Source organism: Astatotilapia calliptera, chromosome 3 (assembly GCF_900246225.1).
Source record: "Astatotilapia calliptera chromosome 3, fAstCal1.2, whole genome shotgun sequence".
Taxonomy (NCBI): domain Eukaryota; kingdom Metazoa; phylum Chordata; class Actinopteri; order Cichliformes; family Cichlidae; genus Astatotilapia; species Astatotilapia calliptera.
The window spans coordinates 51,604,374-51,657,876 of record NC_039304.1 but is presented as its reverse complement, the minus strand read 5'-3'; the positions used below and the strand labels follow the sequence as shown (position 1 = coordinate 51,657,876).

The 53,503-nt window shown below is 43.9% G+C and overlaps 2 protein-coding genes and 1 long non-coding RNA gene across 7 annotated transcripts; all 3 read left to right on the top strand.

The window, feature by feature from the left end:
* Positions 1-12,858: 12,858 nt before the first annotated feature.
* LOC113019733 (nuclear factor 7, ovary-like) lies at positions 12,859-14,282 on the top strand. Its single transcript, XM_026163553.1, has one exon. It carries the CDS (start codon positions 12,874-12,876, stop codon positions 14,260-14,262), a length of 1,389 nt encoding a protein of 462 aa, XP_026019338.1. The 5' UTR covers positions 12,859-12,873; the 3' UTR covers positions 14,263-14,282.
* Positions 14,283-29,698: 15,416 nt separating this feature from the next.
* On the top strand, positions 29,699-29,975 carry LOC113019773 (uncharacterized). Its single transcript, XR_003272088.1, has 3 exons — positions 29,699-29,726; positions 29,811-29,870; positions 29,953-29,975. It is a non-coding gene; the product is annotated as an uncharacterized LOC113019773 (long non-coding RNA).
* A 2,238-nt stretch (positions 29,976-32,213) lies between these two features.
* Positions 32,214-53,253, top strand: LOC113019659 (uncharacterized). Of its 5 annotated transcripts, none has more exons than XM_026163438.1 (9): positions 32,214-32,365; positions 37,532-37,876; positions 43,720-44,052; positions 44,130-44,228; positions 44,573-44,899; positions 47,827-48,156; positions 50,512-50,841; positions 51,867-52,184; positions 52,951-53,253. In XM_026163438.1, the coding sequence occupies exons 1-9, from the start codon at positions 32,335-32,337 to the stop codon at positions 53,040-53,042; spliced, it is 2,205 nt and encodes a 734-aa protein (XP_026019223.1). In that variant the 5' UTR covers positions 32,214-32,334; the 3' UTR covers positions 53,043-53,253. The 5 variants fall into 5 exon arrangements, with proteins under 5 accessions (XP_026019223.1, XP_026019226.1, XP_026019224.1 ...); XM_026163439.1 differs by lacking the exon at positions 32,214-32,365 and adding an exon at positions 34,871-35,091 and having other exon boundaries at positions 44,573-44,583; positions 47,835-48,156; XM_026163437.1 differs by lacking the exon at positions 32,214-32,365 and adding an exon at positions 34,871-35,091.
* The last annotated feature ends 250 nt before the right edge of the window (positions 53,254-53,503 follow it).

Sequence of the window (53,503 nt, the reverse complement as noted above, 5' to 3'; positions counted from 1 at the left end):
AACAGCACTAACCAGCATACCAACAATGTAGGAAATACAGGAAAGCTATGATTTCCTGTATTTGAGGCAGAATTCTTTTGTTCTTGCCCTTGACAGGTTAATCCAAAATAAATAGCAATAGCATGCATGTGGTGTGTGTGTCGTTGTCTGCCTCTTATAACTCCAGTGATTTTCCTGCAGTTTGAAATCTTATGCGGTGTTGTAAATTCCGTGAGTTCAGCAACTAACCACTCTTATTAGATTGTATCGTGTCATCTCAATGAGAACAAATCGAGTTGTTGAATTTCGTACAGATCTTTAAAGCCTGAGGCAATTGTGTTAAATACACGCGAGATGCTTACGTAAATCCAAGGGCTGGCCCCCTTCTTTTTTTTTTTCAGTGTGTTCCTCCTTCAATTAAATCTCACTCACAACAATGTGGCGCTCCGAAATAAGGCTCACATCGTTAATTCATCATTTTCACTCTGTACCACTGCTCCTTATCAGGCTGTGTGAAGCACAGTAAACAATCCAGTCGAGGCCTTAAGCCATAAACAGACATCACGCACAGACATTGTATTCATAACCAAACTGCCTTAGACTCTGTCCCCTAAATCTACACAAATGCCCTCTGTGTGGCATGAAATGCATTTAACCGATAAACAATCAATGGCTTCTTGTTGTTGTAACAGATTCTGTATTTGGATGTTTGTGTGCAGCATTTGTTAGTAAAGCATTCTTCATTGCATCAGCGTGTGCATATGTGTGTGTGGATCACTTCTCAGTGAATTGAATCAGCATTTCGATTTGTGGGCGTGTGTGTGTCATTTCTCACTCAATCAACGAGTGAATTCTGAGTCAGTGTATGTAGATGTGTGTGATAATGTGTGTTTGTGTTCATCACTTTCCTGTTCTGGTGTTCTGGGTAAACCACGGCCTGAAGCATGCCCTGGGGTCCTGCCCTCCTCCTTTTCAGTCCGTCCATTGATGCTGCTGCTCAAAGTTCTGTCCATACTGGTTCTGGCCCCAATTGAGGCAGTCCTTTTCTCCAGTGTCCTGCATCTTCTCCTTGTTCCGCTCCTCCTTAACTTGACCCTTTTGCTTCTGTAGCTCCTTCAGGGTTTGCTCCTGCTGTTGGAGCTTTTTCGTCAGGTTTGGCGACCTCCTGCTCCAGCAAGCTCCGGCCTGATTTCAAGTCCTGTGTCTGGGACTCCAAGCCTGACTGATGGGTTCGATTATCAGCCAGCTCCTCCTGAGCCATGCTCAGTTCCTTGCTTTGCTCCACGGCCTTCTGCAGCTCTGCTGTCCGGCTCTTCTCAGAGGTCAGCTCCTGGCCGAGCCCCGACACCTGTGCCTTCAGCTTATTTTCTTCTGGTGCTTTTGTTCATTCTGAGGTGCCTCCTGACCTCAGTTACTCCTCCTGTCTCTGGCACGCCCTTTTTGCTTCCCGATCATCTGTGTTGGTCCGTCACTGTCCTGCACAGTTTTAATGCAGAGTTGTTAAGGTCAGCATTCTTTTGCTCGGCCTCACTTTTCATCTGGGCTTAATGGGCGTCTCGTCACAGCTCTGTCAGCTGAAGCTGTCTGAGAATTTTCCCCCGTGTAGTGAAACGGGCCTTGGATTTAACGCTCTCCGTCTCCGCTGCATGAGATCGTTTTCCTGCAGCGCTGTTGACATTTTCAGGTTGTTGTTGTGGATCCAGCTGCTGTAGCATTTGGTCAGGGTCACATCAAAGATGTTAGAGGGGAGAGCAGGAGTCCAGGTCAGCCTCAGCCTGTAATCAACCATAAAGAGAAAAAACAAAACAAAAACAGACGAACAGCAAAATGATGTTGTGTTGGCTGTTATTCAGAGAGGGGGAAACAACGGGGCCAGGCCCTGTGTCAGCCTTCTCTCCCCCTTTTTTTGTTTTTTCTCACCATATAATCAACTCATAACCCACCAAGTTGACAGGACAACACAGGTACATGTTAAAATTCTTAAGATCATGTTTAAAAGCCCAAAAAAGGAATTTTCTTTCATTCAGTAATCACTTGTATTAATCAGCAGAAAACATGTCACAATTTGAATCTTTTAACCACTAAATTTGTTGTGTCATCACTGGTTGGTCAGACCAGTGTCCCTGTTTTTTGAAGTTAAGTTGTTGTCCTGCAACCCAGAGAGTTTATTTGTTAGTAGTGGATAAACTTTAACATTCAACAACAGGTGTATGTTAAGTTTCGCTGCTTTAACCATGCTGGAAAATCTTCACGTGTTCATGAATGTAAGCTGTTTCTTCATTGCGTGTGTGTGCATTTGTAGGTGGTTAATTTAACTTTTTTCTCAAACGAGGCATTTCTCTAACACGTGCCTTCCTCATACATTTCTCTGGTTGTGTGTGTGTTTTTATTTTGTTTCCCAAAATTTGATTTCCCACCTTAAATAACAGCATTCCTTGTGTTCAGCCAGGAGTCAGAGCCTGCTTGTGAGATTCAGGGACACATGGTGTCAATAACAATTCAGCCAAAAACTTGCCTGAAAATTTCCAGTGATGGTAACCGATAACTGGAGGAGAAGATGTCCTTTAAGCTTCTTTTCAGGGTGGGGACAAAGTGAGGTCAAGCTGTAATTTTGAGCCAAAGCTGTCACGGCCTGGGGGTTCAGCTGGTCGCTGATCGGCTGTCTCTCCCTCTTTCTCTCTAGTCCTCTCTCTCTCTCTCTCTCTCTCTCTCTCGCCAGGGCTGAACTCATTATGGGTTCACGCCCTTGGCCCACGCCCTCAGAGGAAGAAACACCTGTGCCTCATCAGTGTGGTATTTAAGACGGGAAGCAACGGCTGTTCTTCGCTGGATCGTTGTGAGAATTGCGTCAGTGAAAGTCAAGCGCCCCAGCAAGTATTTTCCCATGCAGTGTGTGTTTAGCATTTAACAAGCGTCTCTTTGTGTACAGATTCCCTGGACTGTTTTCCTGGTGTGCGAGTGGATTCGTGTCTGGATTGTGTGGAGAGAGACGAGCGTGTTCCCCTGGATTTTCCCCGGAGCCCTGCCCCCCTCACCTTTTGTACATAGCACTGCCCCGCACCCTTGTAAATAGCACTGCCCCCTATCTGTGTATATACACTCATTGGACATTGTTCTGTAATAAATTCTCTTGTGTGCATCATCCCCGGAGTCCAGCGTGTGAGTCCACCTTGTACGTCGTGACAATAATGATCCAGCCACACCATGGACTCAGCGGACTCAGCCCCCACCCAGCAGCCGGTCATCTCCACGGAAGCTATCTTGGACCGCCACGAACAAATGTTACTGCACATTAATCAGCAGCTGACAGCACTAACTCAAGTCATCGCTCAACGGATACTGCTGGTAAGCTCATGAGCCCTCTGCACCCGGGACCTCCGCTCCTCCACCGCCGGCCCATGCGGAGCCTCCGGAGCGGTCGCTGCCCATACCGGAGCCATTCTCTGGTGAGTTCCGCAAGACCGCGGGTTTTTTAACACAAGTGACATTGCAGTTCAAACAGCTACGGAGGACTTATGAGACCGATGCAGCTAAGATCGCTTTTTTCGTTCAGTTGCTACGTGGTCAAGCATTAAATTGGGCACAGGCTGTGTTAAGAACGGATCCTGAAATAACCTATGCTGATTTTCTCGCTAAGTTTAAGAATGTCTTTGAGAGAGGCACCGGGGCCGAAGCGGCGGCTCACCGACTGCTTAATTTGAAGCAGGGAAGACGGAGCATGGCCGACTACTCGATTGAGTTTTGGACTCTGGCAGAGGAGACCAGGTGGGGGCAGTCGGCACTAATAAGTACTCTGTTGAATAACCTGTGTGACGAGCTAAAAAGGGAGCTAGTTATGAAGGAATTACCTGTTACTCTTTCTGATGTTATGACCCTGTGTGTGAAGGTGGATGAAAACATGCGAGCGCGGCGCGGCACTAGAGACCAACTCCCAGAAGCCTCTAGGACGAGAGGAGATGGCCTCCGGCGGAGGTACGGCAAGTGGAATGGGAGGATGGGACAGGAACTATGAAGACGAGGGTGAGCAACCCATGCAGATAGGGCGCTCCAAACTAACGCCGGAAGAGCGACAACAGCGTTGGAGAGCTGGTGAGTGCTTCTACTGCGGCCGTAAGGGTCATATGGCTGTTTCCTGTCCTTACCAGCCAAAAGACCGCGCCCGCCAGTAGAGGGGAGAGTACGGGTGGGCGAGGTTTCCTGTTCACAATCTCCCCCTCGCTTGATGCTTGCGGCTAAGCTAATGGTTCGTTCGGTTTCTCATCCACTCCACGCACTAATCGATTCAGGCGCAGAGCAGAATTTCATTGACGAGTCCCTTGCTCAAGACTTAAAACTAAACACTGAACCGCTGCCTCACTCACTCCAAGTTACCGCCCTCAGTGGGCAGCGTCTCCCGGATATCACCCATATTACGGAGCCAATATCATTAACCCTCTCTGGTAATCATTCTGAGACGTTGCAGTTGTTTGTGTTTAAGGCTCCTCTTACACCACTGGTCTTGGGGTTCCCCTGGTTACTTCTACACAACCCAGTCCTGGATTGGAGGAAGGAAAGCATTCTGGGGTGGGGAGAGGAATGTCATATGTCTTGTCTAAAAGCTGCAACTCCACCCGCAAACCCTGTGAGTAACCCCCCACCATCTGAGCCGCCCGATCTCTCGTCTGTACCCTCAGTCTATCACGATCTTAAGCAGGTTTTTTGTAAAGATAGAGCACCTTCTCTTCCCCCTCACCGGCCGTACGACTGCGGAATTGATCTCCTCCCAGGTGCCCCTCTTCCTACCAGCCGCTTATACAGCCTGAACGGGACAGCATGGAGAAGTACATTAACGAGTCACTCGCCGCAGGTCTGATCCGCCCGTCATCATCCCCTGTTGCGGCGGGGTTCTTTTTTGTTGCTAAGAAGGACAAGAGCCTACGGCTGTGTATTGATTATCGAGGTGTCAATAATATCACCATCAAGAATAAATACCCACTACCACTACTAACATCAGCCTATGACCTGCTCCAAGGGGCTACAGTTTTTACTAAGCTGAATCTGCGTAACGCGTACCATCTGTTTAGGATACGAGAGGGGGACGAATGGAAGACGGCTTTTAACACACACTTAGGCCATTTCGAATACCTCGTCATGTCGTTTGGTCTAACCAATGCCCCAGCCGTGTTCCAGGCCTTTGTCAACGACGTGCTTCGAGACTTCCTTAACCACTTTGTGTTCGTCTACCTTGACGACATCCTCATCTTTTCACGCTCCGTCTCTGAACATGAACGCCACGAAAAGCTTGGCCTGTTTGTCGTCCCAATTCTGTTTATGCTTTTGCCGCTGTACCCGGGTTTCCAGGTTGAGAGAAATCCACCTGTATTAACACAATAAAACATTCACTTAGTATTTCTTTTCTGAAAACATCCATTCGCTTCATCTGCCAAGATTTTACTCTCTCTCTCTCTGAGTGCATACTTCACACAGTCAGGAAGTTGTCTTTTATGGGCATGCAAAGTTCCTGTAACACACACACACAGCTACTCACTCCAGCAGCTGCAAAGCCGTCTTCAAGTCCTCTCTCCACACTCTCAGCCGCAATCCTCCATTAATATGAATGTTCAAAACCAGTAATAATTATCCCTAGAAACACACCCTCAAGAAAATTCGTTGTATTTAGTCATCTATTCATACGCACTGTGACCAATGCAATTCATGTAAAGAAGATCCCCTATAGGTGAAATTTTAATTCGGCACGACTCCAAAATAAGCATGCCTTTTATCTAAATAAAATGAAATTACTACACCACATCTAGTGCTGAAATTCGTGCTTGATCACACCCTATATTATGATAAAACCAAATCTAAATCTAAACTGCTTATATTATTGAACTGAACAAAGAACCACTTAAAAATCTTATAAATCCTGCTTCACACCACAAAAATGAAACAAATCACCCTGTATTTATCACTCAAACTCCTCTACTCAATCTTACCCTGAAATGCCGGTCTAAATTGCCGGTCATGGATTGCCGGTCTAAATCATGCACGATTTGTCTCTTCTATATCAAAACCCAGCCAAACATCAAACATTCACCTAGTCATTCAAAACTTTATTTGTAATATTATAATCAGCAAAATCAGCGTATTAATTACAGACATGTATCATTGTTTGCAAATCATAATTATAAAACCCAAAAACACGCTAAACAGGAAGCAAAAGTCCTCTGTGCGCTTCACAGCAGCCACCTCATTTGCATGTTCACGCACCGTCTAAAAGTAGCTCGCAGCGCTGCAGTGTGCTGTCGTCACACACAGCCTCGTTTCACACTCAACTCTATTATTTTATATTACAAAGACGTCTTATATTTACAATCACTCTCAGGCCTGACAGCTTTAGCGCCTACACAATTTTGAAAAATTTAAGTTAACGGGTCCAACCGAAGAAAGTCCAGCTTTTTTGTAATCAATTAACCAGTATCTGTCCAACAGTTTCTGGCCTCATCTCTTGTCAATGGAAAATTGTACTTAGTAGTCAGTATAATCTTTTAATGATATAAGTTTGCATATGGTAGAATACTGCATGTAATCATTTGTGTTTAGAAGTATATAGTTGGTGGCATATTGAAAGAATGTCTCATCCTAGGAGGTCTGTAACATTCCAAGGTGTTCTGGCGTTCACGTGGGGGATTAACGTGTCAGTTTTAGTCTAAGTGCCTTTTGTTTAGATGAACTGCTGAACTTCTTCACTGTGTTATCTAGGGTGAACCATCTAGGGCAGGGGTGTCAAACTCAAATACACAGTGGGCCAAAACTCAAAACTGGAACAAAGTCGCGGGCTAACGTTAATATTTATTGAAATATATTTAATCCTCCAGATATAAGAATGAATCTTTTCTTATGGACTCAAACACGTTTTGCTGAAAAACTGAATATGGAACAAGCAAAGCTTAATACTAAACAATATATATATTAGCTGTATAATACCAGTAGGCCAGCTAGTAATTTGGTTTGGCTTCGCGGGCCAAATGTAATTAGGCTGCGGGCCAAATTTGGCCCGCGGGCCAGAGTTTGACACCTATGATCTAGGGTGAGGGGAAGACTACCCTCTTTATGACCAAGGATGTTCCTCTTGTGCTTTTATGTTATATGACCCTTTGATCAGCAGGACACACACACACACACACACACACGCACACACACACACGTACACACACACACACACACGCACACACACACGCACACGCACACACACACACCACACACGCACACGCACACACACGCACGCACACACACACACACACACGTACACCTCCACATTCCAATGTAAGGAACAAACGCTCACTGAAGCATATAAATAAAGACCAGGGCAGTCCTCAGGACGAGTCTCAGTCTGGAGGCTGCCCTTGCTAGCAAGAAGTTCTGTGTGTCTCTTCTCTGAGTCTCTACTGAAGAAGTGTTTTAGAGTATACCTATTAACAAGTCCCTAACTCAATATAAAAGTGTTCAACACCCAAGGTCCAACCTCAAAAAAACCCAAAAAAGCACAGATACCCTTCCAAACGGTAAAGTGATCCAACCACTAGTTATCCTGGAGTGCCCCAAACTCCACAGTGACCAACTGACTATCCCTCAAAGAGGACAAGGCCTAGGCATCCCCGGCCTTGTCAAGTGTTACCTCTGAGCACTGCGCTTCTTAGCGGGTCCACCGCCGTTCTATAATAATTTATAACACTTTGAAACAGCAGTCAACACCCCAAAACAAGAGTATGACTGAGGCAGGTGCAACCCTATGATCAACGGAGCCTCTAACTCACAAAATGACCAATTCCCTATCAAACTACTTCGGCCTCTAACCCAATTTCACTGTTTTCCTTTACCTTGGGCCTCTAACCCAGTACTGTAACTTACAAACTTCAACTTTCAAATCTCATGAGATTTTTTCATCAAAATCAAAACAGGCCATCCACCAGTAATTTCAGTGAGTAGACTTTAATTTTTTTCATGTCCAATTTGGCACACTTTGGAAATAGATTCAACAGCTAGTGCGTTACCTTTGTATAAGCCGGCTTATGCCCACTCACGTCAGACCACTGTCTCGTGCCTGTCTGTTCGACAACCTCAGACCGTCCAAACCTCCATCTTCCACCCCAATGCCACAGGACGAGCCCCCAAACTGTCATGGATTCAAAATATTGGGGATGGATACAAGAAGAAAAACCAAAGATAACAACACTGGTCCGGCCGGGTTGTGTCAAACGATGATTTTAATGATCACACGCGTGGGAGATGGACGCCGTACGCAGACAGCATCAGATCTCAAAATGGTGGAGCATTGATCAAACTCTTATAGCCTCTGGTGCCTCCACCTTATCATAAAAGCCTAAACATTCACATTCTTTCTCTCACACGGTGCCTAAGCTATGACCTTGGCTCCCTGTTTATCTGCTCCTACTGAGATGGGGCAGAAAACCTCTCCAGTATGTTCTGTTCTCTTCTAATCAGACAAATAAGGCGATGACTTTCTGCGAACAGTATTTCTTATAACTCAGCAGTATAATGCATCAAATTCAAATTCAAATTCAAATTCAAATTTTATTTATCATAAAACAATATCATTCATTCACAATAAATCAGCAGTCTAATGTAATGCAAATCAGTTTAACAAATGCAATAGTTATCACCTTCTTCTAATTCAGGAGAATAATGCAAACTAAAACTACATAATAATTCACAATCTTTAATTAGTGGTCTAACATGGCATAAGATAATATTATAATCCCACAATGGCTTTACTTATTTCATAGGACTCTGTTAATAGAAACAAGTTCACCTCTAACATTGCCTCCCTAACCTGCAGGGTTCAAGAGGGTTTAGTTTGGGTCCATTTTTATTTTCTTTTTACATGCTTCCTGTTCAATGCTAACATAGCTGTGTCGCTAGCGATCACGTAGCACATCATTATATACCAGCTAGCCCAACTTCAGTAACCTTACAAACGTCACTGCTGTTTAGTTGTCTGTCTTCGTTTATGTTGGAGGTGATAGCAGAGCTGTACGTTTGAATTCTTTCAGAAATCTCTCAGTCAGAACATGCTATATCATGCTTAGGTAACTAGGGAGCCAACTTCTAACTCCATTAAATGTAATGAATTCTATTTTCACAGATGCCTGGATGTTAAACATCATAGTTACACTTGGTAAAGCAGCAACGCTGATCGTTTTATTAAAGATGGGAGAATTTAGACAGTTTTTTAACTCTCAGTGATGCTGCAGTGTTTGTTTGACTTTGGGACCTGGAGGGGACCTCAAGTGGATGGAGTTTTCGACCCAGATTACTCCCAGATTTACGAGCACCTTAGTCTGACAAATACGGCAATAACGACAGCCCGCTTGCATGTTCTACAAAAAAAATGTGCTTTGTTGTGTATCTGGCGGACAAACACCAAACCAGTTAAGTTACACCATTTTTCTGGTTTATCCATTTCACTCAACAATCTGCTTTTCCCATTCTCCTTCTTCGTTACCGCCGTGCTTTTTCGGCACTGCGCATGCGCGTTTTACCCATATTCTATTGCGATATTTTATTTTCTTATCGTAGCCTAGCATTGTACCGGTATTACCATGAAAGGTATAATATGGCCCAGCCCTACTGTGACATATGGTCTCCTCTGCTGAACTGGAAAAAACTGTTCATACATTTGTGTCATTGTGTTTAGATTATTGTAATGTCCTGTTTACCAGCCTGGACAAATCACGTCGTTCTCGCCTCCAAGCTGCCAGACTACTAACATGTTCTAGCAATCTCATTCTGGACCCAAACACTGCTGATCCAGAACTCATCCTGTCTGAAGATTTGACGAGTGTGAGATATAGAGGAGAGAGACAGCAGCTTCCTGATAATCCAGAGAGATTTGATAATTACATCTCTGTCCTGGGCTCTGAGGGCTTTAACTCAGGGACTCACAGCTGGGATGTTGATGTTGGAGACAGTACATGGTGGGAACTGGGTGTGTCAGCAGAGTCATGGCAGAGGAAGGGAATCATACTGTCTGGATTATGGACAATAGGCTTCTTCGAAGATAAAAAATGCTACCCAGCAGCTAAAAACTTCTTTTTCAGTAGAGAAGAAGCTCCAGAGGATCAGAGTGAATCTGGACTGGAACAGAGGAAAGCTGTCGTTCTCTGATCCTGATACTAACACACACATACACACCTTCACACACACTTTCACTCACAGGATGTTTCCATACATTGAAACAGTTGATAAACTGAAGGTGTGTCCGTTGAAGGTGTCAGTGTCAGTGCAGCAGATGAGTTGAGGATGATGATGTTTCTAATGTTGTTTCCTGTCAGTGAGTTGAAGCTGTTAAACTGCAGCTGTCCTCCTGCTGCCTCGTTGTTCCAAAGCTCTTTGTTTCTCTTTTAGTTCTCACTGTTTCTTTCTGTTTCTGCTGTCCACCTTTTCACATGGAAAATCATTTCACTGTTTCTCAGTGAATGACTCCCCAAACTAGATTTGAAATTCTATCAAGTTTCTAATCATTACAAGTGATTCATGTTTCTATTTGATGTGTAAATGGAGATGATTTAGTTTGCTGGGATGTGGACTGACATGTGTTGAATGGGAGGAGCAGTTTGTTGTTGTCTTCTTGTCTGTTTATGACAACAATAAATATGTTGTTGAAACAATGATTCATGTTTAACTCCATATATGAAATGTTTCTGATCTTTGAATTCTGTTCTTTTGTTTACTTTATTTAATTCCAATAAAAAATGATAATTCCAGTGTGGAAGTAAAGAGTCAGGTACTTGTGAAAGAAAAATGTAATCATATTCAGGTATAACAATTATTTAATAAACCCATTGTGTAACAAGAAAACAGCTTTCTTTTAATTTTCAGGTCTCTGCTAAGAATGACGTGAACAACAGTGTTATTTACAGTCATGTTGTGATAGCAATATTTACAGGTGCAAAAGCTAAGAATGAGCCTAGGATGAATGAACATGAACTATGAAGTCTTAGACAGAGTCAATTGAGAACCAGTAGGTTAGCAGACATTCTGGCGAAGGCTGGTCTTAAATAAAACCGGCTTCATTAGTCTTAGGAGTGATGAAGACTCTGCCTAGATGACAAGAGCAGGGACTGTAGAAAATTACTGTGACTCACCCAGAACATGACACTATTTTTATCCGCTGGATAAACCAGTTTAAGATCAGAACACGGTGAACAAAAACAGCATAAATGAAGATGTACAAAAAGTCTCCATAAAAGGTTGATGATGTTTAAGAAAGCCTTCATACACTTGATGATTTGACAGTAGGACTGCTCTTATGAAGTTATCATGAATGCTTTAAAACATGTTTGAATCAGTGAGCTCAAATGACTAAGCTTTACACACTTATCTGTAGATTACCATCATTTCATGAACACGTACAAAGATTTAAAAAAAAAAAAAAAACAAGAAAAAAAAACAACTTTACTGCATTTTGTGTGAATGGATTTAGCAGTACTGAGAACATTGGGGGCCCTGGTGGGAAGTGCTTAGGTAACAGAGGTCATGCATAGGCTGATTCAACACAGTCTTCCAAGATGTACAAGTGCAGTAAAATGTACCATCAATACATTTACTGCTGCACTTGCTGTAAAATGTGCTCGTGTGTTAGAGGAAAACAAAATAAAATATTAGAGATGTAGACTGAGTAGTGAAAATATTGTGATGCTTCGATTTTGTATCTAGCTCACCTGAGACAAACCGTCTTTTGTACATGATCCATCATCTGTCACAGACTAGAGGCTCCACATAGGTTTGGACCCCAAAGCAAACTCAAAAAAATGTTTATTTACAGGAAAAAAGCAAGACTGGACTGGAAACACCAAGAGAAAAGAAATAAATCTTGAAATCATGAAGCGTACCTTAACACAAGCAGATGTTTAATCAAAGAGTTCATTGTATTTACCAGTTTCCAAAGGACATTCGTGGTCCTCATTTAAGTTAAAGCAGATATTTGTGTTAGAAAAGTCCCTAACAGACACAAGTCTCAAGCATAGTTTTTTGGCAGTTTTTACTGGTGTCACATCTTTTTTAGGTTAAATTTAGCTATGACATCAGCAACCAAACTGTTGATGATAATCACTTTCTGGTAAGTTTTATGTTCCGAAATCCTCCATTATGTCTAAGATTTGGAAATACAGCAAAATCAAAAATCAGGGCTAAAATGAAGAAATCCATCCTAAAATCATACAGAATGTCTCATCACTCACAGAACTTTATTACTGTACTTATTTGTGACCTGAGGTAAAGGGTGTTTTGACTGGCCCTTACTGAGGTTAGCAGTGTGTTTTACCCAAAATTGGTGAGTCAGGTGCACTGATGATTACTGATGAATAAATTAAATCTTTTAGTTATGTGAGAAATCTGATAGTTTTGCTTCAAAGTCTAAATAGATTCTACAAAAGTAATTAAAATTAAGAGTAATGTTGTGACATATGCAGCTGGAATGGAGGAAAACCTGTTTTATAGCTTTTGAGCTGCTGGCAGGATGAAAGTCTAACTCTGGAATGAAGCACACCTAGGCTACAGGTAAAGCAACATTGTTCTCCTCCCCTCACATCACTTACATGCAACAAAACCAGGAAACAGGAAGTTCTTCATCCTCAGAAAAGAGAGACGCACAGACGATCAGACTGAGCTCAGACCAAACTAGCAGCTTCCTCTGAGTGAGTCCAGCTACAGGAGAGAAAAGTGGAAAACTCCAACACTGCTGCTTCAAGCTGCTGACGCTCCACACACTGAATGTGAGTTTGAGCAAAAACATGACTCAAAGGAAGTTTCAGTGAAGGTGGTAGAGGAGGGAGGGGAGCCAGGACTGACTGTACTTCCTGTCTGCTGTTTTCAGCTTCACTCACAGACTCAATGGCTTCCAGATCAGAGGAGGATCTCTGCTGTCCGGTCTGTCAGGAGGTCTTCAGAGATCCTGTTCTTCTGTCATGTAGCCACAGCTTCTGTAAAGACTGTCTGAAGAGATGGTGGAGAGAGAGACCAACACACGAGTGTCCAGTTTGTAAGAAAAGATCAGTTTATGATCCACCTTTAAACCGAGCTTTAAGGAACCTGTGTGAGTCGTTCTTACAGGAGAGAGATCAGAGAGCTTCAGAGGCTCTCTGCAGTCTGCACTCTGAGAAACTCAAACTCTTCTGTCTGGACCATCAGCAGCCAGTGTGTCTCGTCTGCAGAGACTCAGAAAAACACACCAATCACAGATTCAGACCCATTGATGAAGCTGCACAACAACACAAGAAGGAACTTCAGGAAACTCTGGAGCCCTTAAAGAAGAAGTTAAAGGTTTGTGAAGAAGTTCAAGTGAAGTTTGATCAAACAGCAGAACACATTAAGGTCCAGGCCCGACACACAGAGAGGCAGATTAAGGAGCAGTTTAAGAAGCTTCAGCAGTTTCTAGCAGAGGAAGAGGAGGCCAGGCTGGCTGCACTGAGGGAGGAAGAGGAGCAGAAGAGTGGGATGATGAAGGAGAAGATGGAGGCTCTGAGCAGAGAGATAGCAGCTCTTTCAGACACAGTCAGAGCCACAGAGGAGGAGCTGAGAGCTGAAGACGTCTCATTCCTGCACAACTACAAGGCTGCAGTGGAAAGAGTCCAGCGCTGCCCCCTGCTGGATGATCCACAGCTGCCCTCAGGAGCTCTGACAGACCAGGCCAAACACCTGGGCAACCTGACCTTCAACATCTGGAACAACATGAAGGACATGGTCTCCTACACTCCTCTCATTCTGGACCCAAACACTGCAAACCCAGACCTCATCCTGTCTGAAGATCTGACCAGTGTGAGACGAGGAGGAGAGAGGCAGCAGCTTCCTGATAATCCAGAGAGGATTCATTATTCCTACTCTGTCCTGGGCTCTGAGGGCTTTAACTCAGGGACTCACAGCTGGGATGTTGATGTTGGAGACAGTACATGGTGGGTTCTGGGTGTGTTAGCAGAGTCATGGCAGAGGAAGGAACGCACACTGTCTGGATTATGGAGAATACGGTTCTATCAAGATAAATACTCAGCACACTCTCCATTAGCTCCATCAACTGCTCTCTCAGTTCAGAAGAAGCTCCAGAGGATCAGAGTGAATCTGGACTGGAACAGAGGAAAGCTGTCGTTCTCTGATCCTGATACTAACACACACATACACACCTTCACACACACTTTCACTCACAGGTTGTTTCCATACATTCGCACTGTTGGTAAAGTGAAGGTGTGTCCGTTGAAGGTGTCAGTGTCAGTGCAGCAGATGAGTTGAGGATGATGATGTTTCTAATGTTGTTTCCTGTCAGTGAGTTGAAGCTGTTAAACTGCAGCTGTCCTCCTGCTGCCTCGTTGTTCCAAAGCTCTTTGTTTCTCTTTTAGTTTCACTGTTTCTTTCTGTTTCTGCTGTCCACCTTTTCACATGGAAAATCATTTCACTGTTTCTCACTGAATGACTCCCCAAACTAGATTTGAAATTCTATCAAGTTTCTAATCATTACAAGTGATTCAATTTCATTGTACTACTGTACTATGTATGACTGTGCAATGACAATAAAGAGTTATCTTATCTTTATGTTTCTATTTGATGTGTAAATGGAGATGATTTAGTTTGCTGGGATATGGACTGACATGTGTTGAATGGGAGGAGCAGTTTGTTGTTGTCTTCTTGTCTGTTTTATGACAACAATAAATATATTGTTGAAACAATGATTCATGTTTAACTCCATATGTTCTGAAGGCAGGACTGTGATGCAGTTTTCTGCCTCGCCACTAGAGGGCGCGGCCGTTTTGTGAGTAATGTTTTGACTAGGATGGAAAATGGTGTTCATGAAGGCAGTGTGAATCACAAGTTATGCTCGGGAGCAGTTTATGTGGGTTCAATGAGAGTGTGCGTCCATAAGACTGAACCACACACACATACCCACACCCACGCTAAATCTGCCATTAAAGAGCTGAACGATCATCCCCTGTCCTCGTTATTTTCTGGAGGGTCATACTGGCACTTGACCTGTGCACACCCTGTGTTCACCACCGTAGAACTGAACCTCATATCAGAAATCATCATAACAAATCATTCTGCCCAGCAACCAGGGGGCTACATTTCAGCTGATAACACTTGGATCTCCACACCTCTAACTACACAGCCGTTTCCCCTGAGACCAGAGCAGCACAATATATCCTACACACAGGATGCAGCTGAAGAATGGCCAGTACCACCACCTCCAGTTTTTCTCCCGAGAGATCATCCTGATCTACCAGAGGTACAGTCTGTTCCACCTCCACCGCTACCAGCCGTTGCACAAAAGCTTAGCCAACGCTTACAAGAGCTACAGTTACAGCATCCCTCAGCCACTGAAGCTCCTGAGTTTCAGCCTCGTGCACCACAGTCCACTCCCTTATCTCAATCACTAGCTGGACCTAGTTTCGACGCGAACATGCTCCCCCCAGAACAAGTGTTGGCTCCCACTACAGCCATAGGTGTAAAGGAGAAGACCTACAGAGGACCATCGCCCTCCATCCCAGAGTTCACGCAGGGTGATCCCAGGCAGTTTGCTAGATTAAGGCTTGCCCTAGACAATATTCTCCCCTTTGATGCAACGGAGAGGTTCAAATATCAGGTCTTATGTGACCACCTTAAATTTGAGAAAGCTCTTTTAATTGCTGACTCCTACAGTAACTCACCTCACCCCTACTCTGACACGATGGCCTCGCTCATTAAACATTACGGTCAGCCGCACCAGCTGTCACTGCAGAGGATAGCAGAGCTTATGGATGAGCCCAGCATCCGCCCAGGTGACACAACTGGATTCAGAAGGTTTGCACTGAGAGTCCGTGCTCTGGTCGGCATGTTAGAGCAACTTGGGGAAGATGGACACATAGAGCTGCAATGCGGGTCTCATGTTGCTAGACTGACACGAAAGCTACCCCAAGACCTACGTGCTGCTTTCCGCCGTTACCTTTACCCACAGAAAGATGGAATACCATCATTGAGAGACTTTGCAGAGTGGCTGGAGTATGAGCTGGTCATTCAAGAGGGCGGAGGTCACACAGAGAAGGTAGAGGAGAGCTCGAGAGACAGGAGCAGCATGAAAAGAGATAAACGAGCCACCAAAGGGACTACCACCGTGCTGCATGGTGCAACACACAACACTGCCCCCCAAAGGTCCTCAGCCACAACCCCTTCCTGTTAGGATGCCTGGGTCGTTGACCCAGGGTATTTGAGTTTATTATATTATTTATACTTTTTAGTCTTTGGTTTCTTTGAGTTCTGTCTTATGGTTTATGTCTCTGTCTTCTTTAGTTGCTCTGTCTCCCCTATCACCTGTATCCCCTTGTCTAGTTCGCGTCTCTGTGTATCCTTAGTTCCTATATCCCCGTGTTCAGTCAGTGTTTGTGTCTGCCCTGGTCCCACGTCTCTGTTCCCTCTGTAGTGCCTGCATGTGAGTCTGTGTTATGCGTTTCCTGTTTTACTTAGAAGGTCTCTGTCTTATCTCAGTGTGTTCAGTTTACGCTTCCTTGTGTCTCGTCAGTTCCGATTTGCCCCAGCTGTGTTTCCCTCCTGTTATTCATTCCCTGATTGCTCCTTCTGTGTATTTAAGCCCTGTGTTTCTCTGTGTCTGTGTCGCGATCTACCGTTTATTTTGCTGTGTGTTTTGCCCATCCACCGGTGTTAGTTTATTTTGAGTTTTGTTCCAGTTATGTTATGTTTGCGTTCAGCATTAAAGCTGTTTTGGTTTAAGTTCTGTCTCCTGAGTCTGCACCTTGGGTCCTATCCCTTTCCGCACACAGCCACACCTAACAGAAGATCGCGACCAGAACATGGACCCCGCAGACTCTTTTTCCTCGGAGTACAACACTGAGATGGAGCGGATGGTGAGCCTGCTTGACCGCATCACCCAGTCCCCTGATTTGAGGACCATGGCAGTGGGGCTGAGTGCGGTGGAGGCCATCATTCGCTTTAACCCCCGGCTTAGCCAGTTTGCTAAGGACACTAAGTTGGACAACACCATTACTGCCTGGAGAGAGCAAGTCAGGGCTAGTGAGCTTGCTCTCTCCCTCACTACATCTTCCCCACCGCTGCCGCAGGACAAAGTACACTCTGCTTCATCGCCACTGCAGCCTTCCTCCCCTTCCTCACGCCAGCTGGGGCCTTGTTCGCCTGTCCGTTCACCTGCCTTTTTTCTGGCGTCTGTGTGGTCGGAGGATGAGGAGGAGGTCTCCGTTTCTCCACCGGTTCCTGTTCCCTCGTCTAAAAGGAAGCGACGCCACCGTCGCTCCTCTCCTCGGTCATCCGTTCAGCTTCCTGTCTCCGCTGGAGGGTCCGAGGAACCGCTTCAGCCACCTGTCTCCGCTGGAGGGTCCGAGGAATCGCTTCAGCCACCTGTCTCCGCTGGAGGGTCCGAGGAATCGCTTCAGCCACCTGTCTCCGCTGGAGGGTCCGAGGAACCGCTTCAGCCACCTGTCTCCGCTGGAGGGTCCGAGGAATCGCTTCAGCCACCTGTCTCCGCTGGAGGGTCCGAGGAATCGCTTCAGCCACCTGTCTCCGCTGGAGGGCCGAGGAGCCCATTCAGCCTCACGCCTCGTCAGCTGAAGGGCCCGAGGAGCCCATTCAGCCTCACGCCTCGTCAGCTGAAGGGCCCGAGGAGCCCGTTCAGCCTCACGCCACGTCAGCTGGAGGGCCCGAGGAGCCCGTTCAGCCTTCTGCCACGTCAGCTGGAGGGCCCGAGGAGCCCGTTCAGCCTTCTGCCACGTCAGCTGGAGGGCCCGAGGAGCCTGTTCAGCCTTCTGCCACGTCAGCTGGAGGGCCCGAGGAGCCTGTTCAGCCGCCATTAGCCTCTGCCTCTGCTACGCCTGGTCCAGCCTCTGCCTCTGCTACGCCTGGTCCAGCCTCTGCCTCTGCTACGCCTGGTCCAGCCTCTGCCTCGGCTTCTGCTTCGCCTTGTCCGGCTTCAGCTTCGGCTTCTGCTTCTGCTTCGTCTCCGCCTGGTCCAGCTTCAGCCTCAGCCTGTGCTTCGCCTGGTCCGGCTTCAGCCTCGGCCTCTGTTCCTGCTTCGCCTCCGCCTGGTCCAGCTTCGGCCTCCGAGTCTGCAGCTCCGCCTGGTCCGGCCTCAGCCTCTGCAGCTCCGCCTGGTCCGGCCTCAGCCTCTGCAGCTCCCCCTGGTCTGGATTCAGCCTCTGCAGCTCCGCCTGGTCCAGTCTCCGAGTGTTCAGCTTCCCCTGGTCCAGTCTCCGAGTGTTCAGCTTCGTCTGCTCCTGAGGTCTCCATGCTGTCTGTTCCTGCTCGTCCTGTCCGGCCTGCTCGTCCTGTCCGGCCTGCTCGTCCTGCACATCCTGTCCGGCCTGCACGTCCTGTCCGGCCTGCATGTCCTGCCCGGCCTGCTCGTCCTGTCCGGCCTGCCTGTCCTGCCCGGCCTGCTCGTCCTGTCCGGCCTGCTCGTCCTGCACATCCTGTCCGGCCTGCCTGTCCTGTCCGGCCGATGACTGGACGTCGTTGCCGTCATGGACAGCCCTCTGAACTACGCCGCCATCATGGACGGCCCCCTGAACTACGCCGCCGTCATGGACGGCCCCCTGAACTACGCCGGTGCCTCCCGCCCGGTCGGCCTCCTGACCTACTCCGTCGCCGCCGGTGTCTCCTGCCTGCCCGGCCCCCTGAACTGTTTTCTGGGCTCTTGGGCCGTCAGCCTCCGGGCCGCCCCCCTGAACTGCCCGGGTTTGGACTGTTGTGCTGTCAGCCTCCGGGTCGGCCCCCTGAACTTTTTGTGAACTGTTTTTCCTGGCCGCCTGCGCCTGTCGTGAGCCTGTTTTTTTGTTCTGTTGCTTTCCGGGCTCCATTGTTTGTTCTTTTTTTTTGTTTGTTTCTGGCTCCTTGTTTGGTTTTGTTTCGAGCCCTCCATCCTGTTTCCCCCGCCGCCCGCCCTGGTTGGGTTGTTTTTGGGGTTTTTTTTGTTTTGGTGTTTTGGTTTGGGCTGTCTGGAAGCCAGCCCTTAAGGGGGGGGGGGGGGGGGGGTACTGTTAGGATGCCTGGGTCGTTGACCCAGGGTATTTGAGTTTATTATATTATTTATACTTTTTAGTCTTTGGTTTCTTTGAGTTCTGTCTTATGGTTTATGTCTCTGTCTTCTTTAGTTGCTCTGTCTCCCCTATCACCTGTATCCCCTTGTCTAGTTCGCGTCTCTGTGTATCCTTAGTTCCTATATCCCCGTGTTCAGTCAGTGTTTGTGTCTGCCCTGGTCCCACGTCTCTGTTCCCTCTGTAGTGCCTGCATGTGAGTCTGTGTTATGTGTTTCCTGTTTTACTTTGAAGGTCTCTGTCTTATCTCAGTGTGTTCAGTTTACGCTTCCTTTTGTCTCGTCAGTTCTGATTTGCCCCAGCTGTGTTTCCCTCCTGTTATTCATTCCCTGATTGCTCCTTCTGTGTATTTAAGCCCTGTGTTTCTCTGTGTCCGTGTCGCGATCTACCGTTTATTTTGCTGTGTGTTTTGCCCATCCACCGGTGTTAGTTTATTTTGAGTTTTGTTCCAGTTATGTTATGTTTGCGTTCAGCATTAAAGCTGTTTTGGTTTAAGTTCTGTCTCCTGAGTCTGCACCTTGGGTCCTATCCCTGTCCACACACAGCCACACCTAACACTTCCACTTCTGAGGTCCAAGACAAGCACACAGCTTATTGTCCATATTGTAATAACACTCTGCACTTCCTAGATCAATGTGTAAACTTCAAGATGCTGACTAAGGAGCAGAAATCAACTTGGATTAAGTCCAACAATCGCTGCTGGCGTTGTGGGCGGCACCACCAGGCCGCTCAGTGTCGACTTAAAGTGCAGTGTAAGACATGCAGGGGAAAACACCTAGAGGCCCTGCATGAAGTGAATCTCAGACCTGCTGCACCCAATCCACCAATGGAACACGTCGTTGAGCTGGGGAGTAAACCATCTACTGAGGTACTTTATGTAGACCGGCGTGCTGGCTGTAGCCAAGTACTTCTGAAGATAACCAAAGTGCTGCTGCAGAACGATGAGCACACCCTGGAGACATTCGCCATATTGGATGATGGATCTGAGAGGACGATCCTTCTCCCTGAGGCCACTCAAAGACTGCAGTTACAGGGAACGGCAGAGAGTCTTACTCTACGTACGGTGAGACAAGGATTGAGAACCTTGCATGGCGCATCAGTGACAGTCAAAGTCTCCCCTGCCAGCCAACCATCCAGAACATTCACCATTGAGAGAGCCTTCACAGCAGATGACCTAGGCTTGGCTGAACATTCATACCCTGTGAAGGCACTTCAACAGAAATATAGACAATAGAGAAGGCTTCCCTTGCAGCCCTTCACAAATGCCCAGCCACTCCTTCTGATCGGCTCTGACTGTCCTCACCTAGTAACGCCCATCAAACCTGTGCGCCTAGGCTTACCTGGAGGACCAGCTGCAGTCAGGACTAGACTTGGTTGGGTACTACAGGGACCAATCCCCTCCCTTAAGCACTCTGCTCAACCGCAACAGTGCCTCTTCCTCTCAACTGCCTCTCCTCAATCAGAGCTTCATAGTCAAGTAGAGAGGCTTTTGCAACTCGACACTCTCCCATATCGAAGTGAGAAACTAGTGACACGGTCTCGGAGGGAAGAGCAAGCTATGAGGCTTTTGGAGGCAAAGACGACAAGACTGAATGTTGAGGGAGTAAACAGATGTTCAACTCCCCTTCTGCGTGTCAGTGATATGCCTACACTCCGGGTGCCACCTGAAGCAGTACTCCCCAATCTACGTGGCACGGAGAAGCGACTCAGTCGAGACCCAGAGAAGGCTAAAGCTTATCAAGCGGAGATGGCAAAGTTGATAGCAGCAGGCTATGTCAGAGAAATCATGGTTCATCCCCCACCACATGGTGACACACAACGGAAAGAACCGTGTGGTGTTTAATTGCTCATTCACCTATAGGGATCAGAACCTCAACGAGCTGCTTTTACCAGGCCCGAACCTGGGGGCCTCTCTTCTTGGTGTGCTGCTACGCTTCAGAGAACGCTCCATCGCAGTTAGCAGTGATATCAAGGGGATGTTCCACCAGGTGAGACTACTGCCTGAGGACCGGCCACTACTACGTTTCCTCTGGCGCGATCTGCAAAGAGACACCCATCCCAAGGTGTATGAATGGCAGGTGCTCCCCTTTGGGACAACATGCTCACCGTGCTGTGCAATTTATGCACTCCAGCGACACGTCCATGACCACAGTGACCAGGGAGATGACGTGCGTGACTCCATTGAGAAGAATTTTATGTTGACAACTGGTTACAGAGCTTCTCTTCTCCAGATGTGGCCACAGAGGTTGTGGACAAACTACGGTCACTATTATCGGAGGGAGGATTTGAGCTCAGACAGTGGGCCAGCAGCACCCCAGATCTCATCAACCATCTACCAAAGGAAATAAGATCAGAGAGCAGCGTACAGTGGCTGAATCAAACTGATATGGACCCTCAAGAACCTGCTCTAGGTTTGCGCTGGTTGTGCTGCTCTGACACTCTGCACTACAAGTCCATGCAGTTGGAGAGGAATCCTCCTACCATGAGAAACATCTACCGGGTTCTGGCGAGTCAGTATGACCCACTAGGGTTTCTCGTCCCCTTCACAACGAGGGCGAAGGTACTAGTCCAGCAGCTGTGGGACAAAAAGCGTGAGTGGGATGACCCCCTGTTACCAAGTGACCTGCTCTCGGCATGGAACGAATGGGAGGGTGAGCTACAGCATCTGGACGACATTAGTCTACAACGTTGTTATGTAAGCCAGAGCTGGACAAATCTGACAGTAGGCGTGAGTTGCACATCTTCTGCGATGCATCTCAACAGGCATATGGAAGCGTTGCCTACCTACGGACGGAAGATGCTGCTGGAAAGGTGGAAGTTGCTTTCCTGACTGCCCGCTCTAGGGTGGCCCCTAAACGGCAGATGTCCATGCCACGTCTGGAACTATGTGCAGCCTTGACTGGAGCTCAACTTGCTAGCTCGGAACTCGGATAGCTGAAATCCAGGAACTGACAGACAGCCAGTCTTGGCGTTATGTGACAACATATGACAATCCGGCAGATGATCTAACTAGGGGTAAAAGGCTACAAGACCTCACAGTCCAGTCCCGGTGGGCATGTGGGCCCCCGTTTCTGCAGCTACATCGAGACCAGTGGCCAGAGCACCCAGCCACACCATGTACAGACTTTGCTGAGGAGCAGCGTAAACCAATAACTTGCTTAGCTGTGTCTACTGACTCTATCTCCCTGCCTGATGCATAGCAGTTTACCAGTTTTAGCAAGCTTTTGGAAGAAACAGCCAGGTGCCTTCACGGGGCGGCTGGTGACAATCTCACATCAGAGAACTACAAGGAGGCTGAGCTTATTCTGCTGAGAGCTGCTCAGAAAGACAGTTTCCCTGATGAGATCCAGTGCCTGACCACTGGGAAACCAGTTCTCTCATCCAGCCGTCTGTTTTGCCTAGACCCGGAATTTGATAAGTCGCTTCAACTCATAAGAGTAGGTGGTCGTCTCAGACGATGCCATGATTTGGAAGCTGCTGTGATACATCCAGTAGTATTGGACCCTAAACATCCAGTCACCAGACTACTCATCCGACAGGCTGACAGTGATTTGAAACACCCAGGAGCAGAGAGATTGTTTGCAGAGTTGAGAAGGAAATACTGGATTCTTCGCGGCCGTGAAGCCGTAAGAAGTGAACAGCGCTCCTGCCCTGAGTGCCAAAAATGGAGAGCCCAACCTGCCAACCCAAAGATGGCTGACCTTCCCCTTGCACGCCTACGATTACATCAGCCAGCCTTCTTCTCAACAGGCATCGACTGCTTTGGGCCAATGCAGGTGAAAGTTGGTCGGAGAAATGAAAAACGCTGGGGCCTGCTCTTCAAGTGCTTGACAACTCGTGCCATTCATATTGAGGTGTTGTCTAGTATCAACACCGACTCATTTCTAATGGCATTAAGAAGATTTGTCTCTCGTCGTGGGAAACCAGCTGAGATACTGTGTGACCAGGGAACAAATTTCCGAGGTGGGGATCGGGAGCTCCAGGAAACTTTCAAAGCCCTGCATCCCTCTTTACAAAGCAAGTTAGCAGAGCAGCAGATCAAGTTTCGATTTAACCCTCCCAGTTCTCCCCACTTTGGAGGATCCTGGGAGCGAGAGATCAGGTCCATAAAGGCAGCTCTGGCCTCCACATTGGGCTCGCAGGCTGTAAAAGAGGAAATACTCCAAACAGTGTTGATCGAGATCGAGGGAATACTCAACTCGAAACCTTTGGGGTACGTGTCATCAGACGTGGCTGACCCAGACCCCATTACCCCAAATTTGTTGCTGATGGGGCGGCTAGACCCTTCCCTACCCCAAGTGATATACCACGACTCAGAGCTCATTGGACGACGATCATGGAGGACCTTTCAGGTGTTATCCGATCGCTTCTGGACACAGTTCATACGCCACTACCTGCCTACACTGCAGACACGGTCAAAGTGGCAGAAAGACACTGCTCCGATCCAGCTGGGCACTGTGTATGGGCAGAAATCTGTGCCATCAGAAACTGAATTTGAATAAGTTCAATTTGCATTTGAATTGCTCAGATTGAATCTGAATTGCAACTTGAATAAATGCTTTTGAAAACTGAATTTGAATTAGTCTAATTTGAAATTGAATTTATGGTTTGAAAATGATCATCACTAAATTGAAATTGAATTTTATATTTTGAAAATGAATTGATTTGCTTTGAAACTGCATTTTATCCTTTATCCTTTATCCCTCATCTCACATCTGTTTCATTGTTACACCCAACCACTCTATAATTGAAATGCCTTGGACTGTTAACCATTTCAGGCAAGCTTTTTCTTGAGTTTTGGAGAGAACTCTTCATTACTGATATTATTCAGGTCATGTCCACGTTTGTCCCAGGTTTCTCAGTCAAGAGGAGCTTGAACTCCAGATACGGTGAATCCTTTTCGCATATTGAGATCACTGATAACTTTCAGCAACGACGTGATCTTGTAGAAACAATTAGGGGCCATGGATTCATCTATAATTGCGACTCTTATTTTTACTTTAGTGGAAAACATTTCTGCATTTCACCCAGATTCTATTTTTAACTTAAAATCAAAAATTCCATTTTTCTCTATTACACCTGCCACTGCATCTCGATAATCTTTGTGTAGTTCTTACTGGGGTCTCACCCTCTCCTATTTGGCTCACATGACTCTCATTATTTTCAAAAAAAAAAAAAACTATGCTTGAATCTCGCTCAGTTATTTTGTGAAGAATTCTCTCTGCCTTTGTTAAAGAGTTGTCTATTAGGAAAAAGTGAAATAAATATAAGTACAAAGTCCCGACGTGCACTAGAATACACATTAATAAATTAGTCATGTTCTCTGTGAAACTCAATAAGCCTAATTCTTAAAGACCCCTCAAATTGTTTACTAGATGTTTATTTTTGAATAAAATAAAAATCTGAGTTTAACAAAACATTTTAAATGTAAATATCAAGCTTACCTTTTTTTCTTCCAAAAATGTGCTGGTGGGCACGCCAGCCATTTTGAAAAGGTGGGGGAAAAAAAAAACAAAAAACAATTGGCAAGGCCATACCCCCACGCATGTGATATAAGGTTAAAGGTACTGTTGTCCTCTCTAAGAAACATCAGGACTTAGAGGAGTGGCAAGTAGAGGATGAGAGCTACAAGCAAAAACTAAATGTGTACTGCAGTGCGCAAAAATGAATTACTGGGTCATCAGGGGGTTATGAGGGACATTTATAAAACTAAAAAAATCCCACAAACCTTAAAGTGCACTTGAAGAGCTCATCAGGGGGAGTACACTCCCCCTCCTTGAAGAGCTCCCCCACTCAACCCGCATCCCCAGAGAACAGCTAACCCCAGATAAGGCAGCGTGATGCATCCCGAGACAACAGGACTGGGACATCTAAATAAATGTGTGAAACAATCGCCTTCAAAAGGTCTATTAATTCACTTGAACCAAAATTAGGAACGCCTGGTGTAGCAAGAGCTAATAATCTTAATACCCAAGGATAAGCAGAAGAGCATGATTGATATAATGGAGCTGGGATTTGGTGACACTTAATTTTTGCAAAACAAAACTAAAACTATAAATGGCACTAATCTAAACTAAGCTGAAAACTAAGGATTTTCAGAAAATAAAAACTAGACTAAACTAGCAAAGAATTGGTAAAAACTAATTACAACTGGTAAAAATTGAAAATCTGGAGTCGAAACTAAATAAAAAAAAAAAACTAATGGAAATGGCAAAACGTTTAAAACCCTGGTGCAGAGATTGGCAAATCTGACCAGGAAACGTTATAAAATGGATTGTCAGAACAGTCAGCGTTAAAGTCACCTTTGACAGTCCAGACTAAGATGGCATTGGACATCTTCAGGGCGGAAAAGGGTTGGTGTGACCAAGGTGTGGTTTGGCTTGTTGTATGCATATTTTGAGATCAGATGGCTCCGGATGGACCAGTTACCAGGGCATGGAAGGAGGACAGACTCATTTAAGAGGAGAAGGAATTTCCTGGGATTGAAGATCCTCTGGGTGAGTGGTTGATTAAGAGCATACATAAAATAAAAGCTATCTGTTGTTATTAATTGGTAATAGATTGATGATTGGCCACATCTACAGCGGTATTGACTTGTGGTGGACGTAGTCTGCTTCATGTTTAAGTAATCTAATTAACAGATTGAAAATAGACCCATTAAAGGAAGAATATGCAGCGCCACCCTGTCAGACGCCAGTGATGGTGGAGCTCAGTGATGAATCAGGTGAGCTGCATTCATGGCTGAATCTAAACAGAGTTTCCCCTGCTGTGGTCAGGGAGGGAGAAACCAGGGGAAGGTCAAATTTAAGAGAGCCATCTATAAACGTTTATGTGTCAAATTAAACGTTATTTTCACATCGGCATTATTATTGTATCAGAATCAAGTACTAAGCATTGCATTGATCATCATCTAATTGAAGTTTTTGATATTATACTAACATTTGCGTTCCAGTGATTGCTATAACCTCAGGTTGATCTTTTATTTACAGGTGTTAGGATAATCATATAATCTTTCTTTGCAGGTGTAACTATGATTATCTTTATACATATTGCAGTTTGTTGCTCATTATAGAGTTGTGCTCAAGCTAATAAGGGTTAAAAGCTACAGTCAGCGCGATGTTTGGCTGATCTATGGATTTGAGTGACTTGGAGCAAAGAAGGCCGCACGCGCTTACACACCACTGATATCATATTATTCTTTGTGATCTTTTATTCAATTATGTCTTTTGCTAAGCTTAAGTAGTGGTAGTTGATTAAATGACATTTATTAAAATATTAAATACCTGAGTCAGAACATTACACGCAGATCACCTTAAGAGTCTGGGAAACTTTGTAGCTGCCTAACTTTTTTGAATGTTCTAGCTCCGTTGATTTGACACATTGGAATGTGTCAAAAAAGGGGGGGAAAGTTGAGCTTTAACATCAAACAAGGATTATTTGAACATTTTATAACTTCATTTGTGTCTTTAATACCCTAGGAATGGTAAAGCTTAAGCTAATAGCGGTCCGAGAAGACGGACCTTTTAGAGAATCAGTGAAAAAGCATAAACTATCACTTTCATGTTTAATCATTACTCATTGAAATGAACTGGATAGCGTTTAGAAGATTTGTTAATTTCTTTGTCTTTTGTTAAAAAGAGGGGTTTCAATAATTTTCAGACACACCTTGCAAATGTGCTTATAACGAGTTGGCACCTGGTCTTTTGAAGGTCATAAGCTTCGTTCGGCGTGATTGTCCGGACTGATATATTGTAGGTATTGACTTTGAGTGCAGAGGGCTAAATGCAAACATGCTTACACACACATAGGATATGATTAGAATAAGTCCCTGGGACATTCTGAATGTTTTAAACCAATTCTGAATCATTAGAAGGTCAGTAGATAATAACATTAGATTATTAGGGGTAGGAAGAGAGGTGTTTTGGTTTTCTGTCTCTTACAGAGAAAGGAACAGACACCAGACGAGGTCACAGATATGCGAGGATCCTTCGCAGCAGAGACAGACACAGTGACTGCCGAGACATCAACTGGGTCCAAGGGTCATGGTGTTTGGGCTCCAGCTAGTCACCACAAAAGGATGGATCCCATAAACACAGCAATAACCATGAAGGGGTTGGCGGAAATCCGGGAACACCAGACCAACGAAGTTCGAGAGGCTTTTGGGCAAAAAAGGGGGACACCTTCCTGTTCCTTTTTCTGGAGGATACACAGATCGTTGTTTGAAATCGGGGCAGAATAATCCCCTGATCTGTGCCACGACTGAAGGGTTGTCTAACCCCTAAGGTTGAAGAAAGAAGAGCAGAGGATCACCCAACTGGACGACACTGGTAGCTGCAGCAATAAAATAAAGGCTAAAAGCTCTTTGACAGAGGTTTTAGTCTGAGTGCGTCTGAAGGGTATAAGGTAGCACCAAATAAAGCTGTGGGAGACAAGGGGAGTGTCATCTGGACCTGCTACTGTTGGAATCATAGTTTTTCTTGCATCTGAATTGCGCAAACACAGAGGTCATCCCACATATGGTTCGCACCTCAGGGGGACAAAGGACCTCAGGAGTGAGAAGAGATGAACCCGGCCACACTGGATTATAGGGTGTAGGTGAGCTCATTATTCTAATGAGCTCATCAGGGGGAATTGTTAGATTATAATATTATTTAATGCCATGTTATACCCCTAATTAAAGATTGTGAATTATTATGTAGTTTTAGTTTGCATTATTCTCCTGAATTAGAAGAAGCTGATAACTATTGCATTAGTTAAACTGATTTGCATTACATTAAACTGCTGACTTGTTGTGAATGAATGACATTGTTTTATGATGCATTATACTGCTGAGTTATAAGAAATACTGTTCGCAGAGAGTTATTGTCTTATTTGTCTGATTAGAAGAGAACAGAACATGCTGGAGTTTTCTGCCCCATCTCAGCAGGAGCAGATAAACAGGGAGCCAAGGTCGTAGCTTAGGCGCCGTGTGAGAGAAAAGCATGTGAGTGTTTAGGCTTTTGAGTGTGTTTAGGCTTTTTATGATAAGGTGGAGGCACCAGAGGCTATAAGAGTTTGAGCAATGCTCCACCATTTTGAGATCTGAGGCTGTCTGCATACAGTGTCCATCTCCCACGCGTGTGTGCATTAAAATCATCGTTTGACTCAACCCGGCCAGACCAGTGTTGTTATTGTGGTTTTTCCTCTTGTGTCCATCCCCAATTTGAACTCGTAACACATGTAAACTTACGAAGTCCGGACTGGCGAGAACGCGAGTCCGGACTCTAGTATTTGAGAATTGAGAAACCAGGGGCCCTATTTCAGGAAGCCGGTTTAGAAAACTCAGAGTGAAAAACGATACTCATGGTTGAGTAACCCCGAACTGTCCAACTCGGAATATTCGGTTTCAGAAAGGCTGATAACAAGTAGTTCAGTCAACGTGGAGTTGCTTTAACCCCAAGTTAAGCGCGCGCACGAGGATACATAAAGCCCTGGTTAGTGGAGCACAGATTAAGCGAGTCACCATGGAGACGGAGGGAAAGAAGGCGCGGTCAATGTATTTTACAGCGCTTGAGGCCGAAATTCTGATGGCAGCATATGCCGATAACATGCAAATTTTGCAGAAAAAAAGTAACACAGCCTCAGCTGCAAAAGAAAGGGAGCATGCATGGCAAAACATAGCCGACAGAGTCAATGCGTGAGTGTTAATTTAAACATTGATCTAGGGATTTCCACCCATTTAACACGTTATTTATTTTATTTTATTTGTTATTTTATACATTTTATTTTGTGACGTGATGTGAGCGCAGGTGCAACCCAACAGGCCCCAAACGTGCCTGGCAGCAAGTAAAAATGAGATATAAAAATATAGTCCAAACAGGTAAGGTGTAATTGTATTATGAGCCATAGTGCTTGGTCTGTTTGTCCCATGTAAATCAATTGCAGTTAGAGGCTACATTAATTTTCTTTCTGTAAGCACTTATTGAAATTATCTGAGCACATTACAAGTACATATTTGCTTACTCTGTATGCTCAAATGTGACCCGTTATAGCCAACAGAAAAAAAGCAGAGGCCTGAAAAACAGGTGGGGGTCCTCCACCACCACCACTCACAGAGGCTGAGCAGTTGGCCCTCAGCCAAAACAGTGGGCGCCCTGTGGCCGAAGGCATCTCTGCGGGGACATCCTCTGAGTCAATAACCCCACAAGACACAAGTGCCTACATAAGAGGTAAATTCAAAATAATACATGATGTGCATACATCCTTTCTTCACAGTCACCTTTGCAGTGCTACTCATTCATCTGATAAACTCTTTACCATAATGGATTCTTTTGTAGTGAAGTTATTTTCCTACTGATTTTGCCTTCCCTCAGTCTTGGTTGTCTCTGAGAGCATAATGACAATGAAGTGTAAGGTGATTGGTATGTTTGTTAATTGCCATTTGGTCCCTTGTAAGTTATAAGTGACCTGTATAAACCTCATATTCTATCAGTTGATGGTGGTGGTGTACTGCATCTGGTGCAGCCTCCTGTTGAGCCAGACCAACATGCAGTTGTGAGTAATACTCCACAGATTATATGAGTTTACAGTAGAACAGCAATGTTGTTTATTTCTTTACTACAGGAAAATAATGAAGAAACATTGACAGCTGTTACAGAGGAGGAAGCAACAGAGACACTTTATGAGGTTTACATCTTACAATGGAAAATATAACAATTGAATAAAATGTGGTACTATAATAAAACCATGGACTTTCTATGTCTCTAACAGAGTGATGATGGAAATGAAGAGGAAGAGGGTCCAGCCACTTCTCCAACAAACCTTTCCTCAGTAAGATGTTCAGCACTGATTTACAACCAACCTAAGTCGGCATGTACTATGAATGTCAATGCTATTTTCTGTGTTTCAATAGCTCCCTGTAAAGCAGCTGTACAAAACCTATTTGATCAAGAAAATAAAAAAATGCGACTTGGATTTGGAACACTTCAAGCAGCAGATCCAAAAGACCAAGATTGAGATTTTACTGCTGGAACATCAGTTAAGGGTGGGTGAAGTGGTCAGAGATGGACGAATTATTTCAGTGTTTGAACAACATAATAATATACTTATTAATACTTTGTGTACAGGAAACACAGGTGACCAATAAAGCCAGTTGAACAAAAAATCTGTTTATTCTTCTTTCAACATGTTGAGGTGATGGGTCAAAGGAAATGATTGTGACATATGGTGTCTCTGACTGCTCTTCCATCTTGTATGTCCGTGGGAGGGTCAGGATGTTCATGGTTTGGATCACTGCTGATGTTTGGTTCAGAAGGACAGTGTTCTCCTCTAATTGTGGCAATGTTGTGAAGAATCACACATGCCACAATAATGTCACATGCCCTTTCTGGGGTGACCCTGAGTCTTTGCAGGCACTGGAACCGGGCCTTAAGCATTCCGATAGTCATTTCAACTCTGGCTCTTGTCCTGCAATGAGCCAGATTATATCGTTGCTGTGGGCCCGGTTCAGGGTCAGGGTAAGGGGTAAGCAAATAGGGTAAATATGGATACCCCCTATCACCAAGCAAGTAGCCAGTGAACTCTCCTAAGACAGAAGGATACACTTCAGTTCAAATGTCCCTGTAGCAATTAGTCTTTATATATTTTAAAGTATTTTCAACTCACCATGTCCAAATTTTGTGCTCAGTGTACATTCACAAAAAATTTGTGAGTCATGAACAGAGCCTGGCCACTTGGCTTCCACATTTGTGATAATGTTGGGAGCATCACATATGATCTTCACAGTGCAGAGAACACAAATTAGCATCCATTACTATGATGAAATAATTTGTTAGTTTGAAATGCTACAGGGAACTATGTACCTGTACATTAATGCTGTGGAAAGACTTCCTGTTCACATAGTCTCCTTCATTTACTGAAGGAGCAATGATTGGAATGTGAGTGCCATCTGTACAGCCAATCACGCCTGGGAACCCTGAAAATAAATGTAAAATTTAAGTAGTAGTCCAAGTATCACCACATCATACATTAAGTTTTGTTCATCCTGATACCTGCAGTTTTGTGGCATCCCTCTTTGATAAATCTTGTGGGTCTGTGACCGGGGAACACCACAAACGAGTACAGGAGACGTTTCAGTGCAACTGTAACATTCCTGACTGCCCGACAGACGGTAGCCTTGGAAACGTGCTCAGCGTCACCAATATTATACAGAAAGCTCCCGTTTGCGAGAAACCGAAGTGCAATACAAATAATATGTACAGAACTGAGAGGATGTCCGCGATGTGTCACATGAGCAATATTAGGCCTGAGGATGTTATTCAAATAAATTATAGATTGTGCTGAGAAACGGTAACGTTCACACAGAAAATCATCAGGAAATGATAAGATGTCCAAACGCGCTCTAATCACTCTCTCCCGGCGGAGAGCTCTGCGGAGAATTTGGGCTTCACGATCTACTGGCTCTTCAAGGACGGGGCACGCCATGTCTGACACTTCCTACTGTCAGGTTTCCGACAAAGAGGCGGGGACAGTCAGGGTTAGTTGTAGTGAAGCTGCTAGGGGGCAGGTTAGCTTCACGGAGTGTGTCGTCATAGTGACTCACTCAGGCTTCAGCTGAACTCGCTTTGTGAAACCGAAAACCCAGAGTTTTCGTTAACTCAGGGTATACTTACTCAGTTTTTCCACTAAACCGGCTTCCTGAAACAGGGCCCAGGTGTACGGCCCAGGGCTTCGGAGACAAGCAGCCGAAACTGAAACTAAAAACTAATGGTGAGTTCAGCAGGAATTCGGGATTTCAGAGTCCCCAGTGAGAATTTGAATCTGAAACTTCCTCATAAACTCGGATTTCCTATTAGGAAAGTAAGAGCAGCCACACCAAGACCTACTTAACAATCCAAGACGGCAGCAGTGAATGTAAGGAGCAGTTAAACTGTAAATCTCTGAATCAGGCCTGCCTCTGCTGTATATGTGTGACTCACTGAGCACACACAGCATGTTAAGCACAGCTGTTAAGCACAAACAAATAAAAGTAAAAGTGTTCTTATGCTGTGGTGTTTGAATGGTTCTACGTGCTGAGAAGCAAAACAAATCCTGTTTGTCCCGTTTTCTAGAATGTAGTCCGTAAATCCGAGGTGTATTGAACGCAGCAGCTATCAGTACTTACAGCTGGAGGAAGGCGGGGCGTTTCCCTCACATACAAAACACAAAGTTACAGGAGCCACAGTGAGGCGTGTGTGGGAGCTCTGCTTTATCCGGGGTTACCGGACTTTGTGGCTGCTGTGGTTTATAAAGGAGGATGAAGATGCTGCTGTTTCTCCTCCTGAGCGGTAAGAAACTCTGAGCTCAGTTTACCTGTTTAATCTGCACTCAGTCACAGCACAGCGCCATAAATTCACTCATTCCCGGAAAACAGCGACCTCATGACGTTGACTTTACCTGTGAGAGTGTGAACGATGTCTGAGAGGGTCAGGACTAACAGACTGCGGGCTTTCAGGTGAAAGCTTGAGAGTTTCTACCATGGGGGAGGCTAACTATGTGCCAAAGTAGCTCAATGTGCCAGGGCGTTGCTGCAGATAAGAGTGCAGGGCTGATAAGCGTTAAGTCACATCTGAACATTAACAACAGATGTGACTCACAGAGGTCTCACTCTGGAGGAAACTCTCAGCACTTTCAAATCAAATCACTTTTATTGTCACATCACATGTGCAGGTACATTGGTACAGCACATGTGAGTGAAATTCTTGTGTGCGAGCTTTTCACAAGCAGCAGAGGTGTGCAAAATACAATAATGTAAACAAGCAAAATACAAGAATGGCTACATCTGAAACTAATAAATATATGTACAATATATAATAGTATATGCATTTCTGGACGTGCATACTAAATATTTTTCTACGTGTGTGTGTGTGTGTGTGTGTGTACACATATTTTACAAATTAAATAGAGTAAACAATAAATAAAATATATAAAAATATACAGAGTTGAGACATGTGCAAAACAGTGGCATTACTGTACAGTATGGAGTGCATAATGTTGAAGTTCCAGTAGTGAAGCTGAGGTGTCTATGACGTGTTCAGCAGTCTGACGGTCTGGTTCCAGCAGCTCCTCCATCATGGAGGAGGTTCCCTCACTGTAACAGGTGGAGGAGAGAGGAGAGGAAGCACAGGTGGATCCTCTGAGGAAGAGGAGCGTTCCTACGAACCACATGATCACATGACCTGAAGGGCGTGGCCTTCAGTGGTCGTAATAAAGGAACAGTCCTCAGTATTTACTCAGTATGATGGATTGTTTGGATTTGTCTTTGTTTCTCTGGCTTTTCTTGTGTGTCGGTTTCCATCTTCTACTGTTTCATATTGATTTTATTGAAATGAGCCATCCGGTTAAATAAGTGAAAATAACTGGCTAACTTTTAGTCTGATCCAGTTTTTTTCTTCTTGAGTGAGTGTTTACATCTCAAAACACTCGCTCACAGCTTTTCATCATCCTGTTTCAATGAATAAAACAGGTGTGAGGTCACTTCCTTTGGGTGGAGTCAGCTGCTGGTCAACTTGAAACAAACACACAGCTCAAATCACAGCTTGTTTTTTTTTTCTTTACAAAGAAACCGTCTTTCTCTCTTTTTTTTCTCTCTGGATCCACAGTCTATGTTTTTAATGTGTGGAGTTTGCATGTTCTCCTCTGTGGCTTCTCTGTGGGTTCTTGCTAACAACATGCAGTGATGGTTGATGATTGTCTCTCTGTGTTGTATTATGACAAACTACTCTCCTCTACATGACTTTATAAGATAAAAGCATAGGTATCACACAGCACTACTAATTGGGTCTCTCCATCGATTTTTTTACTATGTGAAGTCCACATTCCTCTGTCTCTTCCTCACTTCCCCACAGCTTGTACTAGTGGTTGCTTTTGTTACTGTTCACAGTGCTGCAGCCCGGCAGTTATGTTGGTTAACTTGACTCATTATTAGTTTCTTTTTATTGTTTTCTTTTAGCTTTCCGGCTCCACCTTTTCACTCCTTCTTCCACAATAAAGTTTTTCTACAAACTGAGAGAGCGCACAGCAAAGGCAGGGGAGGGGCCAGTGGCGTTAAGAGATTTGATTAGGCGACCCAGTGGCTCAAAAGTGCGTTAGGCCGACCAGGAAAACACCCAGTATGCCAGATTACTGGTCCAACCCTGATCCTACCTCATTCTACAAAGATGTTAATGATCAGAAAGTTGTAAATGGTTTCCACTACAACCACGTCTGCCTTAGACAGATTAGTCCCTGAACATGGTTTGTCTGGTTCCAGGATTCCTCATTATGATCCAATCTTGTTGTCACTATATAATAATATATTTAAAGATATACAAATAAATAGATAAATATATCTATCTTGTACATAGTTGTTACGTTTCATCCATTCTAATGTCTGATATCTAAAACCTGCAGGACACCGGCCCTTGAGGTCTGGAGTTGCCCATACCTGATCTAAACAGTAGTCTGGGACACACAAGTGTTGTGCCAGGGTAACAGAATGGTTCCCCTGTGTTGGAGCACGCACTGGGCTGTCTAAATCGCACACAAACAGTATCCCTCCTTCTTGATTTTTAGTTCACACAAACTTCTTATAATGACTTATTACTCCTGATATTTTGGAGGTGTTAGCTCTTTAAACAGTAAAGTTACAAGAGGATACAAATACTTATCAGGCAACACGTCCTCAGTTAGTTGAAATAACACGTGAGAACAATAAATGTATAATTTTCTGTAGTAACCCACAAAATGAACGGTAATGTAACACTCATCTTTGACTTTTTCACTAAAGTAAAACGTCACTGCTTCCACTTCTAGTTGGTTGTAATGGAGGCGGAGTCAACTGGATCCGCTCTCTCTGGCCCAGAATGCTCCCTGTAAAACAGAAAGTAACCGCTCCTTTGTGTGTTAGCAGTAGCTGCAGGTGTGTTCAGGTGTCGGATCGTTCGGTCAGCAGAGGATTTATCGGGACTTTGTGCTGGATTTAGTGATTTTTACAGGATGGGGATGTTGCTGCTGTTCTTGCTCATCATAAACGGTAAGAAGATCACTCTGAACGCTGTTTCAACGCAGACTGTTACCTGCAGCAGCTCCGCATTTTGATCATAGTCACGCAGGTAAACCCGCGAGGTGCCAGAATATTACGATTTAATGATGAGTGGCTACACTTGTAAAAGTATGATGAATGGTCAGAGACAGTCCAGGACCCAGAAACAACTACCGAACACCTGAAGCAAGGAGAGAGTATGCTAAAGTAGAAGTTTTCCACCTAGGGAAAATATGGGCGTGACTTCGCTGAGGCCAGGTGATCAACAGATTTGAAATGATCTGAGTTCAGGTAATGTAAATTACTTCAGGTCTAAAACCTCTAAAACCTTGTGATAATAACAGTTTATAAGAAACATGACAAGATCATTATCCAAACGGTTTAACGTGCGCGGTGTTCTATACAGGCACTGGAGTGGACAGCTATCTCTGTCTGCTGTCGTAGAGGCAGGTACACTCAGCAGTCAGAGTGAAGTATAGTTGTTTTTTTTATTTTATTATTTTGGTCAAAAACAAAATGAACAATGGATTTTGGGGTTAAAAACACAATGGGGGATGTTCAAGTGTTGAATGAACAAATTAATAAATATATATGACTTGTAGTATACCCTAACTAAATAGATGAGAAGACAATATTTTATAACTTGTATGTGGGCTATCAATATCAGTTTTTTCACCTTAAGAATCAGCAGCCTTTGGTGAACAATGTCTCTGTCTCTGTGCTAATCTATCTAAGACACATAATGAGACAAAAAAAGGCTTCATTTGCAGAGTTTGAAACCTCTGAGGAGGACAGATTTGGTACCCTGAACAAACATAATTCATGGCACCGGTAAAAGGTATATAAAAAAAAAATCTTGAATCATGAGGGTCAGGAGGCTCATGTCTAAACATCACATGGTTTAGGCAATATGACAATTCGAAAACTTGTCCTGTTAGAGACTTCCAGCAATGATTTAGAATAGCATTTCCATTGTATTGCTATAGAAAGTGGGTAGACTTTGTTGCTTTCAGACGATTTGCCAGAAATGTGTAACTCCCACAATAAATACAGTCACATTTTCTGACAGCCTACAAAAACACCTCTGTTTTGATGTATAATTTGTGTGGGCAGAGTGAAAATTGAGCGAGTAAGAAGAGTTTTTTTCAGACATGAAAAACTGATTCAAAAAGTTAGAGTGACACACTCCAAACGGAGCTCCATATCTTTTGAAAAATCCTCATCATGGCACCCAAAACTTAACAAGATATTTTTTGGAAAATGCTAAGAGATGTGAAAAAAGTTGAAATATACAGTAATAACCCAATAACTGGAGAACATTTTAAAGTTGGAGTGGTGTTTGTACGTGAACGTATGCGTAAGTATTTAAGCTTCAAAAACAAGCAAGTTTTAGCAGAGTATTTGATGTTTTCCATTCATTTTTATGGTGCAGAAAGTCATAAAAAAGGTCAATATTTGAACAATTATAGAGGTCATATACACTAAAAGATGTACCCAGCATTACCAGAAATAGCAGAATATTTTACAATTTGAACAGTAAAAGTAGCACAAAAGTTGTGGTATTTCATTGGCAAAAAATACCAAACAAAAGCAACTTGAAAATGAAAAATAAAGAATACAGATATGAACTCAATAGTGTGAATGCCTTTCAGCATTCACACAGTTAGTTTTATTGATAGCTTTACTACGTAGGTGTCCATGATTTATATTAAGCCTAATACAGTTAGTGCTTCATGTCCACTTTAAACACAGTGACTGCAGGTCCTCCTACAAGTGGTATCACTAATGCAGTTCACCTCCACAGGAATTACAGTTAATATAACCACGAGCCATAAAAACAAATAATATCATATACTATGTTTGACTTAAGTTGTTTGGCTGTGTGGGTACATTTTAACTAATGGTAAACAGTTTAAAATGAGCATAGTTATTTTAACTTACCATAATGTTATAAACTCTGCTGTGCAGATTAAAATTCATTTAACTTTCCTTTCATTCCTATTATTATTCTAACGTCTTTCTCCAGGTCTGTGATGCTGCCTAACAGAACTTCAGTGGTCACAATATAAACTCCTTTTACAGTGTGGAGTTTGTACCCATGTGAAAACCATATTCTCCTACAGCTGCTTCTCATTCATCTGAATTGCCGTGTTCACTTCAGAGAGAAACTTGTAAATTCTGCACTTACACTGTGTTATTTTGGTTAGGACATCGTCCCTCATCAGATCTGCTTGTTTTTGACCAGCTAATTAACACTTGTTCCACTGTGGAAATAAATAGGTGTGTCTGTAGTTTCTTGGCATGCAGAGATTTCAACTCCCTTGAACACATTTTTGAAGTTGCTACCTTATTTTGATTTGCCCCACTTAGGAAATGAGGGAGTATTTCTTTTCAAAGATTAGTTCATGACTCTCTATGTGTGTCCTCACAGTTTCCCAGCATGCTCTGGCTGTGGTGGAGGTGAATGAGGGGGAAAGGTCTGTCCTGTTGCTGTGTCTGTACTCAGGTTTTATACCTGAGGACTCCACAGTGATGTGGACTCGCAGTGACCTCGATCCCAATTCAGTCCACCTACGACAAGAAGGAGGAGACAATCTTAGAGGACAAAACCAGCATTACAGAGGGCGCACATCAATGAATCGTTATGCTTTAATCACAAATGACTTCAGCCTCACTCTGACGAAACCCTCAAAGACTGACAGCGGCAACTACACCTGCTCCATCAGTGCTGGAGGAAAAGAACGGAGACTGGGAGACATCCAGCTGCAGGTCAAAGGTCAGCAACAAACCCAACACTGGCTGTAATTACAGGCCAAATACAATACTGTAATCAGAGGTCAAACTGAAGCAAATTATTTCCTCAAGTGTTCTAAAACTACTGATGAAACCAGCAGCATCATTTAGCACAGACCTAACCTCAGTGGAAGCATGAAGAACAAAACAGAAGACAACTGGATCTTACTGAATCATTAACATTTCTTTTAGAAGTGTGTCAGAATCTGTGATTTTATGGACCTGATTTCAAAAACCTTCAAAATGATTTCTGAGTAGTTTGTAACTGTAGCATCATCTCCTCAGTTCCAGTTTAGTTAGCATTCAAAAGAAATATAGTGAAAGATTATTATTATAATACACTGCTCAAAAAAAGTGAACACTTCTGCACTAATGAATTAGACTAACTATTCACTTTAGCTAAAGTTATTAAGTTAGCTAAAGAGTTGGGATGCTGTGTAAGACATACATAAAGCTAAAATACAAAGGTTTGGGCACTGTTTTGCATGTTTCCCTACTGTAGGGGTCTCTGCAGGCATACAGGGCTCTGAGAGGGTACAAGATGACAACTTTTGGAATTCTACTAGAAACAGTCGATCATATTTGTTTGTCAAAGCATATAGGTATTTGTTGTGCCTGAAAATGAATAAATAAATGAAAATGAATGAAATGAATGAAAAGCTGAATCCAGGGCAAACTACGCTAAATTTGCATTTTTAGCTAACAGCGACAATAAGCATAAACGTTACTGAGATTGTGGTGTTCAACAGTAAAATCCCTCATGCCCAACTCTGTGCTGCCCTGGGTTCCTTTGCTAGCTTTTCTTGTGACTATGTCAGTAACTTGGGTGTACTGCTGATAGCTCGCTCAAACTCGATAAGCAAGTGTCTGCTGTAGTGAGATCTAGCTTCCACCAACTGTGCCTTATCTCTAAGGCTAGGCATTATGTTCCGCATGAGGACCTGGAGAAGCTTATTCACGCTTTTGTGACCTCCAGGTTGGATTATTGTAATTCCTTGTACTACGGTTTTCCCTCTTCTCTTCTTCTTAGACTGCAAACAGTCCAAAATGCAGCAGCCCGCCTCTTGACTGGTACCAGGAAATTTTGCCCTATTACTCCTGTTCTAGCTAGCTTGAATTGGCTGCCTATAAAGTACCGTATTCAATTTAAAATATTACTCCTTACTTTCAAAACTATTAATAAATTAGCGCCAAGTTATCTTAGTGAACTTCTCAAATCACATACTCCTGCTAGAACACTCAGATCTGCCACTCAACTACTTCTGACCCAACCCAGATCTTGGCTGAAGTCCCGGGGTGACCGTGCGTTTGCTCTGGCTGCCCCGGTACTGTGGAATACCCTTCCTCTTGACCTCCGCGCATCTGATTCCATTGCACTGTTCAAATCACGACTAAAAACCCACTTATTCAATCTTGCCTTTCCCTCTAGTTAATATTTCTTTTATGATTTTATATTATGCACTTTTATGCTCATTTAAATTCTTGTTTGCTCTGTACCTGTTGCTTTCCTATGTATCAGTGACAGCTACCTCCTTGCATACTTAGTACTTGCTTTGGTCCAATTTCTATTATCCTCCTCCTATTCTCTATCTTACTTGTTAAGCACCTTGACATACCCTTGGTTTTTAAGTGTGCTTTGTAAATAAAGTTTATTATTATTATCATTATTACTGTACGGTAGGGCTGCTCGATTATGGCAAAAATAATAATCACGATTATTTTCACTGAAATTGAGATCTCGATTATTTGACGATATTTATTTAACAATAACAATGTGTTGAATAATGACTTTAAAGATTGTCAGAAAAAAATATTATAAAACAGTGTGCAAATACTGATAACAGTGCAAATGTTTGCAATATAAGAAATAAATGAAAAATGTAAACATCTAAACGGGTGGCTGTAGCTCAGGTGGCAGAGCAGGTCAGCCACTAATCAGAAGGTCGGTGGTTCAATCCCAGGCTGCCTCCTGGCTGCATGCCAAATATCCTTGGGCAAGATACTAACCCCATGTTTGCCTCCTGGTGGTGGTCAGAGGGCCCGGTGGCACCAGTGTCCGGCAGCCTCGCCTCTGTCAGTGCGCCCCAGGGTGGCTGTGCCTACAATGTAGCTTGCCATCTCCAGTGTGTGAATGTGTGTGTGAATGGGTGAATGACTGAATGTAGTGTGAAGCGCTTTGGGGTCCTTAGGGACTAGAAAAGCGCTATACAAATGCAGGCCATTTACCATCTATGTTTAGTGAACTTTGCAGTGTTGCTCTGTGGTGCAGCTACAACACTGTAGCAAAGTTTACACACTATCTCTACTTGATCCACGTCTGACTCCGCGAACCCATAATGTTTCCACACCACTGAAGTTTTTTTACCTCTCTTTTCAACCAACTGCAGTCACTCTCCTCTCCAAATAACTTCTGCTTAGCTTTCCGAGCTTCCCTCGGGTCCTCTTAATCAGCGGTCCCCAACCCCCGGACCTCGGACCGGTACCGGTCCGTGAGTTGTTTGGTACCGGGCCGCGAGAGTTGAGGCTCAGGTGTGAAATGTATAGTTTTCAGGGTTTTTATCGGTTTTCAGCGTTATTTTGTTATCGTTTTTATTGTTTACTCGGTTTTCCTGGGTCTTTTCACGTGTGTTATGAATAAATTCGGTACCGGTACTAGTTTTATTTTGTTGTATTTATCCGCGACACCTTAAAGGCCGGTGCATGAAAATATTGTTGGGCATAAACCGGTCTGTGGCGCAAAAAAGGTTGGGGACCGCTGCTATTAATTGTGACACGTGTTCGAAATGCAGAGAGGTGCGCTCGATTTGCCACACAGAGCAGCGCGAGAGTAAAGCACAAGGGAGGGGCTAATAATCGGCTCAGTTATGTTTAATGATTGTTGAAAGCCCAGATCGTAATCGAGATTAAAATTCGATTAATTGAGCAGCCCTACTATACGGCTATCATTTGTTAACATGACGCTTGTTCTTATACATGTAATACATTTATTACCAATCTGAGAGTTTATCCGCTGGTCATTCAATTCAATTCAGTTCAATTTTATTTATATAGCGCCAAATCACAACAAAAGTCGCCTCAAGGCGCTTCATAGATACAGAGAAAAACCCAACAATCATATGACCCCCTATGAGCAAGCACTTTGGCGACAGTGGGAAGGAAAAACTCCCTTTTAACAGGAAGAAACCTCCGGCAGAACCAGGCTCAGGGAGGGGCGGCCATCTGCTGCGACCGGTTGGGGTGAGAGAAGGAAGACAGGATAAAAGACATGCTGTGGAAGAGAAACAGAGGTTAATAACAGATATGATTCAATGCAGAGAGGTCTATTACATGACGAATGACTTCTGAAGTCTTAATTCAGCTCAAGATGCTGTAGATTCCCATCAGTAACACTTTCGGTCCGCTAGTAAATAGTGATGTGTCGGTCGGGAACGAAACGGCTCTTAGAGCCGGATCTTGGAAGTGAACGACGCAGCTTTTTTTCTTTCTCTCACCCTCTCTCGCACGTTTTTCCACTTCACTCCGGATGTGAGCCTTGTGCTTTGCACTGCAGTAGCATAGGAACAGAGCGGGGGAGAGAGAGAGGGCGAGGGACAACAACGTCACATTAGAAAGGTATAGTAATCATCCACAAGTATTTTCAGTTGCAGATGATAAAGGATTCAGAAAGTTTATTCATGCAGGCCCATATGACAGAGAATATGCATCTTCTTTTTGTTTTCATATTTTAATTTATATTTAATTGTGTTGTGGTTTGCAGTGTTTTGTGTTGTCTCACTTTAAATTTGTTTAAAAGGAAAAAGCTGAAAATTTAAATAGTTAAAAGCTGAACTGTGACTAGTTGGTTTTAGTATTATATGATTTATTTATTACATTTTATGTGGAGTGAATAAACACGTACGAACACCAAAACACGTACGAACACCAAAACACGTACGAACACCAAAACACATACAAACTCCAAAACACGTAAAAACTCCATAGCACGTACAAACTCCAAAGCACGTACAAACTCCATAGCACGTACAAACTCCAAAGCACGTACAAACTCCATAGCACGTACAAACTCCAAAGCACGTACAAACTCGTACAAACTCCAAAGCACGTACAAACTCCATAGCACGTACAAACTCCAGAACACGTAAAAACTCCGAAGCACGTACAAACTCCGAAGCACGTACAAACTCCAGAACACATACAAACTCCGAAGCACGTACAAACTCCGAAGCACGTACAAACTCCGAAGCACGTACATACTCCATAGCACGTACAAACTCCAGAACACATACAAACTCCGAAGCACGTACAAACTCCGAAGCACGTACAAACTCCAAAGCACGTACAAAACACAACAGAAGTGCTCCAGGATGCTAGGGGCAGTGTTGAGCTTTGTTACCTAGTGGCTGCACAAGCCAGCAAGTATCAATGACCGGATTTGGTGTGTGGTAGTAACAGGTAAATAAACTTTTTTTTTTTAATTATTTGAATATATATGAGTGCTTGTGTATTAATACACAAACAAAACACATATGCTTTCAATTGTGTAATTTAAGTGATCCAGGTAGCTCTGTTTTGGAAGTTCAGTTAATGCTAGAAATGTGTTTTGGAGTTTGTACATGTTTTGTCTCTAGGGGCCACCGTATATATTTATATATAAACATATATAAATAAAACCAAGTTTTTTTACATTAGTAATTCCTTTTGTGCATAATTTTATATTATTGTTAATAATAAATTAACTAAAGCAACAAAACAACCTGAAGAGCCGGTTGGGAGCCGAAAGAGCCGGCTCTCCAAAAAGAGCCGGAAATCTCATCACTACTAGTAAAATGTAGTTCTATCAATCTGCGCTCATTAGTCTTGAAGCGGAACCGGATGTAAGTCCCAAAAAACGGAATTTTGGAACTGAACTTGAATTGTAGAACTGAAACTGAATGGTGAGAAATGAATCTGAAATTATTCGAGAGCTAAATTTTTAAAGGATAAAATACAGTTTCAAAGCAAATGAATTCATTTTCAAAAAATAAAATTCAATTTCAGTTTAGTGATGATCATTTTAAAACCAATAAATTGAATTTCAAGTTAGGTTAATTCATATTCAGTTTTTAAAAGCATTTATTCAAGTTACAATTCAGATTCAATCCGATCAATTCAAATTCAAATTTAACTTATTCAAATTCAGTTTCTGATGGCACAGATTTCTGCCCATAGCCATGTTGCATCACAGACTGTCCAGGAATTGGCAGATGCTTTAGTCCAGGTCTGGGAGGAGATCCCTCAGGAGACCATCTGCCACCTCATCAGGAGCATGCCCAGGCATTGTAGGGAGGTCCTACAGGCACGTGGAGGCACACACACTACTGAGCCTCATTTTGACTTGTTTTAAGTACATACGTCAAACTTGGATCAGCCTATAGTGTTTTTTCCACTTTAAGTTTGAGTGCGACTCCAAATCCAGACCTCCATGGGTTGCTAAATTTGATTTCGATTGATAATTTTTGTGTGATTTTTGTTGTCTAGGATGTCTTATTTTTGTTTTCCCTTTATTGTTTTGAGCAGTGTATGTGTGCTCTGGTTACATGACAGAGTCAGAGGTAAGGAATGTAGACATCAAGTGTTGCTCACATTACCATCAATATGACTGCTGCTACTTCAAAATGTGATGTTGTGACATTAGACTCATGTCAGCTTGTGTGCAGAGGGCTGTGTTTACCACACACATTTCTGTAAATATGTAAATAAATGACATTCTATGCATCACCCAGCACAAAACACTCAGAGGAATTTTGCTGCTTCTACAGTTGATGTTATGGTTTCTTGTCCTCTCAGACCAGCAGGTGGAGGTGACGGTGAGGGAAGGGTCAGAGTCTGTCATCCTGCCCTGCAACACAACACCTGACCTGCCCAAGAACACCACAGTGGAGTGGACTCGCTCTGAAGTTGGACTCATCACAGTCCATGAGTATTCTAACAGAAATGATGACTTTATGACTCAGGACGAAGTTTACAGAGACCGAACAAAGATGAATAAAGACCTGCTGAGAACTGGAGACCTCAGTCTGTCCCTGAAATACCCCACAGAGAGAGACAGTGGAGGATACATCTGCACCATCTACAGGGACAAAGACATCCTGAGACAGAAAGTAGTGCTGCAGGTCAAAGGTCAGTGCTCGAGATACAGGTCAGTGGTTAATATTGTGGATACAGGTCAGAGATTAAAAGGTTGTTTTTTTTCACAGAACCATTTCCACCCTGGGCCACAGCTCTCCTGGTTCTCCTGGTTCTTCTTGTGGTTTTTGGATGTCTTTTATTTAATTTCCGGCACTATTTCATGTCAGGTGAGTGTCTCCTACTACACTACCCATAATGCTGATGGTTAACAGGTGTCCTCTGGTGGTCTTTTGACTGTGTTCAGAGCAGACACATGAGGTCTTCATGGTTTCTGGTATTCATCAGCCCCAGGCTGAGGCTCAGTCTGTCTGTTCTTCTTCATCCAACATGTCTGCAGCACTTTACAGGACGCTGCAGACTAGTTACCAAAGAACGAGTCAGGAACACATCAGGAACAAATTGAGACACAATCTGACTGAGACTAGAAGACAAGGAGGGACAGGGAGGTCATGTGACCGTCAGTAGCGCTTCTACTAATGTGTTATATTCTTTTATGATTTGTTGTCCTCAGATTACCAAAAGGTGGAGGTGGATTCAGGGGTGGAGTCTGTCCAGCTGCCCTGCAAAAATATAGTTAACTTTCTTAAAGACACTAATGTGGAGTGGAAAGACAGAGACAACAGGATGGTCCATGTGTATGAGAATGGCTCTGACCAGCCTGGAGAACAGCACCAGGATTACAAAGACCGAACAAAGATAAAGAGAAACCTTCTGAAACCTGCAGACTTCAGTCTGACACTGAAATTTCCCACATACAGAGATACAAACACCTACACCTGCACCATCAGCAGGGGGGGAAACATCCAGATAAAGAAACAAGTGGAGCTGAAAGTCAGAGGTCAGTGATGTAGATACAGTTTAGAGCTAAAATAGTATTTCTCTTTGTTTTTCATATGACACCCAGTTGTGACCTTTTCTTTAGTCTGATTTCTTTATTTTTGCATTCACAACTCAACAATGAAACCTCAAAGCCAAGGCCTGTAAAACGCTGTTACTGAATGTATACTAAGTGGCCTGGCTTCAGCTGGTTATGGCAGATGGTATGAGTTAGAATAATGATAGGTTGTTGAGTGTGTTTTTCTTCTAACCCTGCCACTTTGAGTTAGGGGAATGGAGACATTAAAGTGTTCTCTCAGGTTAATCACATCTGAATTTATTCAGAAGGAAGTACAGGAGAAATCTCTGTCTTTTAAAAAGATTTAATTTGCTTCGGCAATTGGAATTAAAACTTACAGCGCTGGACCTCGATGTGAACACAGTTGTCTGCCTCACACTAGACTAGGGCTGCTCAATTAATCGAATTTTAATCACGATTACGATCTGGGCTTTCAACAATCATTAAAAATGACTGAGCCGATTATTAGCACCTCCCTCATGCTTTACTCTCGCGCTGCTCCGTGTGGCAAATCGAACGCACCTCTCTGCATTTCGAACACGCGTCACAACAATTAAGAGGACCCGAGGGAAGCTCGGAAAGCTAAGCAGAAGTTATTTGGAGAGGAGAGTGACTGCCGTTGGTTGAAAAGAGATAAAAAAAACCTTCAGTGGTGTGGAAACATTATGGGTTGGCGGAGTCAGACGTGGATCAAGTAGACATAGTGTGTAAACTTTGCTACAGTGTCGTAGCTGCACCACAGAGCAACACTGCAAAGTTCACTAAACATAGATGTTTACATTTTTCATTTATTTCTTATATTGCAAGCATTTGCACTGTTATCAGTATTTGCACACTATTTTATATTATTTTTTGACAATCTTTAAATACATTGTTATTGTTAAATAAATATCGTCAAATAATCGAGATCTCAATTTCAGTGAAAATAATCGTGATTATCATTTTTGCCATAATCGAGCAGCCCTACACTAGACATCCACCCTGGCAAAGCAGCATCTTGCCAATCTGTAAATTCGAACAGGGCATCTGTTTTTGATGCTGAGCAGGTTACCACAGAAGAAATATCCCTCCTACTTTATTTCGTGTCTGTCTTTTAATTACAGACTAGAAGTTTCACCACAAGCATGAAACAATACTTTCTCCTAAAGGGAAACAGTTTTAAACATCATATTCTACTGAAACTACAGGACAATGTTTTCTGTGACCTACCTCTGCAACAGAAGGCTATGTAACCCACATAAAGCTGCTGGAATATTAAAATCATTGTTCAGTGGTGATTTTGACATGAAACAATATTTCTGAGGAAATTTGATTTATAAGTAGCGACATCAACAATTTGCTACTTCATTCCTGAAGTTTTGACGTGGAAGAAAAATTATTTATTAATTAATGTGTTAATTCAGGTTAGTACAGCTTGCCTCTAAAGGACTAAAACACTTTGAGGTTCATTCAAATTAATGTTTTTATTGAGGTCTGTTCAGTCTAAAGCCAGAGTTTTTACCATTTCTAATCTGATAGATCACCATGGTAACTGATGCTGAACACATCAGCTGGTCTGCAGCAGGTCATGTTCAGAGTTTGAGGCTCAAAGTGTCCCATTTTCACTGATTGTTTCCCGACGACATGCTTCACGTGTGATATGGATCCTCTGCTGAAGGAATCTGCTTTCTATCCACAACCTGTTGATCCGTGTCTGACTAACAGCAGCGCAGGAAGCCCTGCAGTTACAGAGAAACTGTCTGAGTCGCATTGTTGCTGCAGTTTACCTGCAACTGCTGTGAAGAAAAAGTCTCACTGTGTTTGTGTTTGGTCCTAATCTGCTGCCTGTCTGTTTGACATGCTGGATTTCCAGCTGATCGATGACAGATTAGAAACTGATCAGTCTATTGATCACACAATATTCCATCAATAGAATTGATTGGACTTTGATTTGTGTAACAAAGTGATTTCCACGTCTCCTTCATGATGTGACAGTGTCAGAGCTGAATGCACTGGTAGAGTCCATTACTGCGTTCCTCTCACGCTTACTTGCAGCTCCACTCTTGTTTTTGTATTTTTTGCTGTGATAATTATCTTCATGAGGGCTTCTAAGCAAAGAAGGTGCCACTCAGTCAGTTCTCTTTGTGCAGAAGAGTCACGTGATGCATCAAATGCCCCTTTTAATGTAAATGAGCTCAGAGCCTGAAGCAGAAAATCTTGTTAACAGAGAAGGAGGATCTGTCATTGGAGTTTAGAATTTGTTTAATTCAATTAAATTTCATTTATATAATGGTAAAAGTCATCAGTCAACTCAAGGTGCTAACGCCAGTTTGTTTGTGTTGGCTGTTGCCTGGATATGTTGAACTTGTGTCATAGAAGTTTTAAATAAACTGCAAACACCTGGTGAGCATTATTTGAAGTTGGTGACGTGCTGCAGCACAGAGAAACGCTCTGGTCAAACACCTAAGCAGTCTCTGAAGATGGGTGTGGTTGCTCATGTCTTATATGCCTCACAGACAAGGAACATTCCTCAACACACCACGTGAGTCTATACCTTTAGTTCAGCTTATCCTTGAAAACATTCCCTTCAGAGAGAAAGAGAGAGAGGATTACAACCGTGTTTTCTACTTAGCCATTGCCTAACGATTTATATCCCAAGTCCTCCCTCCTTCTTCCCTGAGATAAGGATAAGATAAGGAGATAAGGAGTCTCGCTGTCTGTTTTACGTCTCACATGAACTTATAATGGCCCCGCTGTGAGAGTGTGTATGTGTGGTAGAGCAGCCAGCCCAACATGTTTTCAGAGTAAATATTTAACTTCATCAAGTCAAAGAATGGTCTCAGTGCTGTTGTTGTCTGTACAGCTCATGTTTTGCTTTTTTGTCCCCTCAGTCCCTCAGGTGGAGGTGGATTCAGGGGTGGAGTCTGTCCAGTTGCCCCTCAAAACCATAATTCACTTGCCTGAAAAAGCTAAAGTGGAGTGGAAGAACAGTTCAGGCAGGATAGTCCACGTGTATGAGAACGGCTCTGACCAACCTGAAGAACAGAACCACTGTTACAAAGACCGAACAGAAATGAATATAGACCCACTGAAACCTGGAGACCTCAGCCTGACCCTCAAACACCCCACAGACAGAGATAACTCCACCTACACCTGCACCGTCTACAGCACAGATAAAAAAACAATCCTAATGAAGAAACAAGTAGAGCTGAAAGTCAAAGGTAAGAGCATACTTGGTTTTCACAAGTATTTAATATAATGACCAGCTGTGACCTGCACTCTTGGTTTCTGCTTAGAAAAGAATAGAATTCCATTTATTGTCACTTTACACATGTACAATGAGATACAGAGCATCTCCTACTCAGTGCAGACATGTGAGAAAAGAAAGGGGGTGAGGTGCACAGTCCTGCAGCACTAGATACATATGAAGTGTATTAAAAAAATAAATACCTAATGTACAATTATACAAATCTGGGATTTTTGTTGTGGGTCAAACTGCAGTCGTGGGTGTAGAGAGAATACAGGAGGGGGCTCAGCACACAGCCCTGTGTGGAGCCGGTGCTCAGTGTGCGAGTGGAGGAGAGATGAGGGCGGAGTCTTACAGTCTGGGGCCAGTTTGTGAGAAAGTCTTTTATCCAGGCACATGTGAGATGAGGGAGGCCAAGAGTGACCAGTTTGGTGATGAGGATGTCCGGGATGATTGTGTTGAAAGCTGAGCTGTAGTCCACAAAGAGCATTCGGACGTAGCTTTGCCGCTGTTCTAGGTGACTTCTGTGGATCTGTTCGTGCGATATACAAACTGGTAGGGGTCGATGTGCTGAAGGGTTAGTCTCCCGAAGCATTTCATGATTACCGGTGTGAGGGCCACAGGGCGGTAATCATTCAGGCTGGAGATGGGAGACTTCTTCGGCACTGGGATGATTGTGGCTGATTTTAGACAGGATGGGATGGCTGCCTGATCCAGTGAAAGGCTGAAGATTCTGTTGAAGATGAGGGTGAACTGGTGGGCACATGCTCTTAGTACCTTGCCAGGTACTTCGTAGTGGACCGGCAGCTTTCCTGCCGGTCCACTACTAGGAACACATCTGAACGATGTGGGAACCAGGTGAGGATGAGGATGGGAGCAGGGCTGAAGCAGATGTTGTAGTGTTTCAGAGTGGGCAAAGAAGCTGTTTATTTCCTCTGCCAGCTGCACACTCAGGTTTTCTGTTTTCACAGTGCAGCCTCTGTGGTTTGTGACGTCTTGTATGCCCTGCCACACACCCTGTGTGTTGTTGCTGGACAGGTGGGACTCTATGCTTCCTTTATGGTCTGTCTTGGCTTTTTTAATTCCCCTTTTCAGATCAGCGGAGCAGCCCTGTACAGAGCTCTGTCACCTGACCTGAAGGCAGCATCGCGGGCTTTGAGGAGTGTGCGGATCTCGCTGGTCATCCAGGGTTTTTGGTTTGGGAAAAGCCAAATGCTTTTGTCCACAGTCACATTCCCAATACAGAACTTGATCCAGTACTGATCCTGTGAAATTTTCTAGGTCCTGGTGTTCAAATATGTCTGTGTGAAGCAGTCCTGCAGTTTGGAGAGTGCATTTTCAGACCAGGCTGTCTTTGTGGTGGGCCTGGCTGTGCGTCTGAGGGGGGTGTAGGTTGGGGAGAGCAGGAGGGAGAGGTGGTCAGACTGACCGAGGTGGGGGAGGGGTATGGCTCTATATGCATGCTTGATGTTGGAGTAAACATGATCTAGAGTGTTTTCTCCTCTGGTGGCACAGTTGACATGCTGATAGAACTGTGGGAGTACAGTCTTCATGTCAGTCTTATTAAAGCCACCTACAATTATGTGAACACTGCCAGGGTGGCCCCCTGCTGTTCATAAATGGTGTTCAGCAGGATGGAGAGCGCCGTGTTTACATTGTCGCTGGGTGGAATGTACACAGCCGTGATGATCAATACTGTTAGCTCTCTTGGTAGAAAAAAAGGCCGGCATCTTACCGACATGAACTTGAGGTTCGGGGAGTATTGACTGTTTATTATTGTCCCGTTGTTGCACCAGCTTTCATGCACATAAATACAAGACTGGTGCTGGGTACCGATGTCTATTAGGTCCTGGCAGGTGTAGCGAATGTTACACTCGCTTGAGTGTTACACTGGGAAGTAGCCAGATATTAAGTATTCATAGGTCAAATGGAGAAATGTGCCTTTTTATTACTGCATTTGATCAGATTGAGTGAGATTAATAGCTCTGTTCTAAACATCTGAGGTGAGGACTTGAGGACTGAGTGAATTCTTACTGGATGAAGCCAAACGATTATTCTCCCCATTGATTCACACACTCAGATCCTGGATAATGGAGAAAGTTGATTATCTCAGTCCTGGTATTACTGATAATGACTGATGATTACTGACATATCTACCCTATAATATAAAGCGCTTTGATGCGACTGATGTTATGTTAAGCCAGCTAACGCAAAGAAAGTGGAGCATGTCAGAGCGGAGCCAGTCAAAGATAATTCATTCAAAGAAAACCAAAGAAAATGTGCTCAGTGCTGGTGCTGTCTGTCACATTATGCTTTGTTGTCCTCTTAGTCCCCCTTGTCGAGGTGGAGGATTCAGGGCTGGAGTCTGTCCAGCTGGCACACAAAGCTACACTTAACCTGCCTAAAGACGCTAAAGTTGAGTGGACGGACAGTTCATACAGGATGCTTCACGTGTATCCAAGCAGCTCTGACCAGCCTGAAGAACAGGACCGCCGTTACAGAGGACGAACAGAGATGAATGAAGACCTGCTGAAAAATGGAGACCTCACCCTGACCCTGAAACACCCCACAGACTGGGACAGAGGCCCCTACACCTGCACCATCTACAGCACGGAGGGAAACATCCTGATGAGGAAGCAAGTGGATCTGAAAGTCGGAGGTCAGTGCTGCTCCTCTGTGTGTGTGTCTTAATCTGTTATATTATTTAAAGCATTAGTACTTCTGTTGGTAGTGTGAATCCAAATAGAAAAAAGCCATTGGTAGGCTGTAGTTGTGGTAGTTACTCCTCAGTGGGCAACATGAAGGAACCTTTAAGGAACAATGTAAAGGTAGAAGAACTTGACACGAGACAAACTGAGCTTCAGATTCAGAGCAAGCAACAAAACACTACCAGTAAACACAATCTGACCAACCAGTTAGTGTCACACAGCTCAGTTGGAGCAGACAGTCTTGTGTTTTTCGCGCTCGATGTGTGTAAGAGTCCAGCAGACAGTCTGATCCAGTCTGGATTTCTCATGGAGAGATTTCTCACTTCAGGCTCTGATTCTGTTCTCAGACACTGAATTTTTGTCTCGTTTTCTTCATCCTGCAAAGCTGTTCGTGTTCAACACGACTGATGGAACAGATCCACACAGTCATTCAGTTTGTTTGGAGGAAGCAGCTCATCTGAGGTCATGTGATTATCAGCAGGTTTCAGTGGAGCTGATTTAACTCTTTGGTCCAATAGAGCAGCTCAGACTGAACTGTAGAGATGAGTTGTGTTGATCCTGAGGACTTAGTGATGTGTAGAAATAATGAAACCTTGATATGTGACAGGTTCTATGGCTCCAGGTTGAAGATGTGCTTTGTTGAGAGTCATATTGTCCTACAAAGAAACCGATCTTGACAGAAGACAGGATCTGTAATTAGAACTCTTTGAACTCTTCTCTCTAATGTTTCATTTTAGGTCCACAAACACTTTCAGCAGTAAGTAGATCCACACTGACAGGAGACATGACTGTGAAGCAGCACCATCAGACTCTGGTCGTCTCCAACATCTTTAAAAACTGCTTTGACTTTTTAGATCTCTGTCGTGTTACCTCCTGCTGTTGTCTCCTTCTCTCCTTCAGCTTTCTCTATAACTCAAACTGCTGCAAACTGCTGCTGCCATCTGTTTAGCTCACAGTGTGTTTGTTGTCCTCTCAGTCTGTCAGGTGGAGGTGGAGGAGGGGGCGGAGTCTGTCCAGCTGCCCTTCAAAACCACAGAAAACCTGCCTGAAGATGTTAGAGTGAAGTGGAGGGACAGATGCAACAGGAAGCTTCACGTGTATCAGAACGGCTGGAGGGCTGAAGAACAGCACCAGGTTTACAGAGACCGAACGAAGATGAATGAAGACCTGCTGAAAACTGGAGACCTCAGTCTGACCCTGAAACACCCCACAGTGAGAGACAGTGGGAGATACAACTGTGTAGTCGACAGCAGGAATCTCTACAGATACAAAACGGTGCTGCTTAAAGTCAAAGGTTTGTTTATTTGTTTGTTTCTGACTGTCTTGTGATTTGAGTTTGACTTGTTAGATATGTTGGATTATGTTTCAACAGCAAAAACAAGTAAAATAAATCTAATTTCAACCAGTCTGGGCATCAACAAGTGGGAAAATTATATTTATGAAACTGACTTAGTAGCCTTGATACTGTTTTATTGGTGATACTTTAACGCAATGTTTCCATAAATTAAATTTCTCTCACTTCTAAACTCATCATCATACACAGACACTAATAACTGGAGCTCCAGGAACCACAATTTACATTAGCAACAGCTTAATCTTTAAGTACCTTCTATCCATTTCTTCCTCTTAACCGGGGCAGCAGCCTAAGCAAAGAAGCCCAGTCCTCCCTCTCCCTCCCCAGCCACCTCTTCCAACTTGACTGGGGAGCACCAAGACGTTCCCCGGGGCCTCCTCCCGGTGGGACATGCCCAAAACACCTCACCCTCATTTCCACCACTCGTATCTGCAGTCTCGTTCTTTCAGTCACTACCAAAGCTCACGACCATCGGTGAGTGTAGGGACATAAATTGTTTGAGAACTTCACTTACATTCAGCTACATTCCAGTGCGAGTCAGTGATGCTGTTTGATTCTGACAGTCTGGAAAAATGAGGTTGTAAATTTTCTTCTCACATGTAATTCTGATGTGAATAAAATACCGCTTCAGTGATTCAGTTTTTAGAGGTGCTTTGACTTGAAATGATCGACTTCATTGTCTGACTGTCTTGTGTCTACTCTGCAGGGAGAGTTCAGGTCCAGGATCAAACAGGGGACATCAGGAACAGAAGCAGCTCCATTGATCCGACTCCTCTGATGGCTGATCAATCAGTTTGATCTGTGTGTTCTTTGATTATTGATCAGTGATGTCAGAGTGGAGTCAGTGTGATGTTGTTGTTGTGTGTTTGAGACTTTTAGTGTCCATGAAGGTCTCTGCTGCCGTAGATCCTCTGAACTGTGACAGAGGTCTCACTCTGGAGGAAACTCTCAGCACTTTCCAGCAGCTCCTCCATCATGGAGGACGTTCCCTCACTGTAACAGGTGGAGGAGAGAGGAGAGGAAGCACAGGTGGATCCTCTGAGGAAGAGGAGCGTCCTACAAACCACATGATCACATGACCAGAGTTGTTTATGATAAAGTCACATTGATGGGTTTTCAGAATTGTCTTTTACCTGTTATGTCACCATAGTAACTGACTGAAAACATCCATTTCTGTTGCTTATTTCTGTTTTTCTTTATTTCAAGCATGTAAATAATCAGTAAGCCACCATGACGGTATCACAGGAACATGTTCCAGT

Bases quoted from the DNA above. Each gene is read 5' to 3' on its own strand.
- LOC113019733 (XM_026163553.1), top strand. From the start codon at position 12,874: ATGGCTTCCAGATCAGAGGAGGATCTCTGCTGTCCGGTCTGTCAGGAG.
- LOC113019659 (XM_026163437.1), top strand. From the start codon at position 35,055: ATGGGGATGTTGCTGCTGTTCTTGCTCATCATAAACG. The intron at 37,877-43,719 runs GTCAGCAACAAA...TTGTCCTCTCAG, and splicing joins CATCCAGCTGCAGGTCAAAG to ACCAGCAGGTGGAGGTGACG. The intron at 52,185-52,950 runs GTTTGTTTATTT...TCTACTCTGCAG, and splicing joins GGTGCTGCTTAAAGTCAAAG to GGAGAGTTCAGGTCCAGGAT.